Raw genomic sequence first — 60948 nt, 5'->3', positions numbered from 1 at the left:
CTCCTTCCCTCCCTCCGTCCGTCCCGTCCCTCCCCTCTCGGCCTCTTCTTCCCTCCCGCGGCGTGTGAGCGGTCCCCGGGAGCTCACAGTCCGGCCTTCGCCCTCGCCTTCGCCCCGAGCCCAGCCGACCCCGCCGAGAAGCCCAGGAGGCGTCGCCTACAGTCGCCCGCCCGCGCCTGGCACCGTTGGGTGGGTCTTCCCCCTCCTCCCCTGCCCCACTGCCCCGACCCCAAGAGCCCTGCCCAACCTCCCCAACCCTCCCCGCTCCCACCTCCCGGAGGGCGACTCCTCATCATCCTCATCGATCGTATTTATTGAGCGCTTACTATGTGCAGAGCACTGGACTAAGCGCTTGGGAAGTCCAAGTTGGCAACATATAGAGACGGTCCCTACCCAACAGTGGGCTCACAGTCTAAAAGACCAGACCCCACCCTGCTTCCACCCTGATTATCTTGCCTCCTACCCCAGCATCGCCTGGCACCGCCTGGCACTGACCTCGCTCCCCATCCCCTTATCCCTCTTTCCCCTCTCTCTGCATCCGCACAGGAGGAGCCCTCCGTGCCCACTGTGCCCTCTTTGCCCACCGTGCCCACCGTGCCCACCCGGGGCTTGAGGGCATCATGTTCAGCTGGCTCCGCAAGCACGAGGCCCACAAGAAGCAGCCCGAGGTCATCCAGACGGTGACCGACGGCCTCAAGGAGCTGTACCGCAAGAAGCTGCTTCCCCTCGAGGACCACTACCGCTTCCACGACTTCCACTCGCCCGCCCTGGAAGACGCCGACTTCGACAACAAGCCCATGGTCCTGGTGGTGGGCCAGTACAGCACCGGCAAGACCAGCTTCATCCAGTACCTGCTGGAGCAGGACGTGCCCGGCAGCCGCGTGGGGCCCGAGCCCACCACCGACTCCTTCGTGGCCGTCATGCACGGCGAGGCCGAGGGCATCGTGCCCGGGAACGCCCTCATCGTCGACCCCAACAAGCCCTTCCGCAAGCTCAACCCCTTCGGGAACACCTTCCTCAACCGGTCAGTGCGGGCCTGGGGCGCCAACCGGGGCGCGGAGACCCGGGGTCGTGGGCCGTGAGGCCTCGGGGGGATCCGGGTGGGCGACGGCGTGGATACGGGGCATCAGAAGCGGGCGAGGGTCCCTGGGAGGCATGGGGAGCGGGCAAGGCCGAGAGCGGCGAAGCCACAGGGCGCCGAGGGCGTCCGAGTCAGGGCAAGGCCCGGAGGGCAGAGGACGGGGGGCAGATCTCTATTTTACTCCTATTAATATCTGCCTCTCCTTCTGGACTGTAAGCTTGCTGTGTGCAGGGAACGTGGCCCTGATACTGTTATGCCGTACTCTCCCAAGCGCCCAGTACGGTTCTTTACACACAGTAAGCCCTCAATCATCATCACCATCAATCGTATTTAGTGAGCGCTTACTATGTGCGGAGCACTGGACTAAGCGCTTGGGAAGTACAAGTTGGCAACATATAGAGACAGTCCCTATCCAACAGTGGGCTCACAGTCTAAAAGGGGGAGACAGAGAACAAAACCAAACATACTAACAAAATAAAATAAATAGAATGGATATGTACAAATAAAATAAATAAATAGAGTAATAAATATGTACAAACATATATATGTACAATCGATACGATGGACTGACTGACATCAGGAGGTGAGAAAAGGGCCCGATGGGACGGCTGGGGGGACGAGGGCAGGGGAGGAGCCTGGCACCAGAGACGCCAGGCTGTCACCCCCAAGTTGCTCAGGCCTCTCCCTCGATGGCCCCGCGGTCTACCTCCTTCTCTGGTCCCAGAGGGGCCGGCCGTGGTGGGCACTGGAGGCTGCAGGGTGCTTGGGGCGGGGGGAGGAGGGTGTCTCTGCCCAGGGCCACTTTGCGTTCAGGGTGGGCAGTGTGGCAGTGCCTGGTGGAGGACAGGGTTTCCCGCCTCCTACGGGGAGGGACAGTTGGGCCCAGATTTCCTCCTGCAGTGCTTGAACTGACTGGGCACTGGCCCCGCTGCCAACTGGGGCGAGGGAACCCTCCCCTTCCCGGCCGTTTGCTACGCGCCACCCGAGTCGTCACCCGTCCTGAACATCTTTCAGAGCCCGGCTTCCCCTGGCAGGGTCTGCCCAGCCCTGCCCACCAGGCTCCCCCGCCACCCTGGGACCTGCAGAACAGACATTTGGAGACATGACGGGAGCCCCCAGGAGAGAAAAGCGGGCAGGGATTTCCCCCAGCTGGACCCAGGAAGCCCCCCCACCCCCCCACCACGGCTTCCCTGGCATCAGTTGGCCACCCCTGGCGCTTCCGATCGATCAGTTGTATTTATTGAGTGCTTACTGTGCGCAGAGCACTGTACTGAGCACTTGGGAGAGTACAATAGAACAATTTGTGTTGATGTCTGTCTCCCCCCACCGAGACTGTGAGCTCATCGTGGGTGGGAAATATAACTGTTTATTGTATTCTACTTTCCCAAACGCTTAGAACAGTGCTCCGCACGCAGTAAGTGCTTAATAAATACGATGAATGAATGAATAAACTGACACATTCCCTGCCCACAATGAGCTGACAATCTAGAGGGGTCCCTGGAACCCCAGTTTCTTCTGGGATTGGCATCGACCACCACAATGAGGGAGGGGAGACAGACGGGTCATCCCCAGGCACCCCCCGACGGGGATGCCAATGTGGGAGGGTGCTGGCTTGGGGAAGAAGGAGGGTCTCCTCACTGGCTTCCCCGGTCTCCACTCCTTTCCACGCCCACGACCCCTGATGATAATAATAATAATAATAATAATGGCATTTATTAAGTACTTACTATGTGCAAAGCACTGTTCTAAGCGCTGGGGAGGTTACAAAATGATCAGGTTGGCCCCCGGGGGCTCCCAGTCTTTATCCCCATTTTTACAGAAGAGGTAACTGAGACCCAGAGAAGTGAAGTGACTTGCCCAAAGTCACCCGGCTGACAAGTGGCGGAGCCGGGATTGGAACCCACGACCTCCGACTCCAAAACCCGGGCTCTTCCCACCCCTGATCCCAGCCGGCCTTCTTGTCCCCAGGTTCATGTGTGCCCAGATCCCAAACCAGGTCCTGGAGAGCATCAGCCTCATCGACACCCCAGGAATCCTGTCGGGGGCCAAGCAGAGAGTAAGCCGAGGTGAGAGGATGCGGCCGGGACCAATCAATCAATCAATCAATCAATCAATCGTATTTATTGAGCACTTACTGTGTGCAGAGCACTGTACTAAGCGCTTGGGAAGTACAAGTTGGCAACTTATAGAGACGGTCCCTACCCAACGGTGGGCTCACAGTCTAAAAGACCAGACCCCACCCTGCTTCCACCCTGATTATCTTGCCTCCTACCCCAGTGCTGAGCAGGGCTTGGCCCTGAGGACTTCACAAATACCACAGTGATGAGTGAAATGAGAGTCAGGGGCCGGGCCTTGGCCAGCTGGAAGGACTGAAGTTGGGGGAAGGAGGTGGGCCCGGGATAAGGGGGTGGGAGTAGACTGTAAGCTCCCCTTCTAGCCCCGAAATTCATTGTGTTCATTGTCCGGCGCTTAGAACAGTGCTCTGCACATAGTAAGCGCTTAACAAATGCCACCATTACCATCAACAAATGCCATCATCATTATTATTTTTGTGGGCGGGGAATGTGTCCGTTTATTGCTCTTATTGGACTCTCCCAAGCGCTTAGTAATAATAATAATAGCGTTTGTTAAGCGCTTACTATGTGCGAAGCACTGTTCTGAGCGCTGGGGAGGATACAAGGTGGTCAGGTTGTCCCACGGGGGGATCACAGTCTTAATCCCCGTTTTACAGATGAGGCCCAGAGTTCTGCCGACGGAAAGCGCTCAGTAAATACGACTGACTGACTAAGGTTGTGGAGGGTGGGGTCGGGGGACAGCATGGGGGGCTGGGTCCCTGCAGTGTGTTTGAGGGTGGAGGGCTCAAGGCCTGGGGTGGGGAAGGGAGACCCAGGGGTGCCAGGATCTGGGGGAGGGCGAAGGCTAAATTTGGAGTGGCCCAGGGCCCAGGAAAGGTGGCCCAAGCTGCGGGTGGGGACAACTGGATCCCGAGACTCGCGTGAGGGAGTCCGGATGCCCAAGATTCGCCGTGCCCACCCCTTAGCCCCTGCCCTTGCCCCTCCTGCGGGGTCTTGCCCGGGCCCCAGGGTGGAGTGTCTGTCAGGGAGGGCTGGGAAGTGCGTGCGGAGGAGCAGGCGTGTGGCAGCCTGCCTGGGGCCCGGGATGGACGGCAGATAGTCAGGGCGCCAGGAGGAGTCAGAGATTGGAAATTGAGAGGAGCGGTGCCATCCTCCCGCTCCCCGGCCCCGCCCTGGGCTTCCCCTCTCTGAGGGTGGCTGGGTCTTGGGGGGCAGGGACTCCCAACCCCCTGCCCGCCTCCCTGCCCACCCTGCCCGCCTCCGTCTCCTGCCTGCCTGGGGCGGGGCGGGGGTTGAGGAATTTATAAACAGCTGGGAGGGGGTGGCGGAGGAGCGGGGAGCCTCCGGGAGAACGGGGTGTCCCAGGCGGCACAGGGCTGCGGGCCGCCCGCCCGGATTCCTGGAAGGGGGATGGGGCCCGGCTCCTCCCGGCTCCCTGGAGGGGGGCCGGAGGAACTGGGGTCTGGCCCAGCTAAGACATCCCCACCCCCCCAGAACATTCCTTTTTGGTCTTAATGGTATTTGTTTAGCGTTTACTATATGCCAGGCACAGCCAAGAGCTAGGGTAAATCTAAGCTAAACAGGTTGGACACAGTCCCCGTCCCACATGGGGCTCACACTCTTTACCCCCATTTTACAGACAAGGGGACTGAGGCCCAGAGATGGGCCCAAGGTCACCCAGCAGAGCCCGGGTCCTCCTGACTTCCAGACTCGGGTTCTATCCACTAGGCCACTCTGCTTCTCGCCGGCGAGGGATTTGGAGGTGTTTATTAATAATAATAATAATAATAATAATAGTGATTCTGGTGCTTGTTAAGTGCTTACTAGGTGCCAAGCACTGTTCTAAGCACTAAGGTAGATACAAATTAATCAGGTTGAATGCAGTTACAGAAGGGTTCTCTGGCGCCAGGGCCCAGGGGTTTTCCAAGGAGAGTCTCTCATTCATTCAGTCGTATTTATTGAGCACTTACTGTGTGCAGAGCACTGTACTAAGCGCTTGGGAAGTACAGGTTGGCAACATCAAGGCTGAAACCCCTGACACCGGCATTGTAGGGGCTCTGGGTGCTATCATCATCATCATCAATCGTATTTACTGAGCGCTTACTATGTGCAGAGCACTGTACTAAGCGCTTGGGAAGTACAAATTGGCAACATATAGAGACAGTCCCTCCCTCCCTCCGTAGACTTCGGATTGGGGTCTTCCGGGCCGGGAGTCAGGCTGTGGGGCAGTTGGGCAGGAGGCTGGGGAGGGCCCGCTGGAACCAGGGTGGAGGCGGGAAAGGAGGGCAGAGGGCACGGAGGAGAGGGGCACAGGGAGGGAGAGGCCGAAGGCGGCGGGCGGGCGAGGAACCAGGGCAGAGGGCTGGGGTGGGGGCAGATGGGGGGAGAATCAGGGCAGAGAGATTGGGTGGGGGCCATCTGTGGGGACTGGGGGGGATTAGGAAAGACAGCCGAGGTGGGGGCAGATGGGGAAGGGGGCTGGGGGGGGAATTAGGGCAGAGAGCTGGGGTGAGGGAGTTGGAAGGGGAATTGAGACCCAGGGGAGGGGTCCACGGGCAGTGCAGGGGTTAAGGCCGTTTTGGCAGCCGCAGGGTCCCGGCGGGAACAGGAACAGGGAGGAGCCTTGGAGCATCTGGAAAAGAGAGTGATTCCCAGATTTCTTGTCCAGATGCTGGGGGGCGGGTTCAATAGGCACTGTTGGACGGGGGGTGGGGGGGGACCCCGGGAGGGGGCGGGGGGCTTCCACCCTGACTGTGCTCCAGGCGGGAAGGGCTGGGGAGACCCCTCTGTGATCGAGATGAGGCCTGGACACCGGGACCCTTCCCTCCACTCCCTGGTTCTCGCCCCCCTGGCTGGGCCGCCCTGCCCCTTGGCTTCCCCTTCTGGCCCCAGGCGGGCGGGCTGGTCACTGAGGTTGGCATTCCAGGGCTAAATCCATTCTGTGGGAAAGACCCCCGGAGCCCGGCTATTTCCATCCTCGTCCCCAGGACAATCCCGCCCCCAGGGTCTCCGATCCCTCATCCATCTGCGTCTGCTGGGGGTCCACAGGGCACAGAGCCCCCTCCCCTGTGCCCAGCTGTGGGTCGTGGGGGCCCCTTCCCCATGCCCAGAGGTGCCCTCTCCCCCTTGCCTGGCTGTGGGCGGGCAGAACCCCCTCCCCCATGCCCGGCCGCATCCCCATGCCCCAGGGTGCCCCCTCCCCTGTGCCCATCCGCTTGGGTGGGACGGGGCCGGGGGGGGGACTCGGCCTCCTTGGCTCCAGGCTCCCACCCGAGGGCCGGAAAGCACTAAAAGTTTCCGGGAGGAAACCCAAAAGGCCCAGATGGGCTCTTTCCGACCAACCGTTAAACTCTCCGAGGTCGGGGTGCCCCACTCCCCGTGGGAAAACGGGCTCCTCTGCCCTCTCGGGCCCTCACGGCCACCCAGGTCCCCCCACCTCTCCATCTCCCCCATGTCTCTCTCCACAGCCACCGTGTCTCACGTCCCTGTCCCCCCATCATCTCTCGAATCTCTAACGTGGCTCCGTTCCCCCCAAACCACCACCACCACCACCCCACCACGTGGCCCAGTGTCTCTCCCCGTTCCCACCCTCTGTGTCTCTCCACCCCATCATCTCCCGGGTCTCTGCTGTTTCTCGGTTCTCCCCGCCGGCCTCCGGTGAGTGTGAGTGTCCCCTGTGCCTCTCGTCCCCGGGTCCATCCATGTCCCTCCTTCAGCATCTTCCCCCTCATGTCTCCCCTCCCTCCGTCCCCCCAGTCTCTCGGTGCCCCCCACATCTCTCGGTGCTCCCGGGCGGGGCGGTGACTCAGTGTTCATTCCTGACTCTCGGCCTCCTCCCTGGCTCCGGTGTGAGACAGATTTTCCGATCCGGCCGGATCGGGAGGGGGGAAGAGGCGGGGTGGGGGCTCTGGGGGGGTTTGGGTGGGGGGAGCGAGGCCGCCCGGACGGGAGCAGGGGGGCGAGGAGAGGTGTTGCGGAGAGATAAGACGAGGGGTCCCGGAGGCCCGAGCAGTTTGGCGTGTGACGAAGCCCCTTCCCCCCTGGAACAATGTCCCACCGCCAAGCCCGGCTTTCCCAGGAAACGCTCCTTATTTCCTTTTTAGGAATTACGAGCCCGGGCCGGGGCAGCTGCCAGCTGGGCAGAGTGCCAGCCCCTGCGGGGACCGGGCGCCCTCCCTCCTTTCCTCAGGCCTCCTGCCTCTCCCAGCCATCCCTTCCCCGCAGCCCAGGGACCCTCCGGGGTCAGAGGTCAAGCCCGAGAGCCCTCACCCCAGCCAGCTCCCTGCCTCTCAAAGTGATGGAGCGTCTCCTTTAAATCCTTTTTCCTTTTCAAATGATATCTATTAAGCTCTTACTATGTGCCAGGCACTGTACTAAGCGCTGGGGGTAGATAAAAGCTAATCAGATTGGATACAGTCCTCGTCCTACATGCCTGTTTACTTGTTTTGATGTCTTGTCCTCCCGCTTCTAGACTCTGAGCCCGCTGTGGGCAGGGAGTGTGGCTTAATAATAATGATGGCATTTATTAAGCGCTTACTATGTGCAAAGCACTATTGAAAGAGCCCGGGCTTGGGAGTCAGAGGTCTTGGGTTCTAATCCCGGCTCCGCCACTTGTCTGCTGTGTGACTTTGGGCAAGTCACTTCACTTCTCTGTGCCTCCATTACCTCATCTGTAAAATGGGGATTAAGACTGGGAGCCCCATGTGGGACAGCCTGATCACCTGGTAAACTCCCCAGCGCTTAGAACAGTGCTTTGCACATAGTAAGCATTTAACAAATGCCACCATTATTATTATTATTATAACCTTGTATTTACCCCAGCGCTTAGAACAGTGCTTTGCACATAGTAAGCATTTAACAAATGCCACCATTATTATTATTATTATAACCTTGTATTTACCCTAGCGCTTAGAACAGTGCTTGGCACATAGTAAGCGCTTAACAAATACCATCATCATTATTATTATTGTCTCTCTTTATTGCTGAATTGTACTTTCCAAGCGCTTAGTCCAGTGCTCTGCGCACAGGAAGCGCTCAATAAATACGATTGAATGAATGAATGAATGAATGAATGAGGCTCACAGTCTTAATCCCCATTTCACAGATGAGGGAACTGAGACTCAGAGAAGTGAAGTGACTTGCTCAAGGTCTCACAGCAGACAAGTGGCAGAGTCAGGATTAGAACCCAGGGCCTGCTGACTCCCAAGACCGGGTTCCGTCCATTAAGGCCACGCTGCTTCTTATTCCCTCCGACTTCGGCTGTGAGCCCCACATGAGACTCTAACCTGATTAACTTGTATCTGTCCCAGCACTTAGTAGGACGTTTGACACATAGTAAGCGCTCCATAAATATGATAATCCTAACAATGATATGGAGACATATAAAAAACAGTGATGTATAGATCATTCGGTATTATCGCGGCTCTGCCGATCGTCAGCTGTGTGACTTTGGGCAAGTGACTTAACTTCTCTGGGCCTCAGTTCCCTCATCTGTAAAATGGGGATTAAGACTGTGACCCCACATGGGACAACCTGATCACCTTGTAACCTCCCCAGCGCTTAGAACAGTGCCTTGCACATAGTAAGCGCTTAATAAATACCATTATTATTATTATTATTATTATATATAGGAGAAGCAGCGTGGTTCAGTGGAAAGAGCCCGGGTTTGGGAGTCAGAGGTCGTGGGTTCTAATTCCGCCCTGCCACATTTCTGCTGTGTGACCTTGGGCAAGTCACTTCACTTCTCTGAGCCTCAGTTCCCTCATCTGTAAAATGGGGATTAAGACTGTGAGCCCCACATGGGACAACCTGATCACCTTGTAACCTCCCCAGCGCTTAGAACAGTGCCTTGCACATAGTAAGCACTTAATAAATGCCATTATTATTATTATTATATACAGGAGAAGCAGCGTGGCTCAGTGGAAAGAGCCCGGGTTTGGGAGTCAGAGGTCGTGGGTTCTAATCCCGACTCTGCCACATTTCTGCTGTGTGACCTTGGGCAAGTCACTTCACTTCTCTGAGCCTCAGTTCCCTCATCTGTAAAATGGGGATTAAGACGGTGAGCCCCACATGGGGCAACCTGATCACCTTGTATCCCCCCAGCGCTTAGAGCAGTACTTCACACATAGTAAGCGCTTGACAAATGCCATTATTATTATTATATAAAATTGGATTATAATATATTTACTTTTCTGGACGGAAAGGGACCAGCTGCCTTCACAGACTCCTCGGAAATGCCTTTGTGTAGGTCTAACGTCCATCAGAGTCATCCCGGCCTCTTTTTCCGCATCCGCCTCCCTCCACTCCCCCGCACCCCTTGCCCTGTCCTGCTCTTTCTGAGCACCTCCCAAGTTGGGGGGGACACAGCGCTGGGACCGTCCTCAACCCGCGCTCTGTGTATTTATGTGTGCAAACACACACAGGTGTGCACGTATGTGTGGCCCAGCGAAAAAGGAGCTTATAAGCAGTTTTAAGTTGAAGTGAAAGTGATGCTTCTCTGTGACTCAGTTGAGAGCTCACCTCCTCCAGGAGGCCTTCCCAGACTGAGCCCCCTCCTTCCTCTCCCCCCTCCCCCCCTCCATCCCCCTCGCCCCACCTCCTTCCCTTCCCCACAGCACCTGTATATATGTATATATATTTGTACGTATTTATTACTCTATTCATTTAACTTGTACATATCTATTCTATTTATTTTATTTTGTTAATATGTTTGGTTTTGTTCTCTGTCTCCCCCTTCTAGACTGTGAGCCCACTGTTGGGTAGGGACCGTCTCTATATGTTGCCAACTTGGACTTCCCAAGCGCTTAGTACAGTGCTCTGCACACGGTAAGCGCTCAATAAATACGATTGATTGATTGATTGATTGAATCCGGGGGCAGGCAGCGCTAGCCACCTCACTGCTCTGGGCCTCAGTTCCCTCATCCGTAAAATGGGGATTAGAGAAGCAGCGTGGCCTATTGGATAGAGCCTGGACCTGGGTTCTAATTCTGCCTCTGCCACTTATCCGCTGTGTGACCTTGGGCGTGTCACATCACTTCTCTGGACCTCAGTTACCACATCTATAAAAAGGCGATGAAGACTGTGAGCCCCATATGGGACAGGGATTGGATCCAATAGTAATGATGGCATTTGTTAAGCGCTTGCTATGTGCAGAGCACTGTTCTAAGCGCTGGGGGGGATACAAGGTGATCAGGTTGTTCATTCATTCATTCATTCATTCAATCGTATTTATTGAGCGCTTACTGTGTGCAGAGCACTGGACTAAGCGCTTGGGAAGTACAAGTTGGCAGCATACAGAGACGGTCCCTACCCAACAGCGGGCTCACAGTCTAGAAGGGGGAGACAGAGAACACAACAAAACATATTAACAAAATAAAATAAATAGAATAAATATGTACAAATAAAATAAATAAATAGAGTAATAAATGTGTACAAACATATATATAACTTTATATGTTATAAATTATATAATTCATATAATATATAATTTATATATAAATTTATATATTATAAATATGTGCAAACATATATATAAATATAAATTTATATATTATAAATTATGTAATTCATATAATATATAATTTATATATTATAAATATAAATATGTACAAGCATATATATATAAAGACAGTGAGCCCCATGTGGGACAATCTATATATATGTATGTAGTGCAGAGCACTGTACTAAGCACTTGGGAAGTGCGAGATGGCAACATATGGAGACGATCACAGTCCGTTGTTGGCCCTGCTGAGAGCTCACCTCCTCCAGGAGGCCTTCCCAGACTGAGCCCCTTCCTTCCTCTCCCCCTCGTCCCCCTCTCCATCCCCCCATCGTACCTCCTTCCCTTCCCCACAGCACCTATATATATGTATATATGGTTGTACATATTTATTACTCTATTTATTTATTTATTTATTTATTTATTTTACTTGTACATTTCTATCCTATTTATTTTATTTTGTTGGTATGTTTGGTTCTGTTCTCTGTCTCCCCCTTTTAGACTGTGAGCCCACTGTTGGGTAGGGACTGTCTCTATGTGTTGCCAATTTGTACTTCCCAAGCGCTTAGTACGGTAAGCGCTCAATAAATACGATTGATTGATTGGAACGCTGTTTCCAACAAAAAGGTGCAGCAAAAGAGAATTAAGGGGTGAGAAAGGGGGTGGTATCCAAAAGCAGGTCTTGCCCAAGACTGGCCTAGCCTCCTCTCCATCCATCGGTGGTATTTGCTGAGCACTTTGGGTGGGCGTCTCATCCCGGGCCTTCCCGCTCTCCCACCGGGCAGGGTACGACTTCCCTGCGGTGCTGCAGTGGTTCGCGGAGCGGGTGGATCTCATCATCCTGCTTTTCGACGCCCACAAGCTGGAGATCTCGGACGAGTTCTCGGAGGCCATCCGGGCCCTCAAGGGCAACGAGGACAAGATCCGCGTGGTGCTGAACAAGGCCGACATGGTGGAGACGCAGCAGCTGATGCGCGTCTACGGGGCGCTCATGTGGTCCCTGGGCAAGGTGGTCAACACGCCCGAGGTCCTGCGCGTCTACATCGGCTCCTTCTGGGCCCAGCCGCTCCTGGTGTCCGACAACCGGCACCTGTTCGAGCTGGAGGAGCAGGACCTGTTCCAGGACATCCAGGGCCTGCCCCGGCACTCTGCCCTGCGCAAGCTCAACGACCTCGTCAAGCGCGCCCGCCTCGTCCGCGTGAGTCCACGTGCCCCCCAACCCCGCACCCCCAGCCCTGCCCCGGCCTCCACCCCCTTGGGCCTCGCTGCCCCAAGCCTGTCCTCCCTCCTCCTCCTTCCCCTCCCTCCATCCTCTCACCCCTCATCTCTTTCTCTCCTTATCCCCCTCCCCTCATTCCTCTCCCTCCTTCCTGCCACCCCCTAATAATAATAACAATGGCATGTATTAAGCGCTTACTATGTGCAAAGCCCTGTTCTAAGCGCTGGAGTTTACAAGGTGATCAGGTTGTCCCATGGGGGATTCACAGTCTTCATCCCCATTTTACAGATGAGGGAACTGAGGCCCAGAGAAGTGAAGTGACTTGCCCAGAGTCACACAGCTGACAATTGGCGGAGCCAGGGTTTGAACCCACTACCCCTGACTCCAAACCCCAGGCTCTTTCCACTGAGCCACGCTGCTTCTCTAATCCCTAATCCCCCCTCTGCTCTCTTCCGCCCCCTCCCCCTCATCTCTTTCTCTCCATCCTCCCGCCCCCCTCCCTTCATCCCCCTCCCTCCATTCTCCCGCCCCTTCATCCCCCTCCCTCCGTCCTCCAGCCCCCTCCCCCTCATCTCCCTCTCTCCATCCTCCCACCCCCATTCCCCTCATCCATCCCCCTGCCTCTGTGGTCCAGCCCCCTCCCCCTCATGTCCCCCCTCCATCCTCCCACCCCATTCCCTTCACCCTCTTCCATCCATCCTCCAACCTCCTCCCCCTCATCTCCCTCTCTCCATCCTCCCACCCCATTCCCCTCATCCTCCTCCCTCCATCCTCCCACCCCCATTCCCCTCATCCCCCTGCCTCCGTGATCCAGCCGCCTCCCCCATCTCCCTCTCTCCATCCTCCCACCCCCATTCCCCTCTTCCCCCTGCCTCTGTGGTCCAGCCCCCTTCCCCTCATCTCCCTCTCTCCATCCTCCCACCCCCATTCCCCTCTTCCCCCTCCCTCCATCCTCCAGCCCCTCCCCCTCATCTCCCTCTCTCCATCCTTCCACCCTCATTCCCCTCTTTCCCCTGCCTCTGTGGTCCAGCCCCCTCCCCCTCATCTCCCTCTCTCCATCCTCCCACCCCCATTCCCCTCTTCCCCCTCCCTCCATCCTCCAGCCCCTCCCCCTCATCTCCCTCTCTCCATCCTTCCACCCTCATTCCCCTCTTTCCCCTGCCTCTGTGGTCCAGCCCCCTCCCCCTCATCTCCCTCTCTCCATCCTCCCACCCCATTCCCTTCATCCTCCTCCCTCCATCCTCCAGCCCCCTCCCCCTCATCTCCCTCTCTCCATCCTCATCTCCCTCTCTCCATCCTCCCGCCCCCTCCCCTCTCTCCCGGCGGGCCCTGCCCCCTCTCCTCTCGTCCCCCTCCCTCCATCCCTCCTCCTCCTCCTCCTCCTCCTCCTCCTCTCTCCCCGGGCCCTGCCCTTCTCCCTGCCTCTCTCCCTCCTTCGTCCCCCTGCCCCGGACCCTGCCCTCTCTCCCCTCCTCCCCCCAGCCCATTCCCCTCTCCCCTCATTCCCTCCCTCCATCCTCTCTGCCCCTAGCCCCATTCCCTCTTCATTTCCCCTCCCTCCTTACATTCAGTCGTATTTATTAAGCGCTTGCTGTGTGCAGAGCACTGTACTAAGCGCCTGGGAGAGGGAGAGCACTTTCTAGACTGTGAGCCCACTGTTGGGTAGGTACCGTCTCTATATGTTGCCAACTTGTACTTCCCAAGCGCTTAGTCCAGTGCTCTGCACACAGTAAGCACTTAATAAATATCATCATCAATCATATTTATTGAGCGCTTACTGTGTGCAGAGCACTGTACTAAGCGCTTGGGAAGTACAAGTTGGCAACATATAGAGACAGTCCCTACCCAACAGTGGGCTCCCAGTCTAAAAATCAATCTAAATATGATTGATTGACTGATTGACAATAGAACAGACACAATCCCTGCCTACCCACAGTCTGGAGAGGGGGAGACAGACATCAATACAAATAAATAAATGACCAATATATACATAAGTGGTGTGGGGCTGGATTAGCAAGGAAGAGTAGAGTAGCAGAGTGGCTCAGTGGAAAGAACCTGGGCTTTGGAGTCAGTGGTCATGGGTTCAAATCGCAGCTCCGCCAACTGTCAACTGTGTGACTTTGGGCAAGTCACTTCACTTATCTGTGTCTCAGTTACCTCATCTGTAAAATGGGGATAAGACTGTGAGCCCCCCGTGGGACAACCTGATCACCTTGTAACCTCCCCAGCGCTTAGAACTTGTTGCCAACTTGTACTTCCCAAGCGCTTATTACAGTGCTCTGCACACAGTAAGCGCTCAATAAATACGATGGATTGATTGATTGATTGATTGATAGAACAGTTCTTTGCACATAGCAAGCGCTTAATAAATGCCATTATTATTATTATTAAGAGTAAAGGGAGTAAATCAGGGCAACGCCGAGGGGAGTGGGAGGTGAGGAAAAGTGGGGCTTAGTCTGGGAAGGCCTCTCGGAGGAGATGGGGCTTCAGGAGGGATTGAAGCGGGGGAGAGTCGTTGTCGGATTTGAGGAGGGAGATTGTTCCAGGCCGGACTCAGTTGGCCGGGGTTGGCAGAGATGGAGGCAGAGTGAAAAGGAGGGTTAGGGGCCCTAGGGGTGCAAAATGTTTGGACTGGGTTATAAAAGGAGAGAAGCGAGGTGAGGTAGGAGGGGGAGAGGGGATGGACAGCCTTGAAGCCAATGCCGAGGAGGCCTTCCCAGACTGAGCCCCTTCCTTCCTCTCCCCCTCGTCCCCCTCTCCATCCCCCCATCTTACCTCCCTCCCTTCCCCACAGCACCTGTATATATGTATATATGTTTGTACAGATTTTTTTACTCTATTTATTTATTTATTTAATTGATTTGTACATATCTATTCCATTTATTTTATTTTGTTAGTATGTTTGGTTTTGCTCTCCGTCTCCCCCTTTTAGACTGTGAGCCCACTGTTGGGTAGGGACTGTCTCTAGATGTTGCCAATTTGTACTTCCCAAGCGCTTAGTACAGTGCTCTGCACATAGTAAGCGCTCAATAAATACGATTGATGAGGATGATGATGATATGGAGGCGGTGGGGCAACCACTGGAGATTTTTGAGGGTTGGGGGGGGGTGACATGTCCTGCACCTTTCTGTAGAAAGATGATCCGGGCAGCGGGCTTTAATAATAATAATAATAATAATAATGGTATTTCTTAAGCACTTACTATGTGCCAAGAAGCAGCGTGGCCCAGTGGAAAGAGCCCGGGCTTTGGAGTCAGAGGTCATGGGTTCCAGTCTCGGCTCCACCACTTGTCAGCCGGGTGACCTTGGGCCAGTCACTTCACTTCTCTGGGCCTCGGTTCCCTCATCTGGAAAATGGGGATGAAGACTGGGAGCCCCCCGTTAGGACCACCTGATCACCTGGCAACCTCCCCAGCGCTTCGAACGGTGCTTTGCACATAGTAAGCGCTTAATAAATCATCAATCGTATTTATTGAGCGCTTACTGTGTGCAGAGCACTGTACTAAGTGCTTGGGAAGTACAATAAATGCCATTAAACAAACAAATAACACTGTTGTAAGCGCCCCGGACTGGAGGGGGGAGAGGCAGGAGGCTGGGGGGTCAGCAAGGAGGCTGATGCAGTCATCTGGGGGCGGAGGATGAGTAATTGTGTTAACGTGGCACAGTGAGAAGGTTAGCACTAGAGGAGCGTAGTGGGACCCTCAGACCCCCCTGCCCCCTCTCCTGTCTGATCTTCTAGACTGTAAACCCACTGTTGGGTAGGGACTATCTCTATATGTCACCAACTTGTACTTCCCAAGCGCTTAGTACAGTGCTCTGCACACAGTAAGCGCTCAATAAATACGATTGATTGATTGATTGATTGATTAATCTGGGCCTCAGTGACCTCACCTGTAAAATGGGGATGAAGACCGCGAGCCCCACGTGGGACAATCTGATTACCTTGCATCTACCCCAGTGCTTGGCACATAGTAAGCGCTTAACAAATTTAATTTAACAAAGTTGTCAGCTGTGTGACTTTCGGCAAGTCACTTCTCTGGGCCTCAGTGACCTCATCTGTAAAATGGGGATGAAGACTGTGAGCCCCACGTGGGCCAACCTGATCACCTTGTAACCTCCCCGGCGCTTAGAACAGTGCTTTGCACATAGTAAGCGCTTAATAAATGCCATCCTTATTCAATCAATCAATCAATCGTATTTATTGAGCGCTTACCATGTGCAGAGCACCGTACTAAGCGCTTGGGAAGTACAAGTTGCCGATTTGTACTTCCCAAGCGCTTGGTACAGTGCTCTGCACACAGTAAGCGCTCAATAAATACGATTGAATGAAAGTTGGCGACATATAGAGTCAGTCCCTACCCAGCAGTGGGCTCACAGTCTAAAAGGGGGAGACAGACGACAAGATAATAATAATACCACAAATACCATTATTATTATTTATGGAGCGCTTACTGCGTGCAGAGCACTGTACTAAGCAACTAGCACTGTATTCCTCCACGGGATAGCCTTGGGATACGTTTCAGAGGGAAATAGCAAACGGAGAAAATTGGGATAGCAGGGCCAGGGCCCGGAGGGAAAGTTAACGGATCCTCCTCCTCTCGCAGCCCAAATATTGACTGTGGGGAGGAGAGGAGGAGGAGGAAGAAGAGGAGGAGGAGGAAGAAGAGGAGGAGGAGGAAGAAGAGGAGGAGGAGGAGGAGGAGGAAGAAGAGGTGGAGGAGAAGGAGGCTAACATAAGCCTCTCTCACCCACCTCCCCAATTCCCCATCCATCTCCCCCTCTCTGTCCAGGCTGCAGGGAATCCCTTTTTAAAAAAAAAAAAAATTAGATATTTGTTAATACAGTTCATAATTGTGGTATTTGCTAAGCGCTTCATAGGTACCTCCTTCCCTTCCCCACAGCACCTGTATATATGTATATATGTTTGTACATATTTATTACTCTATTTATTTTACTTGTACATAGCTATTCTATTTATTTTATTTCGTTAGTATGTTTGGTTTTGTTCTCTGTCTCCCCCTTTTAGACTGTGAGCCCGCTGTTGGGTAGGGACTGTCTCTAGATGTTGCCAATTTGTACTTCCCAAGCGCTTAGTACAGTGCTCTGCACATAGTAAGCGCTCAATAAATACGATTGATGATGATGATGATGATGATAGGTGCCAGGCACTGTCCTAAGCGCTGGGGTGGATACGAACAAATAATAATAATGACATTTATTAAGCACTTACTATGTGCAAAGCACTGTTCTAAGCGCTGGGGAGGTTACAAGGTGATCGGGTTGTCCCACGGGGGGCTCACAGTCTTCATCCCCCTTTTTACAGGTGAGGTAACTGAGGCGCAGAGAAGTGAAGTGACTCGCCCAAAGTCACACCGCTGACAATTGACAGAGCTGGGATTCGAACCCACGACCCCTGACTCCAAGCCCGTGGTCTTTCCACTGAGCCACGCTGCTTCTCGGGGTTGGACACAGTCCCCGCCCCATGGGGGGCTCACAGTCTCCATCCCCATTTTACAGATGAGGCACTGAGGCACAGAGAAGTGAAGTGACTTCTCTGCTGGATTGGAAAAGAGAAGTTGGAGAAGCAGAGAAGTTAAGAGAAGCAGCGCGGCTCAGTGGAAAGAGCCCGGGTGTTGGAGTCAGAGGTCATGGGTTTGAATTCCGACTCTGCCACATGTCTGCTGTGTGACCTTGGGCAAGTCACTTAACTTCTCTGAGCCTCAGTTACCTCATCTGGAAAATGGGGATGAAGACTGTGAGCACCACGTGGGACGACTTGATCACCTTGTATCCCCCCCAGTGCTTAGAACAGTGCTCTGCACATAGTAAGGGCTTAATAAATGCCATCATTATTATTATCCCACCTGATTAACTTGTATCTTCTCCAGCAGTTAGAACAGTGTCTTCTTCTTCTGCTTTATTTTTTTGAAGCGCTTACTATGTGCAAAGCACTGTGCTAAGCGCTGGGGAAGTTACAAGGTGATCAGGTTGTCCCACAGGGGGCTCACAGTCTTCATCCCCATTTTCCAGGTGAGGGGACTGAGGCCCAGAGAAGTGAAGTGACTTGCCCCAAGTCACCCAGCTGACAATCGGCAGAGCCGGGATTCGAACCCATGACCTCTGACTCCAAAGCCCGGGCTCTTTCCACTGAGCCACGCTGCTTCCTTAGTGCTTGACACATTGTCAGAGCTTAACGAATCCTTCTTATGATGATGATCATTAATAAGCGCTTCCTCTGTCAGAGCTTAACGAATCCTTCTTATGATGATGATCCTTAATAAGTGGTTACTCTGTGCTAAGCACTGTACTAAGCCCCAGGGTCCCTGTCCCACTTGGGGCTCCCAGTCTTCATCCCCATTTTCCAGATGAGGGAACGGAGGCCCAGAGAAGTGAAGTGACTTGCCCAAGGTCACACAACAGGCAAGTGGCGACGGCGGGATTAGAACCCACGACCTCTGACTTGCCAAGGCTGCGCTCTTTCCACTGAGCCACGCTGCTTCTCCCAGCCACGCTAAAATGGGGATGAAGATTGTGAGCCCCCCGTGGGACAACCTGATCACCTTGTACCCTCCCCAGCGCTTAGAACAGTGCTTTGCACATAGTAAGCGCTTTATAAATGCCATTATAATAAAAGACACATGCCCTGCCCACAGTGAGCTTACAGTCTATAGGGGGAAAACAGACATTAATATAGACCAAGAAAATTACAGCCATCTTCTAGACTGTGAGCCCGCTGTTGGGAAGGGACCGGCTCTAGATGTTGCCAACTTGGACTTCCCAAGCGCTTAGTCCAGTGCTCTGCACACAGTAAGCGCTCAATAAATGCAATTGAATGAAGGGACTCGCCTAAAGGTCAGCCAGCAGACAAGTGGGCTCCCATCCTCTCCCAGGACAGGCCCCTTCCCCGGCCAGAACAAAGCCGCTGGTGGCCCGGCTGGGGGGAAAGGGGGACATTCATTCATCCAATCGTATTTATTGAGCGCTTACTGTGTGCAGAGCACTGTACTAAGCGCTTGGGAAGTCCAAGTTGGCAACATATAGAGACGGTCCCTACCCAACAGTGGGCTCACAGTCTAGAAGGCGGGCTCACAGTCTTGTTTAATATGTTTCGTTTTGTTGTCTGTCTCCCCCTTAATAATAATAATAATAATAATAATGGCATTTATTAAGCGCTTACTATGTGCAGAGCACTGTACTAAGCGCTTGGGGAGTCCAAGTTGGCAACATAGAGAGCGGTCCCTACCCAACAGTGGGCTCACAGTCTAGAAGGCGGGCTCACAGTCTTGTTTAATATGTTTCGTTTTGTTGTCTGTCTCCCCCTTAATAATAATAATAATAATAATAATAATGGCATTTATTAAGCGCTTACTATGTGCAGAGCACTGTACTAAGCGCTTGGGGAGTCCAAGTTGGCAACATAGATAGCGGTCCCTACCCAACAGTGGGCTCACAGTCTAGAAGGCGGGCTCACAGTCTTGTTTAATATGTTTCGTTTTGTTGTCTGTCTCCCCCTTAATAATAATAATAATAATGATGGCATTTATTAAGCGCTTACTATGTGCAAAGCACTGTTCTAAGCGCTGGGGAGGGTACAAGGTGATCAGGTCATCCCACGTGGGGCTCACAGTCTTAATCCCCATTTTCCAGATGAGGGAACTGAGGCCCAGAGAAGTCAAGTGACTTGCCCAAAGCCACACAGCTGACTCGTGGCGGAGCCGAGATTTGAACCCACGACCTCTGCCTCCAAAGCCCAGGCTCTTTCCACTGAGCCACGCTGCTGCTCTAAACTGTGAAATCTAAACTTCTAAACTCTAAACTATGTGCAAAGCACTGTTCTAAGCGCTGGGGAGGGTACAAGGCGATCAGGTCATCCTATGTGGGGCTCACAGTCTTAATCCCCATTTTCCAGATGAGGGAACTGAGGCCCAGAGAAGTGAAGTGACTTGCCCAAAGTCACACAGCTGACACGTGGCGGAGCCGAGATTTGAACCCATGACCTCTGCCTCCAAAGCCCAGGCTCTTTCCACTGAGCCACGCTGCTGCTCTAAACCGTGACCTTTAAACTTCTAGACTGTGAGCCCGCTGTTGGGGAAGCTCAGTGGAAAGAGCGAGGGCTTGGGAGTCAGAGGTCATGGGTTCGAATCCCGCCTCCGCCGCTTGTCAGCTGGGTGACCTTGGGCAAGCCATTCATTCATTCATTCATTCATTCAATCGTATTTATTGAGCGCTTACTGTGTGCAGGGCACTGTACTAAGCGCTTGGGAAGTACAAGTTGGAAGCATATAGAGACGGTCCCTACCCAACAACGAGCTCACGGTCTAGAGGGGAAGACAGACATTAATACAAATAGGTAAGACAATAAATTACAGATACATAGGTGCTGTGAGAAGTCATTCATTCAATCGTATTTATTGAGCGCTTACTGTGTGCAGAGCACTGTACTAAGCGCTTGGGAAGTACAAGTTGGAAGCATATAGAGACGGTCCCTACCCAACAACAAGCTCACGGTCTAGAGGGGGAGACAGACATTAATACAAATAGGTAAGACAAATTACAGATACATAGGTGCTGTGGGAAGTCATTCATTCAATCGTATTTATTGAGCGCTTACTGTGTGCAGAGCACTGTACTAAGCTCTTGGGAAGTACAAGTTGGAAGCATATAGAGATGGTCCCTACCACTTCACTGGGCCTCAGTGACCTCATCTGGGAAATGGGGATTCAGGCTGGGAGCCCCAAGTGGGACAACCTGATCACTTTGTAGCCCCTCCCAGCGCTTAGAACAGCGCTTTGCACATAGTAAGCGCTTAACAGCGAGAGAGCTGCGGGGCCCAGTGGAAAGAGCCCGGGCTTTGGAGTCAGAGGGCCTGGGTTCAAATCCCAGCTCCGCCACTTGTCAGCTGGGTGACCTTGGGCAAGTCACTTAACTTCTCTGGGCCTCAGTTCCCTCATCTGTAAAATGAGGATGAAGACTGGGAGCCCCACGTGGGACAACCTGATTACCTTGTATCCCCCCCAGCGCTTAGAACAGTGCTTGGCACATAGTAAGCGCTTAACAAATACCATCATCATCATCATCAATCGTATTTATTGAGCGCTTACTATGTGCAGAGCACTGTACTAAGCGCTTGGGAAGTACAAATTGGCAACATATAGAGACAGTCCCTACCCAACAGTGGGCTCACAGTCTAAAAGGGGGAGACAGAGAACAAAACCAAACATACTAACAAAATAAATAGAATAGATATGTACAAATAAATTAAATAGAGTAAAAAAATATGTACAAACATATATACATATGTAAAGGTGCTGTGGGGAAGGGAAGGAGGAAAGATGGGGGGATGGAGAGGGGGATGAGGGGGAGAGGAAGGAAGGGGCTCAGTCTGGGAAGGCCTCCTGGAGGAGGTGAGCTCTCAGCAGGGCCTTGAAGGGAGGAAGAGAGCGAGCTTGGCGGATGGGCAGGGGGAGGGCATTCCAGGCCCATACCAACATTATTATTATTATTATTATTATTATTATTAACAAATAGCACCATTATTATTATTAGAAGGGGGAGAACACCTGGGTCTGGGGGAGGGCGGACCCCTCCCGGCTGCCAAACCGGCTCCGGAAGCCCCTCCCCATCCCAGTTTTCCTTATCTCTTCCTGGCACTTTCCCGGTTTCCTCCCCACGAACCTGGGCGGCGGGGGATGGAGATGGAGGATGGAGATGGGGGATGGGATTGGGGGGGGGGGCCCACCCCCTCCCCCAGGAACTTCGCCCCAGGCCCCACCCATCCTTTGCTCTCCCTTCAATAATAATAATAATAATAATAATGGCATTTGTTAAGCGCTTACTAGGTGCAAAGCACTGTTCTAAGCGCTGGGGAGGCAACAAGGTGATCAGGTTGTCCCACAGGGGGCTCACAGTCTTCATCCCCCTTTTCCAGACGAGGTCACTGAGGCCCAGAGAAGTGAAGTGACTTGGCCAAAGTCACCCAGCTGACAGTCGGTGGAGCCAGGATTTGAACCCATGACCTCCGACTCCAAAGCCCGGGCTCTTTCCACCGAACCACGCTGCTCCTCCCCCCACCCATCCTTTGCTCTCCCTTTGGCTTCCCGGAGTCAATCAATCAATCGTATTTATTGAGAGCTTACTGTGTGCAGAGCAGAGTCCTGATTAGAACAGTGCTTTGCACATAACCATCATTATTGCACAAATGCCATCATCATTATTATTATTATTACGGTGCTCTGCGTATAGTAATAATCATTATGGTATTTGTTTAAGCGCTCATTATGTGCCAAGCACCATTCTAAATGCTAAGGTATTTAGCATTTAGCTCCTCTCCCCCTCTCCATCCCCCCGACCCCGCCTTACCACCTTCCCCTCCCCACAACACCTGTATATATGTATATATGTTTGTACGTATTTATTACTCTATTTTATTTGTACATATCTATTCTACTTATTTTATTTTGTTAATATGCTTTGTTTTGTTCTCTGTCTCCCCCTTCTATACTGTGAGCCCACTGTTGGGTAGGGACTGTCTCTATATGTTGCCAAGTTGGACTTCCCAAGCACTTAGTCCAGTGCTCTGCACACAGTAAGCGCTCAATAAATACGATTGATTGATTGATTGATTAACAAATAATAATAATAACGGTGGCATTTATGAAGCGCTTACTATGTGCCAAGCACTGTTCTAGATACAAGAGTATCAGGCTGTCCCACCTGGGGCTCCCAGTCTTCATCCCCATTTTACAGATGAAATCACTGAGGCACAGAGAAGTTAAGTGACCTGCTCAAAGTCACACAGCTGACAAGTGGCAGAGGCAGGATTAGAACCCATGACCTCTGACTTCCAAGCTCGTGCCCTTTCCACTAAGCCACGCTGCTCCTTCGACCCCGCTCGGTGCCCCCTCCCCTGCTTGGCCTCGCCATCCCCACCTTCCACCCCCCCACAGCGGGCTGGGGTCCCCCAAAGATGCCTCTCCCCCCTTTTTTTCAAAAAAGGTAGCTGCCAAGTGCTTACTATGCGCCAGGCACTGTACTAAACGCTGGGGGAGATACGAGGTAATGCTGTCGGACACAGTCCCTGTCGCACTTGGGGTTCCCGGTTTTAATCCCCATTTTACAGATGAGGGAACTGAGGCCCAGAGAAGTGAAGTGACTCGAAGCAGGGGTAGCGTTGCCTAAGGGTTAGAGCGCGGGCCTGGGAATCATAAGAACGTGGGTTCTAATCCTGCTTAGGCCACTTTTGTCTGGTGTGGGGCCCTGGGGAAGTCACTGCACATCTCTGCGCCTCAGTTCCCTCATCTGTAAAATGGGGATGAAGACTGGGAGCCCCATGTGGGCCAGGGACTCTGTCCAACCTGATTAGCTTGGATCCATCCCAGCACTTAGAACAGTGCCAAACACATAATAAGCGTTTAACGAATTTATTTTTAAGTGCCGTCGAGTCGTTTCTGAATCACAGAGACTCCATGGATATACTTTCTCCGGAAAGTCCTGTCCTCCGCCATAATCCGCAACCTTTGTAATGGTTCTTCCGTTGTCGTTGTTATGGTTTCTATCCATCCAGCTGCCCCTCTGCCTCTTCCCCGGTTTCCCTGAACTTTTCCTAGCATTAGTGTTCTCTCCAGAGAATTAGTCCTCCTGATTACGTGTCCAAAATACATTAATCTAAGCCGAGTCATCTGGCCTTTGGTTTAATTTGCTCCCAAACTCATTCGTTTGTTTTTTTCGGACTGCCCATGGTGTTCGCAAAAGCCTCCTCCGACACCGCGTTTCCAAAGAATCGATGTTCTTTCCGTCCTGTTCTTTCACCGTCCGGCTTTCGGATCCATACACTGTCACTGGAAACAATCAATCAATCAATCAATCGTATTTATTGAGCGCTTACTGTGTGCAGAGCACTGTACTGAGCGCTTGGGAAGTACAAGTTGGCAGCATATAGAGACAGTCCCTACCCAACAGTGGGCTCACAGTCTAAGCGCTTAGTACAGTGCAAGCGCTTAGTCCAGTGCTCTGCACACAGTAAGCGCTCAATAAATACGATTGATGATAAAAGGAAACACCATAGAGTTGACCATTTGTATTTTTGTGGCAACTGTTACAACCGCACATTTCGTGACTTTTTCCAGGCTCTTCGGAGCGAGCCTTCCTACGCGTTAATCCTCGGTGTTTTTTTTTGACCGCGAGTTACTTTATTATCGATGATCGATCCCGGGAGGGAATACCATTAAAAAAAAAACAGCAGGAAAGTGGCAGAGCCGGGATTAGAACCCAAGTCGTTTGGCTCTATCATCATCATCAATCGTATTTATTGAGCGCTTACTGTGTGCAGAGCACTGTAGTAAGCGCTTGGGAAGTCCAAGTTGGCAACATATAGAGACAGTCCCTGCCCAACAGTGGGCTCACAGTCTAAGCGCTTAGTACAGTGCTCTGCACACAGTTAGCGCTCAATAAATACGATTGATGATAAAAGGAAACACCATAGAGTTGACCATTTGTATTTTTGTGACAACTGTTACAACCGCACATTTCGTGACTTTTTCCAGGCTCTTCAGAGCGAGCCTTCCTAAGCATTAATCCTCGGCGTTTTTTTGACTGCGAGTTACTTTATTATCGATGATCGATCCCGGGAGGGAATACCATTTAAAAAAAACAAAACAGCAGGAAAGTGGCGGAGCCGGGATTAGAACCCAAGTCGTTTGGCTCTATCATCATCATCATCATCATCAATCGTATTTATTGAGCGCTTACTGTGTGCAGAGCACTGGACTGTGCCCTTGGGAAGTCCAAGTTGGCAACATATAGAGACAGTCCCTACCCAACAGTGGGCTCACAGTCTAAGCACTTAGTACAGTGCTCTGCACACAGTTAGCGCTCAATAAATACGATTGATGATAAAAGGAAACACCATAGAGTTGACCATTTGTATTTTTGTGGCAACTGTTACAACCGCACGTTTCGTGACTTTTTCCAGGCTCTTCGGAGCGAGCCTTCCTAAGCGTTAATCCTCAGCGTTTTTTTTGACCGCGAGTTACTTTATTATCGATGATCGATCCCGGGAGGGAATACCATTAAAAAAAAACCAGCAGGAAAGTGGCGGAGCTGGGATTGGAACCCAAGTCGTTTGGCTCTATCATCATCATCAATCGTATTTATTGAGCGCTTACTGTGTGCAGAGCACTGGACTAAGCGCTTGGGAAGTCCAAGTTGGCCACATATAGAGACGGTCCCTGCCCAACAGTGGGCTCACAGTCTAAGCCCTTAGTACAGTGCTCTGCACACAATTAGTGCTCAATAAATACGATTGATGATAAAAGGAAACACCATAGAGTTGACCATTTGTATTTTTGTGGCAACTGTTACAACCGCACATTTCGTGACTTTTTCCAGGCTCTTCAGAGCGAGCCTTCCTAAGCGTTAATCCTCGGCGTTTTTTTGACTGCGAGTTACTTTATTATCGATGATCGATCCCGGGAGGGAATACCATTTAAAAAAAACAAAACAGCAGGAAAGTGGCGGAGCCGGGATTAGAACCCAAGTCGTTTGGCTCTATCATCATCATCATCATCATCAATCGTATTTATTGAGCGCTTACTGTGTGCAGAGCACTGGACTGAGCCCTTGGGAAGTCCAAGTTGGCAACATATAGAGACAGTCCCTACCCAACAGTGGGCTCACAGTCTAAGCACTTAGTACAGTGCTCTGCACACAGTTAGCGCTCAATAAATACGATTCATGATAAAAGGAAACACCATAGAGTTGACCATTTGTATTTTTGTGACAACTGTTACAACCGCACATTTCGTGACTTTTTCCAGGCTCTTCGGAGCGAGCCTTCCTAAGCATTAATCCTCGGCGTTTTTTTGACTGCGAGTTACTTTATTATCGATGATCGATCCCGGGAGGGAATACCATTTAAAAAAAACAAAACAGCAGGAAAGTGGCGGAGCCGGGATTAGAACCCAAGTCGTTTGGCTCTATCATCATCATCATCATCATCAATCGTATTTATTGAGCGCTTACTGTGTGCAGAGCACTGGACTGAGCACTTGGTAAGTCCAAGTTGGCAACATATAGAGACAGTCCCTACCCAACAGTGGGCTCACAGTCTAAGCCCTTAGTACAGTGCTCTGCACACAGTAAGCGCTCAATAAATACAATTGATGATAAAAGGAAACACCATAGAGTTGACCATTTGTATTTTTGTGGCAACTGTTACAACCGCACGTTTCGTGACTTTTTCCAGGCTCTTCGGAGCGAGCCTTCCTAAGCGTTAATCCTCAGCGTTTTTTTTGACCGCGAGTTACTTTATTATCGATGATCAATCCCGGGAGGGAATACCATTAAAAAAAAAACAGCGGGAAAGTGGCGGAGCCGGGATTGGAACCCAAGTCGTTTGGCTCTATCCGCTAGGCCCCATCCCCTTCATGTCGGTTGGGTGGTCTCCACGGGTAGCCCCCCTCCTCTGCCTTGATGGACTCCCTCTTGGCCTCCCCCCAGGTGCATGCTCACATCATCAGTCACCTGAAGAAGGAGATGCCGTCCGTGTTCGGAAAGGACAATAAGAAGAAGCAGCTGATCGCCAAGCTGCCCGTCATCTTCGCCAAAATCCAGCTGGAGCACCACATCTCTCCGGGGGACTTTCCCGACTGCAAAAAGATGCAGGTGGGGGCACCGCGTGGGACCCCCGGGCCCACAATTTTTTATCGCAGTAGGAGGGACTGGAGCTAGACCTCGGGGAGGACTTCCATGCGAGCCCATTGTTGGGTCGGGATTGTCTCTGTTGCCGAATTGTAATAATAATAATAATGATGATGGCATTTGTTAAGCACTTACTATGTGCAAAGCACTGTTCTAAGCACTGGGGGGGATACAATCAATCAATCAATCGTATTTATTGAGCACTTACTGTGAATTGTAATAATAATAATAATAATGGCATTTGTTAAGCACTTACTATGTGCAGAGCACTGTACTAAGCGCTTGGCAAGTACAAGTTGGGAACATATACAAGGTGATCGGTTTGTCCCCCATGGGGCTCGCGGTCTTAATCCCCATTTTACAGATGAGGGAACTGAGGCTCAGAGAAGTGAAGTGACTTGCCCAAGGCCACACAGCAGACATGTGGTGGAGCCGGGATTCGAACCCATGACCTCGGACTCCAAAGCCCGGGCTCTTTCCACTGAGCCACGCTGCTTCTCCTGTACTTACCAAGCGCTTAGTACAGTGCTCTGCACACGGTCAGCGCTCAGTTCATTCATTCATTCAATCGCATTTATTGAGCGCTTATTGTGTGCAGAGCACTGTGCTAAGCGTTTGGGAAGTACAAGTTGGAATACGATTGAAGGAATGACAGGAGATCTGGGCCCCAGGGTGGCTGAAGAGTCACTCTTGTTATTTTAATGGACTTTTTAGTGGCTCCGCCACTACTCTGCCGTGTGGCCAGGGGCAAGTCACTTCACTTCTCTGTGCCTCATTTACCTCATCTGTAAAATGGGGATTAAGATTGTGAGCCCCACGTGGGACAGGGCCTGTGTCCAACCCGATTTACATGTATTCACCTCAGCGCTTAGTACCCTTAGAGAAGCAGCGTGGCTCAGTGGAAAGAGCCCGGGCTTTGGAGTCAGAGGTCATGGGTTCAAATTCCAGCTCCGCCAATTGTCAGCTGTGTGACTTTGGGCAAGTCACTTCACTTCTCTGGGCCTCAGTCACCTCATCTGTAAAATGGGGGTGAAGACTGTGAGCCCCACCGTGGGACAACCTGATCGGCTTGTAACCTCCCCAGCGCTTAGAACAGTACTTGGCACATAGTAAGCCCTTAATAAATGCCATCATCATTATTAATCAATCAATCAATCAATCATATTTATTGAGTGCTTACTGTGTGCGGAGCACTGTACTAAACGCTTGGGAAGTCCAAGTTGGCAACATATAGAGACGGTCCCTACCCAACAGTGGGCTCACAGTCTAGAATCAGCGCTTAGAGAAGCAGCGTGGCTCAGTGGAAAGAGCCCGGGCTTTGGAGTCAGAGGTCATGGGTTTGAATCCCGGCTCCACCACATGTCTGCTGTGTGACCTTGGGCAAGTCACTTAACTTCTCTGAGCCTCAGTTACCTCATCCGTAAAATGAGGATGAAGACTGTGAGCCCCACGTGGGACAACTTGATCCCATTGTATCCCCCCAGCGCTTAGAACAGTGCTTTGCACTTAGTAAGCGCTTAACAAATGCCAATTATTATTATTATTATTTGGAGTCAGAGGTCATGGGTTCAAATCCTGGCTCCGCCACATGTCTGCTGTGTGACCTTGGGCAAGTCACTTCACTTCTCTGAGCCTCAGTGACCTCATCTGTAAAATGAGGATGAAGACTGTGAGCCCCACATGGGACAACTTGATCCCATTGTATCCCCCCAGCGCTTAGAACAACGCTTTGCACATAGTAAGTGCTTAGCAAATGCCATCATTATTATTATTATTAGAAGGGGAGACAGAGAACAAAACCAAACATATTAACAAAATAAAATAAATAGAATAGATGTGTACAAGTAAAATAAATCAATAGAATAATAATAAATAAAGTAACAATAAATAGAGTAATAATAAACAGAGTAATAGTAATAATTATACATTACTATATAATGTATAATACATATCTTGTATGAGGTTGTACATATCTATTCTATTTATTTTATTTTGTTAGTATGTTTGGTTTTGTTCTCTGTCTCCCCCTTTTAGACTGTGAGCCCACTGTTGGGTAGGGACTGTCTCTATATGTTGCCAATTTGTACTTCCCAAGCGCTTAGTACAGTGCTCTGCACATAGCAAGTGCTCAATAAATATGATTGATGATGATGATGATGATGATGAATTATTATTATCCTGCCTGGCACATAGTAAACGCTTAATAAATAGACTGTGAGCCCACTGTTGGGTAGGGACTGTCTCTAGATGTTGCCAATTTGTACTTCCCAAGCGCTTAGTACAGTGCTCTGCACATAGCAAGCGCTCAATACATATGATTGATGATGATGATGATGATGATGAATTATTATTATTCTCCTGCCTGGCACATAGTAAGCGCTTAATAAATAGACTGTGAGCCCACTGTTGGGTAGGGACTGTCTCTATATGTCGCCAACTTGTACTTCCCAAGCGCTTAGTCCAGTGCTCTGCCTCATCATCATCAATCGTATTTATTGAGCGCTTACTACGTGCAGAGCACTGGACTAAGCGCTTGGGCAGTACAAATTGGCAACATATAGAGACAGTCCCTACCCAACAGCGGGCTCACAGTCTAAAAGGGGGAGACGGAACATCTAGAGACAGTCCCTACCCAACAGCGGGCTCACAGTCTAAAAGGGGGAGACGGAGAACAAGACCAAACATGCTAACAAAATAAAATAAAATAAAATAGATTTTATTGCTGCACACAGTAAGCGCTCAATAAATACGGTTGAGGATGATGATGATAATAAATGCCATTATTATTATTATTATTATCCTGTCTGGCACATAGTAAGCGAACAATTACCGCAATTATTATCATTATTATCCTGATTCCTCCCCCCCGCTCCGCCCCGGCCCCATCCTCCGTGCCCGCAGGAGATGCTGATGGTCCACGACTTCAACAAGTTCCACTCCCTGAAGCCGCGGCTGCTGGAGCTCCTGGACGAGATGCTGACGCACGACATCGCCCGCCTCATGCCCCTGCTGCGTCAGGAGGAGCTGGAGAGCCCCGAGCAGGGCGTCCAGGGCGGGGCCTTCGAGGGCACCCACATGGGCCCCTTCGTCGAGGGCCCCGGCGAGGGGCTGGAGGAGGCCGAGCCCGGCGACGAGGACTGGGTGGTCACCAAGGACAAGCCCAAGTACGACGAGATCTTCTACAACCTGGCGCCCGCCGACGGCAAGCTGAGCGGCACCAAGGCCAAGAGCTGGATGGTCACCACCAAGCTGCCCAACTCCGTGCTCGGGCGCATCTGGAAGCTGAGCGACGTGGACCGGGACGGGATGCTGGACGACGAGGAGTTCGCCCTGGCCAGCCACCTCATCGAGGTCAAGCTCGAGGGCCACGGGCTGCCCGCCGACCTGCCCCGGCACCTCGTGCCGCCCTCCAAGCGCCGCCAGAAGGGCTCGGCGGAGTGAGGGGGAGAGGTCCTCCCTCCGGCCCCCCTCCCCCCGGCCAGCCTGTGTTCTGGTATTAAGGACCAAGGGGGTTATAACACCCTCCCGCCTGACTGGACTGTAAGCTTCTCCCATCGCCAAGCTGACCGGGCGGCAGTTCCGCCCGCCTCACGGCCGATCAGCGCGTGCACTTTTCCTCGCCTCGTAGTTGATCCGCGTGTTCACTCGCCTCCTCAAGGCTGATCTGGTTGTACGCTTCCCCGTTTCACAGCTGATCGGGGTGTGCACTTCCCCATCTCCCAGCTGATCGGCCCGCGTACTCCCCTCCTCAGCGCCGATCAGTCTGTACGCTCCCTTCCTCCTGCCTTACATCCCATCTGTCTTGCCCGTTTCCCTCCTCACCGCTGACGGATCCGTTCCCTTCCCTCGCACCTCAGAGCCGACCAGCCTGCACACACACACCCTTTCTGCCTCACAGATGATGGGTCTGTTTACTCCCCTCATTCCTTTGTACACTTCCCTCTCCCCGCCTCACAGCCGATCGGTCCGTGTACCCCCTTCCTCCGAGCTGATGGGCCCGTACGCCCCCCGACCCGCCTCACAGCTGATCGGTCCGTGTACCCCCTTCCTCTGATCGGTCCATACACACACACGCACCCCCAATTCCGCCGCACATCTGATCACTTTGGCCTTCCCTCTACCAGCCTGAAGCTGACCGGTCCGTGCACCTTCCGACTCCAGGCTGACCAGTGGGTTTGAACCCCCTCTCGCCTCGCCGCTCATCCTGCAAATATTGGGAAGTCTGGGGGCGTTTTCCCCCTTTATCCAGCCCCATCTTCGGAGTAGGCTAGGGATCGGTTCCGGGGACCCCCCTTCTGCTGCCGCTTCTCAGCTTTTTTGCCCCTATAGTTGGTGGAAGTCCCTTTAAGCCCCCCTCCCCTCCCCATAGTGTATGTTTGGGTCCGAGCCGTCCCGACTGACGGCTGATGGGTCCATATCGACCAGCCGACTGGGTCTTCCCAATTCCCTTCTCCCAGCCGATGATCGCGTATCCGACCGGGCCGCCCCGCCGCAGCCCTTCTGTCCGTAGAGCCATTGTGAGGGCCAAAGAGACCGTTACGGGTCTATATTTGGGTTATAAGGACCACGGGGCCGAGGGCTGCCTCACTTAATCTGGCCAGGAAGCAGAGCCGGTCCGGTCGTAGGCCTGCGTGCTGTCCAGGCAGTGAGGGAGGGGCGGGCTGGGGCTGCCCTCACCCCATCAATCAATCAATCGATTGTATTTATTGAGCGCTTACTGTGTGCAGAGCACTGGACTGAGCGCTTGGGAAGTCCAAGTTGGCAACATATAGAGACAGTCATCATCAATCGTATTTATTGAGCGCTTACTGTGTGCAGAGCACTGGACTGAGCGCTTGGGAAGTCCAAGTTGGCAACATATAGAGACAGTCATCATCATCAATCGTATTTATTGAGCGCTTACTGTGTGCAGAGCACTGGACTAAGCGCTTGGGAAGTCCAAGTTGGCAACCTATAGAGACAGTCCCTACCCAACAGTGGGCTCACAGTCTAAAAGTCACATCAGCAGGGGGTTCCCTCTGCCCCTTGCTCCCGGCTGTGATGGGGAGGGGGACCGCTCCACTCCCCCTTCCCCTCCTACCTACTGGAAGTTTCTGCCCCTCTCCCCCTTCCCAGAAGAGAGAGCCTGCTGGGGGAAGAGGACGGCAGGGGGATGGTGCTATTGAACTCGCCCACCCGTTCTCTTCCTGCTCCCCGCCTTCCCCGCTCTCACCTGACCCCCCACCGCACCGCAACAACGACCCCCACACACACAAACGACCCCAGGTGCAGGGTGAGGTGGGGTGGGGTGGGGGGACTCCCTCTGGCCCTCACCCCGAGCCTGCCCAGGCCAGGCCCGGAGCCGAGAGGGGCCACGGACTCCGACCTCCTGCAATAAAGAGCCGCCGTTGCCCCCAGACCCCTTGTGCCGTGCCATCCCTTGCCCATCCCGGGGGGCCGGGGGACCCCTGGGCCCCTTGGAGGAGGGGAACCCTGGAGGGAGGGGGAATCGGTGACTCAGGGCCCGGGCCTTGCGCCAGGCAGTTGCATATTTTCCAAGGAAAATTCACATTCCTGCAGGCCTGGAGTTCGGGCGAGGGATGGGGGCGGGCGGGGGGTGGCTCCCCAGAGACTCCCGTCTCCCCACCCTGGGAACCCAGCCTCAGCCGGGGTGTGTGTGTGTGTGAAATGTGTGTGTGTTTGTGAGATGTGTGTGTCCCTCTTTCGGGGCGGGGGAGGTCTCCCACACCCCCACACACCCAGTACATGTTCCCTGCCAAACCCTGCCCCTCCCAAACACACACTCATACGCACACACACACACACGCAAACAAACTCTTGGCCAGAAACACGCCATCGCCGGGTAACGGCCTCACAAGCACACAAACACAGCTCCCTCACACACGTCCAACTTCGCAACCGTCTCCGCCCCCGGAATGGTCCCCCCGCCAATACAGGAGCGCGCACACTCAGACATGGGCAGATCCAGACCTGAATAATAATAATGATGGTATTTGTTGAGCGCTTACTAGGCGCCAGACACTTCAACCAAGCTCTGGGGTGGATCCAAGATGATCGGATTGAGACTGTGATCCCCGTTGTGTAGATGAGGGAACTGAGGCCCGGAGAAGTGAAGTGACTCGCTCAAGGTCACACAGAAGGGCAGAGCGGTGGAGCCGGGATTAGAATCCAGTAGGCCACGTTGAACCTGCTCGTTTGTGCGGGGTTTCACAGATGCCAACATGCATGCACATGTGTGTGTGTGTGTGTGTGTGTGTGTTCGCACACACTAACTCTCCTGTCTATCAATCAATCAATCAATCAATCGTATTTATTGAGCGCTTACGGTGTGCAGAGCACTGTACTAAGCACTTGGGAAGTCCAAGTTGGCAACACATAGAGACAGTCCCTACCCAACAGTGGGCTCGCAGTCTAAAAGGGGGAGACAGACAAGAAAACCAAACATACTAACAAAATAAAATAAATAGAATAGATATGTACAACCTCATACAAGGTATGTATTATACATTATATAGTAATGTATAATTATTACTATTACTCTGTTTATTATTACTCTATTGTTACTTTATTTTGGAGGAGGCCTTGAAGGGAGGAAGAGAGCTAGCTTGGAGGATGGGCAGAGGGAGGGCATTCCGGCCATCATAACCATAACAATAATTCCCAAACGCTCAGTGCAGTGCTCTGCACACAGTAAGCGCTCAATAAATACGGTGGAATGAATGCCCTGAGCCACGCTGAAGCAGGGAGAGGTTGAGGAGGAGGGACAGGAAGAGGGTGAGGGAGGAGGAGGGCGCACTTAGGGCGGTGCTCTGCACACGGAAGGCGCTCAGTAAATACGACTGACTGGCTACTTCATTCAGTCGTATTTATTGAGCGCTTACTGTGTGCAGAGCACTGGACTAAGCGCTTGGGAAGTCCAAGTTGGCAACATATCGAGACGGTCCCTACCCAACAGCGGGGTCACAGTCTAGAAGGGGGAGACAGACAACAAAACCAAACATATTAACAAAATAAAGTGAATAAATATGTACAAGTAAAATAAATAAATAGAGTAATAAATATGAACAAACATATATACATACGTACAGGTGCTGTGGGGAGGGGAAGGAGGTAAGGTGGGGGGGATGGAGAGGGGGAGGTTTGGTTTTGTTGTCTGTCTCCCCCTTCTAGATTGTGAGCCCGTTGTTGGGTAGGGACTGTCTCTGTTGCCGAATTGTAATAATAATAATAATGATAGCATTTATTAAGCGCTTACTACGTGCAAAGCACTGTTTTGAGAGCTGGAGGGGTTACAAGGTGATCAGGTTGTCCCACGGGGGGCTCACAGTCTTCATCCCCATTTTCCAGATGAGGCCACTGAGGCCCAGAGAAGTGAAGCGACTTGCCCAAAGCCACCCAGCTGACAAGTGGCGGAGCCGGGATTTGAACCCCTGACCTCCGACTCCAAAGCCGGGGCTCTTTCCACTGAGCCACACTGCCTTCCAGGCGCTTAGTCCAGTGCTCTGCACACAGTAGGTGCTCAGTAAATACGATCGAATGAATTAATGGATAAATCCCAAGCACTTAGTCCAGTGCTCTGCACACAGTAGGCGCTCACTAAATGTGAGCCCGCCTTCTAGACTGTGAGCCCGCTGTTGGGTAGGGACTGTCTCTACATGTTGCCGACTTGTACTTCCCAAGCGCTTAGTACACTGCTGTGCCCATAGTAAGCGCTCAATAAATACGATTGATTGATAAATACGAAGCAGCGTGGCTCAGTGGAAAAGAGCCCGGGCTTTGGAGTCAGAGGTCATGGGTTCAAACCCCGGCTCCGCCAATTGTCAGCTGTGTGACTTTGGGCAAGTCACTTCACTTCTCTGGGCCTCAGTTCCCTCATCTGTAAAATGGGGATTAAGACGGTGAGTCCCACGTGGGACAACCTGATCCCCTTGTAACCTCCCCAGCGCTTAGGACAGTGCTTTGCACATAGTGAGCGCTTAATAAATGCCAGTATTATTATTACTGGAGAAGCAGCGTGGCTCAGTGGAAAGAGCCCGGGCTTTGGAGTCAGAGGTCAAGGGTTCAAATCCCGGCTCCGCCAACTGTCAGCTGTGTGACTTTGGGCAAGTCACTTCACTTCTCTGGGCCTCAGTGACCTCATCTGTAAAATGGGGATTAAGACAGTGAGTCCCACGTGGGACAACCTGATCACCTTGTAACCTCCCCAGCGCTTAGGACAGTGCTTTGCACATAGTAAGCACTTAATAAATGCCAGTATTATTATTACTGGAGAAGCAGCGTGGTTCAGTGGAAAGAGCCCGGGCTTTGGAGTCAGAGGTCAGGGGTTCAAATCCTGGCTCCGCCAACTGTCAGCTGGGTGACTTTGGGCAAGTCACTTCACTTCTCTGGGCCTCAGTGACCTCATCTGTAAAATGGGGATTAAGACGGTGAGTCCCACGTGGGACAACCTGATCACCTTGTAGCCTCCCCAGCGCTTAGGACAGTGCTTTGCACAGAGTAAGCGCTTAATAAATGCCAGTATTATTATTATTGGAGAAGCAGCGTGGCTCAGTGGAAAGAGCCCGGGCTTTGGAGTCAGAGGTCATGGGTTCAAATCCCGGCTCCGCCAACTGTCAGCTGTGTGACTTTGGGCAAGTCACTTCACTTCTCTGGGCCTCAGTGACCTCATCTGGAAAACGGGGATTAAAACTGTGAGCCCCCCGTGGGGCAACCTGACCACCTTGTAACCTTCCCAGTGCTTAGAACAGCGCTTTGCACATAGTAAGCGCTTAATAAATGCCATCATTATTATTATTATTGATTGAATGAATGAATGAGTGAGTGAGTGAATGAATGAGTGAGTGAGTGAATGAGTGAGTGAGTGAATGAATGAATGGATGGATGGATGGATGGATGGATGGATGAATGAGTGAGTGAGTGAATGAATGAATGGATGGATGGATGGATGGATGGATGGATGGATGGATGAATGAATGGATGAATGAATGAATGAATGAATCTCCCTCTCCACTCCCCTCCCCCTCCCACTTCCAGGCCGGGACGGGGACACGCTGCCCCCTGGTGGTCGACACGGGGCTCTGTCCTGGACTCCCCTCGACCCAATCAACGCTATGTACTGAGCGCTTATCGTGCGCAGAGCACTGTACTAAGCGCTCCGGAGAGGACAATACAGTAATAGACATATTCCCTGCCCACCACCAGTTTCCAGACCAGTCCAGGCCTCTTCATCCCATCAATCAATCAATCAATCTTATTTATTGAGCGCTTACTATGTGCAGAGCACTGTGCTAAGCGCTTGGGAAGTACGAATTGGCAACATATAGAGACGGTCCCTACCCAACATTGGGCTCACACTCTAAAAGCCCATGTAACACGGGATGAACACGGTATCAATTATTGTCATTGATAACAATAAAAGTGGCACTTATGTACTTACTATCAATCAATCAATCAATCAATCAATCGTATTTATTGAGCGCTTACTGTGGGCAGAGCACTGCACTGAGCACTTGGGAAGTACAAGTTGGCAACATATAGAGCCAGTCCTTACCCAACGGTGGGCTCACAGTCTAAAAGGGGGAGACAGAGAACAAAACTAAACATACTAACAAAATAAAATAAATAGAATAGATAGGTACAAGTAAAATAAATAAATAAATAAATAAAGTAATAAATATGTACAAACATATATGCATATATACAGAGCACTGTACTAAGCGCTTCGGAGAGGACAATACAGTAATAGACATATTCCCTGCCCACCACCAGTTTCCAGACCAGTCCAGGCCTCTTCATCCCATATAACAATAATTGTGGCACTTACGTACTTACTATCAATCAATCAATCGTATTTATTGAGCGCTTACTGTGTGCAGAGCACTGTACTAAGCACTTGCGAAGTCCAAGTTGGCAACATATAGAGACAGTCCCTACCCAACGGTGGGCTCACAAGTCTAAAAGGGAGAGACAGAGAACAAAACCAAACATACTAACAAAATAAAATAAATAGAATAGATATGTACAAATAAATAAATAAATAGAGTAATAAATCTGTACAAACATATATACATATATACAGGTGCTGTGGGGAAGGGAAGGAGGTAAGATGGGGGGATGGAGAGGAAGGAAGGGGCTCAGTCTGGGAAGGCCTCCTGGAGGAGGCCTTACTACGTGCCAAGCATTGTTCTAAGCACCCAGATGGATATTAATAATAATAATAGTGATATTCCTTAAGCGCTTACTGTGTGCCAAGTACTGTACTAAGCGCCGGGGTGGGTCCAAGCAAAATTGGGTTGGACACAGTCCCTGTCCCACGTGGGGTTCACAGTCTCAATCCCCATTTTACAGAGAAGCACTGTGGCTCAGTGGAAAGAGCCAGGGTTTGGGAGTCACAGGTCGTGGGTTCTAATCCCGGCTTCACCACTTGTCGGCTGGGTGACTTTGGGCAAGTCACTTCACTTCTCCGTGCCTCAGTGACCTCATCTGTAAAATGGGGGTTAAGACGGTGAGCCCCCCGCCCCGGGGACAACCTGATCACCTTGTAACCTCCCCAGCGCTTAGAACGGTGCTTGGCACATAGTAAGCGCTTAATAAATGCCATCATCATTATTATTATTATTAACTTATCTGGGCCTCAGTTCCCTCATCTGTAAAATGGGGATGAAGACTGTGAGCCCCCCGCCCCGGGGACAACCTGATCACCTTGTAACCTCCCCAGTGCTTAGAACGGTGCTTGGCACATAGTAAGTGCTTAATAAATACCATCATTATTATTATTATTATTAACTTCTCTGGGCCTCAGTTCCCTCATCTGTAAAATGGGGATGAAGACTGTGAGCCCCACGGGGGACAACCTGATCACCTTGTAACCTCCCCAGCGCTTAGAACGGTGCTTGGCACATAGTAAACTCTTAGTAAATTCTATTATTATTATTATTATTATTATTATTATTATTATTATTGGCAGTGTGGCTCAGTGGAAAGAGCGCGGGCTTGGGAGTCACAGGTTATGGGTTTGAGTCCCGCCTCCCCCACATGTCTGCTGTGTGACCTTGGGCAAGTCACTTCACTTCTCTGTGCCTCAGTTCCCTCATCTGTCAAATGGGGATGAAGACTGTGAGCCCCCCCGTGGGACAACCTGATCACCTTGTAACCTCCCTAGCTCTTAGAACGGTGCTTGGCACATAGCAAGCGCTTAATAAACGCCATCATCATTATTATTAACTTCTCTGGGCCTCAGTTCCCTCATCTGTAAAATGGGGATGAAGACTGCGAGCCCCCCCGTGGGACAACCTGATCACCTTGTAACCTCCCCGGCGCTTAGAACGGTGCTTGGCACATAGTAAGCGCTTAATAAACGCCATCATCATTATTATTGTTATTCTCTGGGCCTCAGTTCCCTCATCTGTCAAATGGGGATGAAGACTGTGAGCACCCACGTGGGACAAACTGATCACCTTGTAACCTCCCTAGCTCTTAGAACGGTGCTTGGCACATAGTAAGTGCTTAATAAACGCCATCATTAGTATTATGAACTTCTCTGGGCCTCAGTTCCCTCACCTGTCAAGTGGGGATGAAGACTGTGAACCCCCCGTGGGCCAACCTGATCACCTTGTAACCTCCCTAGCTCTTAGAACGATGCTTGGCACATAGTAAGCGCTTAATAAATTCTATTATTATTATTATTATTATTGGCATTGTGGCTCACTGGAAAAAGTGCGGGCTTGGGAGTCACAGGTAATGGGTTCGAGTCCCGCCTCCCCCACGTCTGCTGTGTGACCTTGGGCAAGTCACTTCACATCTCTGTGCCTCAGTTCCCTCATCTGTCAAATGGGGATGAAGACTGCGAGCCCCCCGTGGGCCAACCTGATCACCTTGTAACCTCCCTAGCTCTTAGAACGGTGCTTGGCACATAGTTAGCGCTTAATAAATTCTATTATTATTATTATTATTATTATTGGCAGCGTGGCTCAGTGGAAAGAGCGCGGGCTTGGGAGTCACAGGTAATGGGTTCGAGTCCCGCCTCCCCCACATGTCTGCTGTGTGACCTTGGGCAAGTCACTTCACATCTCTGGGCCTCAGTTCCCTCATCTGTCAAATGGGGTTGAAGACTGTGAGCCCCCCCGTGGGACAACCTGATCACCTTGTAACCTCCCTAGCTCTTAGAATGGTGCTTGGCACATAGTAAGCGCTTAGTAAATGCCATCATTATTATTATTAACTTCTCTGGGCCTCAGTTCCCTCATCTGTCAAATGGGGATGAAGACTGCGAGCCCCCCCGTGGGACAACCTGATCACCTTGTACCCTCCCCAGCGCTTAGAACGGTGCTTGGCACATAGTAAGCGCTTAATAAACGCCATCATCATTATTATGAACTTCTCTGGGCCTCAGTTCCCTCATCTGTCAAATGGGGATGAAGACTGTGAGCCCCCAAGTGGGACCACCTGATCACCTTGTAACCTCCCTAGCTCTTAGAACGGTGCTTCTATTTATAGATAGATATTTATAGATTTTTATAGATATTTATAGATATAGCTATTTATAAATAAATGCTATTATTATTATTATTTATTATTATTATTGGATAACGGTCCCCATTCGGGCCCATTGTACAGAGCAGGGGCGGCCGCCTCAGTTCGTTTTGTCGAATCTGCGGACGTGGGGAGGTTTCCTTTCGGCAGCTTCGCCTGCTCCCCCAGCCCCCCCCCAAGTCTCGCGATGTCAGGACCGGAAGTCTCGCGCCGGGGGGAACCGGATATCCGCTCCCCCCGCGGCCTCCCTTCCGCAAGATGGCGGCGGCGCCGGGGAGTGGCGGAGGCGGCGTGTCCGGGGTGGAGGAGTTCGTGGGCTTGCGGGCCGGGGCGGTGGATCCGGGCCGGGGCGGGAGGCGGCGGCGGGGCCGGGCGAGGGGCTCGAAGAACAAGAAGCGGAGCTGGCGGCGTCTCGGGGAGCAGCCCCTGGGCCTCCAGCTCGATCGCTTCCTGGACGATGTCCGCCTGCAGGAGCGCGCCGCCGGGTGAGGGCGCCGGAAGTGGGGCCACGGGGGACCGGAAGTGGGGGTTGTGGGGGGGGGACACGAGGGAATAATAATAATAATAATGATGAGGGTATGTGCAAAGCGCCGTTCTAAGCGCTTGGGGAGGTTATAAGGTGATCTGGTAGGCCCACGGGGGGCTCACGGTCTTCATCCCCATTTTACAGGTGAGGAAACTGAGGCCCAGGGAAGTGCAGTGGCTTGCCCGAAGTCACCCAGCTGACAGTTGGCGGGGCCGGGGTTTGAGCCCGTGACCCCGGACTCCAAAGCCCGGGCTCTTTTCCACGGGGGGAGGGGGGACGGAGGGAGGGGGGGCTGGTGAAGGGAAGGGGTCTCGAGGGGATAGGGGGAGGGGGGGTCTAGGGAAGGGAAGGGGTCTGGGGGGGGACGGGGAGGGGGGGTCCAGAGGGGAAGGGGGAGGGGGTCTGGGGGGGGGACGGGGAGGGGAGTCTGGGGACAGGGGAAGGGGGTCTTGGGGGGGTAGGGGGAGGGGGGGTCTGGGAGGGATGGGGGAGCTGGTGAAGGGAAGGGGTCTGGGGGGGACAGGGAGAGGGGTCTAGGGGGGGAAGGGGGAGAGGGTCTGGGGGGACAGGGAGGGAGTCTGGGGACAGGGGAAGGGGTCTAGGACAAGGGGAGAGGGTCTAGGGGCAGGGGTCTAGGAGGGACGGGGGAGAGGGTCTGGGGAAGGGAAGGGGTTTGGGGGGGCAGGGGGAGGGGGGTCTGGGAGGGATGGGGGGTCTGGTGAAGGGAAGGGGTCTCGGGGGGACAGGGGGAGGGGGATCTAGGGAAGGGAAGGGGTCGGGGGGGGACAGGGGAAGGGGGTCTGGGGGGGGAGGGGGGTCTGGGAGGGATGGGGAGGGGGGCTGGTGAAGGGAAGGGGTCTGGGGGGGGACAGGGAGAGGGGTCCGGGGGGGGAGGGGGTCGGGGCGGGGACAGGGAGGGAGTCTGGGGACAGGGAAAGGGGTCTAGGAGGGAGGGGGGAGGGGGTCGGGGCGGGGACAGGGAAAGGGGTCTAGGAGGGACGGGGGAGAGGGTCTGGGGGCAGGGGAAGGGGGTCTGGGGGACGGGGAGAGGGTCTGGGGGCAGGGGCAGGGGGTCTGGGGGACGGGGGGGGGTCTGGTGAAGGGAAGGGGTCTGGGCGGGATGGGGAGGGGGTTGAGGGGGAGGGGGGCTGGTGAAGGGAAGGGGTCTGGGGGGGACAGGGAGGGGGTCTGAGGACGGGGGGAGGGGTCTAGGGAGGACGGGACAGGATCTAGGGGGGAAGGGGAGGGAGTCTGGGGACAGGGGAAGGGGGTCTGGGGGGGACAGGGGAAATGGCCTGGGGGGATGGGGGAGGGGGTCTGGGGGGGCGGGGGAGATGATGGGGGGATCTGGGGATGGGGGAAGGGGTTCTTGGGGGGTGGGATCTGGAAGCCGTGTGGCTCAGTAGAAAGAGCCTGGGCTTTGGAGTCAGAGGTCATGGGTTCCAATCCCGGCTCCGCCAATTGCCAGCTGGGTGACTTTGGGCAAGTCACTTCACTTCTCTGGGCCTCAGTTCCCTTATCTGGAAAATGGGGGTGAAGACTGGGAGCCCCCCGTGGGACACCCTGATCACCTCATAACCTCCCCAGCGCTTAGAACGGTGCTTTGCACAGAGTAAGCGCTTTATAAATGCCATCGTTATTATTATTCGAATCCCGGCTCCGCCACTTGTCAGCTGGGTGATTTGGGGCAAGTCACTTCACTTCTCTGGGCCTCAGTTTCCTCATCTGTAAAATGGGGATGAAGACTGTGAGCCCCACGTGGGACAGCCTGATCACCTTGTAATCCTCCCCAGTGCTTAGAACAGTGATTGGCACATAGTAAGTGCTTAACAAATGCCATCATCATCTGGGGGGACTGGAAGAGGGGATCTCGGGGGGAAGGGGAGGGAGTCTGGGGAGATGGGGAAGGAGGTCTGGGGGCACGGGGAGGGGGTCTGAGGATGGGGGAGGGGGTCTGGGGGGACAGAAGGAGGGGGATATGGAGATGGGGGAAGGGGGTCTGGCTGGGGACGGGGATGGGATCTGGGGGGACAAGGGGAGGGGATCTGGGGATGACAGGAGGGGGGCCCTGGGGGGACGAGGGAGGGGATCTGGGGGGACCGGAGCGGGGGATCTGGAGGGAATCTAGTGGGGGAGGAGATCTGGTGGAACAGAGGAATGGGGTCTCTGGGGAGGGGTCCACAGGGGACAGGAAGTGAGGGGCTCTGGGGGGGCAGGGGAAGGGGATCTGGGCGGGGGGAAGGAGGGGGAAGGGGATCTGGGGGGACACGGGGTGGGGATATGGAAGGATAGGAGGAGGGGATATGGGTGAAAGGGAAGGGGATCTATGGGGGGGTTAGGGAGACAGGAGGAGGGAATCTGAGGGAATAGGGGAAGGAGGTTTGGGGGACAGGAGGGGCTCTGGGGGTCTGGGAGTACAGGGAGAGGGGAATCTAGGAAATGGGGTGGGATGGGGAGATGGAGAGCGCGGTGGGGGGCAGTCCAGGACCCAGGCTGAGGTCGGGGGTGTCTCTACAGGGGGCTTGTGGCCGAGAAGCCGGATGAAGCCCTGTTCTTCTTGGACACTGGGAATGAGGTGAAAGGTAAGAGAGAGAGAGAGAGAGAGAGAGAGTGTGTGTGTGTGTGTGTGTGTGTGTGTGTGTGTACACATGTAAGTACTGTGTATGGGCCGGGGCACATGGTAAGCGCTTAACAAATGCCATCATCATCATCTGGGGGACCGGAAGAGGGAGTCTGGGGGGACAAGGGGAGGGGATCTAGGGACGGGCCTTTACAGAGATCGAAATGCCCACAAGTGGCTGAGATTAATATCTATTGTATATGTTACATGCTTTCTATGTGCCAAACACCGTGCTAAGCGCCGGGGTAGATGCATGCATTCATTCATTCAGTAGTATTTATTGAGTGCTTACTATGTGCAGAGCACCTTACTGAGCACTTGGAAGAGAACAGTAAATAGACACAATCCCTGCCCACAGTGAGCTTGCAGTCTAGAATGGGGGTGGCAGGCATTAATATTTTTTTAAAAAAGCAGGTGTATATAATTGAGAAGGGTGTGGGAGAAGAGGAAGGTTGTTGGGGGGGCTTAGGGAAGGCCTCCTGGAGGAGGTGTGTCTTTTATAAGGCTTTGAAGGCGGGGAGAGCAACTATCTGTCAGATTTGAGGAGGAAGGGCGTTCCGGGCCAGAGGCGGCATCAGATGCAGCCCCTGACCCACCTGGGGCTTTCGGTTGGAGTGAAGAGGGAAAGGACACAAGTTAAACCCCCATTTTACAGATGAAGAGACGGAGGCCCAGGGAGATTATGGGATTTGTCCAAGGTCACACAGCAGGCTCGTGGCCGAGCCACCATCAAAACCCAGGCCCATCCTTCCAGCCGCCCTACCCAGCGGAGGGGTTTGCTGTCACTCTCCACCAAATCGACAAATCTGAACGCCACCCCAACTTCCAGCTCCTACGCCAGGCATGCCCCAGTCCGGCCGGCTAGTAGTAGTAGCGGTGGTACTTGTTGGGCACCACCGGGATTCAATTTCCCATGTCAGGCCCTTGGAGAGAATCGCAGAAGCCAACCCCCCCACCGGCTGTGCGGATGGCAGGAGTCCCGGAGTGAATTATTTTAAGCTGGTGAAGACTGTTCTTGGTTAGAGCCCGGCCTTGGGAGTCAGCAGGACCCGGGTTCTAATCCTGGCTCCGCCACATGTCTGCCGTGTGACCTCTGGCTAGTCACTTGAAGCAGCGTGGCGTAGCGGATAGAGTACAGGCTTGAGAGTCAGAAGGTCATGGGTTCTAATCCTGGCTCCGCCACATGCCTGCCGTGTGACCTTAGGCAAGTCACTTGACTTCTCTGTGCCTCAGTTACCTCATCTGTAAAATGGGCAGTAAGACTGTGAGCCCTATGCAGGACAGGGACTGTGTCCAACTCAGTTTGCTTGTGTCTATTGCAGCGCTTCGTACAGTGCCAGGCACATAGTAAGTGCTTAACATATACCATCATTATTATTATTATCATTACCTACGTGACAGACGCAGAGTAGCTCCCACTTCACCGGGTCGGACATACAGGGATCACTGTTTTTTCCGTTTATTGCCGAATTGTACTTTCCAAGCGCTTAGTGCAGTGCTCTGCACACAGCGCTCAATAAATACGATTGATTGAATGAATTCTCTGTGGCTCCATTCATTCATTGTCGTATTTATTGAGCGCTTACTGTGTGCAGAGCACTGTACTAAGCGCTTGGGAAGTCCAAGTTGGCAACATATAGAGACGGTCCCTACCCAATAGCGGGCTCAAGGGGGGTTTCCGTCATCTGTAAAATGGGGGTTAAGAGTGCGAGTCCCACGTGGGACAGGGATTGTATCCAACCTGATTCATTCAAATCGAGCCCAGTGCTTACAGTAGCGCTTGGCACATAGTAAGCGCTTAACACGTGCCGTTAGTCGTACTTATTTTATTATAATTAGGGGCCTCAAGGGTCTAAGCTAAGCTTCCTCGCCTTGCCCCATCTCTCTTCCTCCCTTCAGACATAGTAAGTGCTTAACACGTACCGTTAGTCTTACTTATTTTATTATAATTAGGGGCCTCAAGGGTCTAAGCTAAGCTTCCTCGCCTTGCCCCATCTCTCTTCCTCCCCTCAGACATAGTAAGCGCTGAACACGTACCGTTAGTCATACTTATTTTATTATAATTAGGGGCCTCAAGGGTCTAAGCTAAGCTTCCTCGCCTTGCCCCATCTCTCTTCCTCCCTTCAGATATAGTAAGCGCTTAACATGTACCGTTAGTCTTATTTTATTATAATTAGGGGCCTCAAGGGTCTAAGCTAAGCTTCCTCGCCTTGCCCCATCTCTCTTCCCCGCCCTCAGACATAGTAAGCGCTTAACACGTACCGTTAGTTGTACTTATTTTATTATAATTAGGGGCCTCAAGGGTCTAAGCTAAGCTTCCTCGCCTTGCCCCATCTCTCTTCCCCCCCCCCAGACATAGTAAGCGCTTAACACGTACCGTTAGTCGCACTTATTTTATTATAATTAGGGGCCTCAAGGGTCTAAGCTAAGCTTCCTCACCTTGCCCCATCTCTCTTCCTCCCCTCAGACATAGTAAGCGCTTAACACGTACCGTTAGTCGTACTTATTTTATTATAATTAGGGGCCTCAAGGGTCTAAGCTAAGCTTCCTCGCCTTGCCCCATCTCTCTTCCTCCCCTCAGACTCGAAACTGAACCGTGGTAAGAAGAAACCGTTGCGCATCGATGTGATCCTGGAGTCCAGATCCCAGGTGGCCCCTCCCAAAGAGTGAGTGTTCCAGTCTGGCTGGCCTTACCCTCGCCCAACTGGCCATTCTCGTCCATTCCCTTGTATTTACCGAGCGCTTATCGTGTGCAGAGCGCTGTACTAAGCGCTTGGGAGAATCCACGACAATAAACAGACACATTCCCTGCCCACAACGAGCTTCCCCTTCGTTCCTCGCCCTCCCTGCTCCATTGGGCTTCAGGCTCTTTCCTGCCCCCCGCCAGGTGTGCCCACCCCTGCCCTTCTTCCCCAAACCGCCTCTTCCAAAAAGCCTCCCTCAACACCCTCTGTGGGGGTGGGCTGTGTGTACGCGCCCACTCTTTCCCCTTCAAACCCACTGCCTGGTCCTCCCTCAGACCCCCTGCCCCTCTCCCAGGGGCAGTGTCTGCTATGTGACCTTGGACAAGTCACTTCACTTCTCCGGGCCTCAGTTATCTCCTGTAAATTGGGGGTTAAGAGTGTGAGACCTGTGGGGGACAGGGACTAACTTGCATCCACCCCAGTGCTTGCCACATAGTAAGCGCTTAACAAGTGCCATCATTATTATTATATTATCCCTGCCAGTGTGTGTCATGGATGCACTGTGGCCCCAAGTCTCCACCTCCTCCTCCTGTCCCTCCGACCCCCGTACCCGGGGTCCGGCCCCCGACTCCGGTCCCCCGGCTCTCCTCCCAGCATCCTGGCTTACCAGGTCCCCAATGGGAAGAAGCTGAAGCGGAAACAGCAGCTGTTGGAGCGGCTGACCCAGCGCGGGGTGGTCAGCCGGGAGGTCCGGCGGGCCCGGGCCCGGCTCCGGAACCCCCCGCCCGCCAAGCCCAAGGCCACGGCCGGCCCTGGGGAGCCCCCCAACAGGTCCTTCTATGACCTCTGGGCCGACGACAGTGAGTTGTGACCGGGGCGATGGGGTCAGTGGGAGGGGAGCGGGGACGGCCAGGGTCGGGGGCTCTGGGTTATGACCGGAGGGGAGCGGGGACGGCCAGGGTCGGGGGCTCTGGGTTATGACCGGAGGGGCGGGGAAGTGGGGGTGGGTAGCAGGAATCGGTTGCTGAGGGGGAGATTGGCCCCCGACCCCCTCAGTTGGGGGAGGAGGGCGTGGGGTGCCGTCCTGTGCAGAGGCAGGGGAGTAGATTCTGAAGTTGGGGGCCGGGGCGAGGGGAACGGGGTGGAGCCCCATCCCCTGACACCCCCACCCCTCCCGGCCAGACCCCTTGGACCGCCCGCTGGCCGGGCAAGACGCCTATTTCCTGGAACAGACGAAAAAGCAGCGGGTCAAGGTGAGGCTGGTGGGCGGGGGTGACAGAGTGGGGAGGGCAGACCGCGGAGCCCCCACGCCTCACCGCGTCCCCCCCACCCCCGTCCCCGCAGCGGCCGCGGCGGCTCCAGGTCAAACCCTCCCCGGTGCCGGCCGTCGAGGTGACCCCCGCGGGCGGCTCCTACAACCCGTCATTCCAGGCCCATCAGGTACGGCCCACCCCGCCGGAGACGGCGTCGTCCTTGGAGGAGTCACGGTGGGGCTTGCTGGGGTGGTGAAGACGCCGTCTCCCCTCCAGCCGGCTTTCGGGGGGTCGCACGTCCCTTCACCCGGGACGGGACAGGTGGGCCGGGGAGGGCCTGACTCCTCGCTTCCCGTCAGGCCTTGCTCTCGAGAGCCCACGAGGTCGAGCGGCAGCGGCAGAGGGTGGAGGAGAAGCTTTCGAGACAGCTCAAGCTCCCCACCGCGGACCAGGCCCCCACGCAGGTGAGCCGGGATTCCTCAGCGTTCCCATTCCCGGCCGGCTGCCACCCGGGGCGGCCCGGGCCTCACTCGGCCCCCGATGTCCCCCGGCCCAGGAGTCTCGGTTCCAGGAGCTGTGTGAGGGGCTGCTGGAGGAGTCGGACAGCGAGATCCCGGAGCTGGAGCCCGAGGCGGAGGCCGAGATCTGCGACGTGAAGCCCGCGGCCGCCGCGCCCCCCAGGAAGAAGACGGAGCAGCAGAGGAGGCGGGAGAAGGAGGCCAAAGCCCTGGTGAGGCGGGGCGGGGGACGGTGGGGACCGGTCTCTTCCCCACGTCCGGCGGCCCTGACCCTGGCGGTCTCCGTTGCAGCGCGTCCAGCGGGCCGCGGAGCGGGCTGCCCGGCAGCGGCACCAGGAAGTTTTCCGGCTCCGGGGCATCAGGCGGCAGGTGGCACAGCGGCTGGCAGAGCTGGCCCGGCGGAAGGAGCTGCGGCGGGCACGGCGCCTGGCTGAGGCCGACAAGCCCCGGAGGCTGGGCAGGCTCAAGTGAGGTTTGGGGTTGGGGGGCTGGGGTGAAGGGGGGGGGATCCCTCTCACCAGCATCCCTCACCTCCGTGCCCCAGGTACCAGGATCCTGACATCGACGTCCAGCTGAGCAGCCAACTGTCCGAATCACTGCGCACGCTGAAGGTACCAGCGTCAGGGGGCCCAGGCCGCCCCCTCCTCTCCGCCCGCGCCCGGTGATGAGCCCCATCCTTGCTCTCCCGGGGCCCCCGGCCGTCCCAGCCGGGGGCGTGGGTGACACCCTGGCGGCCCCGGGCCGGGCCGGTGTGGCCAGCGCCCGGGGGCTGAGGGCCTGAGGCGGAGAGGAAGAGGAGGGTGGGCTAGGTAGGCTGGAAGGGGTTTGGGTCTCTGAGCGCTCTGCCTCTCGCCCCACCAGCCCGAAGGCAGCATTCTCCGGGATCGCTTCAAGAGCCTGCAGAAACGCAACCTCATTGAGCCCAGAGAGCGGGCCAAGTGAGTGGCAGCGGGCACGGGGGCCGGGGGAGGTGGGGAGTACAGCCTGAGGGCGGAGGGCTGCCAGGGAACCAACCTCTCGACTCTTGCGCTTGCCCCCGACAGGTTCAAGAGGAAGTACAAGCTGAAGTACGTGGAGAAGAGAGCCTTCCGCGAAATCCAGTGAGTGCCCCGTGCCCGTCTCCCCGAACCGTCCCTACCTCCCTCGGCGCACCCCCTCACGGCTCGCTCCCTTCTCTCTCCGCAGGCTGTAGCTGCGGGGGTCGTGGGTGTGCCCCTCTTCTGTTCCATTAAAGCCGTTTCCCCGCCCACGGCTCTGCGTCATCTCTATCTCTTTCATTCACTGTCATATATATTAAGCGCTTACTGTGTGCAGAGCACTGTACTAAGCACTTTCCTCAACTCCCTCCCTCCTCCGCCGCGTTGGTGGGAAGGGGCCGCTTTTCCCTGCCCCGAGCACTGGCCGGGGGCATCCCGGTTGGCTCAGGGAAAGATGATGGCAGGAACCCCACCCACTCCTGACCCGGCGGATTAAGCTTAAATCCCCTCCGGGTGCCCGCGCCCGTCCCCTACATCATCATCATCATCATCAATCGTATTTATTGAGTGCATACTATGTGCAGAGCACTGGACTAAGCGCTTGGGAAGTACAAATTGGCAACAGATAGAGACAGTCCCTACCCAACTGTGGGCTCACAGTCTAAAAGGGGGAGACAGAGAACAAAACCAAACGTACTAACAAAATAAAATAAACAGAATAAATATGTACAAATAAAATAGAGTAATAAATATGTACAAACATATATACAGGTGCTGTGGGGAAGGGAAGGAGGTAAGATGGGGGGGATGGAGAGGGGGACATATACATAACATATGTTACGTCCTCGGCCTTAATCGGTCAGTCCTTCAATCGTATTTATTGAGCGCTTACTGTGTACAAAGCACTGTACTACATACTCGGAAGCGGTACAACAGGCACATTCCCTGCCCTGCTCGCGGTCTTATTCACTCACTATCAGCATCAGTCGTATTGAGCGCTTACTGTGTGCAGAGCACTGTACTAAGCGCTTGGGAAGTACAGGTTGGCAACGTATAGAGACGTGCCCCCACAGACAGCCCACAGGCCCCAGCTGCACCCGCTTTATTCAACAGCACCCGAAGAGGGTCGGTGGGGTGGGGTGGGGCGGGGGGGTCCTCACACGTAGGCCGACTCGCTGGACTGGGTGCGGCCCAGGGCGGGGTGCAGGGGCACCCGATCTCTGCGGCCCCCGCGGGCCCCCCTGACGGCCCCCCGCACCTTCCGCCAGCCCAGGTGGTTGAGCTCGGCCAGGTTGAGCAGGACGCAGACGCCGCTGACGGCGAACATGAACACCAGGAAGACGCTCTTCTCCGTGGGGCGCGACACGTAGCACTCCACCTCGCGCAGGCACGGGTAGCGGCCGCAGGCCACCACGGCCGGCACGCGGAAGCCGTACAGCAGGTACTGGCCGGCCAGGAAGCCCAGCTCCAGCACGTTGCGGAAGACGACCTGCACCACGTAGAAGCGGGAGCGGGACCCCGGCCCGCCCGCCACCGGCTCCTTGGCCGCGGGGCGGGCCGCCTCGTCCCGGACGCCGTGGGCCGGGATGCCGTTGACCGGAGGCCGGGGCGGCGGCGGGGGCGGCGGGTCGGCCGCGGGCCGCTCCTCCCGCTGCTTGGCGGCCTGGTGGATGGAGTAGGTGATGAAGCAGAGGCTGGGCGTGCACACCAGGATGATCTGGAAGACCCAGTAGCGGATGTGCGAGATGGGGAAAGCGCGGTCGTAGCAGGCCTGGGCGCAGCCGGGCTGCAGCGTGTTGCACAGGAACATGGCCTGCTCGTCTTCGTACACCGTCTCCCCCACGATGGCCACGATCAGGATGCGGAAGATGACCACCACCGTCAGCAGGATCCTGGGGGGGGGGGGGGGCGGCCGGGGAGAGGCGGGGGTCCGGCCAAGCCCCACGCGGGGACCGGGGATGGAGGCCGCCCGCCTGCCCCTCGTGTTGGGACCCCGATTACCCGCCCGAAGCGGATTTTTGTTTCTGCCCCACGGGGACGGGGTGGGGGAGTGTGTGGGAAACGGCTGCGAGGTTGGGCGGAAGCGGTGTGCGCCGGTGGAGAGGGAGGGAGAAGGAAATGGGTTCGAATCCCCGCAGCGTGGCTCGGTGGAAAGAGCCCGGGCTTGGGAGTCGGAGGGCGTGGGTTCGAATCCCAGCTCCGCCACTTAGCTGCGTGACCTTGGGCAAGCCACTTCTCCGTGCCTCAGTTCCCTCCTCTGTCAAATGGGGATGAAGACTGTGAGCCCCACGTGGGGCAACCTGATCACCTTGTGTGTCCCCCCCCCCCCGGCGCTTAGAACAGTGCTTCGCACGTAGTAACGCGCTTAATACCATCGTTAGTATTGTGCTTAGTCTGCTGTGTGACCTTGGGTAAGTCACTTCACTTCTGGGCCTGTTTCCTCCTCTGAAACGGGGATTGAGATGGTGAGCTCGATGTAGGACGGGGACTGTGTCCAACCCGATTACGTTGTATCGACCCCAGCGCTTAGAACAGTGCTTGCCACCTAGTAAGCGCTTAACAAATGCAACAGTTATTACTTCTCTGGGCCTCAATTCCTTCATCTGTAAAAGGAGAAATGAGACAGCCCCATTGGGGATATGGACTGTAGCTTGTATCTACTCCCTGCGCTTAATACAGTGCCTGGTACATAGTATGCACTGGAGGAGCAGCGTGGCTTAGTGGAAAGAGCCCGGGCTTGGGAGTCGGGGGTCATGGGTTCGAATCCCACTCCGCTACTTGTCAGCTGTGTGACTGTGGGCAAGTCGCTTGGTGCCTCAGTTTACCTCATCTGTAAAATGGGGATTATGGCTGTGAGCCCCTCGTGGGACAACCTGATTACCTTGTATCTACTGCAGTGCTTAGAACAGCGCTTGGCACCTAGTAAGCGCTCAACACCATGATTGTTCCTAGCTTGTATCTACCCCAGCGCTTAGTCCAGTGCAAGCACTTAACAAATGGGGATTAAGACGGTGAGCCCCATGTGGGACAACCTGATCACCTTGTATCCCCCCCGGTGCTTTGCACGTAGCACTTAATAAATGCCATCATTATTATTATGTGGGACAACGATTGAATGAATGAACGTGATTACCTTGCACTAATAATAATGGAATTAAGTGCTTACTATGTGCAAAGCACTGTTCTAAGCAATGGGGAGGTTACAGGGGGCTCACAGTCTTCAGTCGGCAACACAGAGACTGAATGTTGCCAACTTGTACTTCCCAAGTGCTTAATACAGTGCTCTGCACACAGTAAGCGCTCAATAAATACGATTGATGATGATGATGATGATGATGATAGAGAGACGGTCCCTATCCAACAATGGGCTCACAGTCTAGAAGGGGGAGACAGACAACAAAACATGTGGGCAGGTGTCAAGTCATCAGAATAAATAGAATTATAGCTGAATGCTGATCACCTTGTATCACCCCCAGTGCTTAGAACAGTGCTTTGCATCCATTCATTCATTCAAATGCATTTATTGAGCGTTTAAAAGCACTTGGGAAACACAAGTCGGCAACACAGAGAGACGGTCCCTATCCAACAACGGGCTCACAGTCTAGAAGGGGGAGACAACAAAATCAATCGTATTGAGCGCTTACTGTGGGCAGAGTCCTGTACTAAGCGCTTGGGAAGTACAAGTTGGCAACATATACAGTCCCTACCCAACAGTGGGCTCACAGTCTAGAAGGGGGAGACAGAGAACAAAACCAAACATATTAACAAAATAAAATGAATAGATATGAACAAAACATGTGGACAGGTGTCAAGTCATCAGAATAAATAGAATTATGGCTGAATGCTGATCGCCTTGTAACCCCCCAGTGCTTAGAACAGTGCTTTGCATTCATTCAAACGCATTTATTGAGCGTTTAAAAGCACTAGGGAAGCACAAGTGGGCAACATGGATGGTCCCTACCCAACAACGGGCTCACAGTCTAGAAGGGGGAGACAGGCAACAAAACAAAACGTGGACAGGTGTCAAGTCGTCAGAACAAACAGAATTTAAGGCAAATGCTGATCACCTTGTATCCCCCAGTGCTTAGAACAGTGCTTTGCATTCATTCATTCATTCAATCAATCGATTGATTGATTCAAGTGCATTTATTGAGCGTTTAAAAGCACTTGGGAAGCCCAAGTCGGCAACATAGAGGGACGGTCCCTATCCAACAACGGGCTCACAGTCTGGAAGGGGGAGACAGACAACAAAACATGTGGACAGGTGTCGAGTCGTCAGAACAAATAGAATTAAAGCTAAATGCTGATCACCTTGTATCCCCCCAGCGCTTAGAACAGTGCTTTGCATTCATTCATTCAACTGCATTTATTGAGCGCAACAACAGGCTCACATCTAGAAGGGGAGGACAGACAATCAATCAATCGTATTTATTGAGCGCTTACTGTGTGCAGAGCCCTGTACTAAGCGCTTGGGAAGTACAAGTTGGCAACATATAGAGACGGTCCCTACCCAACAGCGGGCTCACAGTCTAACATGTGGACAGGTGTCAAGTCGTCAGAACAAATAGAATTAAAGCTAAATGCTGATCCCCCCCAGCGCTTAGAACAGTGCTTTGCATTCATTCATTCTATTGCATTTATTGAGCGCAACAACGAGCTCCCAGTCTAGAAGGGGGAGACAGACAACAAAACAAAACATGTGGACAGGTGTCAAGTCATCAGAATAAATAGAATTATAGCTAAATGCTGATCACCTTGTATCACCCCAGCGCTGAGAACAGTGCTTTGCATTCATTCATTCATTCAATCGCGCTTCCTGTGTACTAAGCACTTGGGAATCAATCGTATTTATTGAGCGCTTACTGTGTGCAGAGCACTGTACTAAGCGCTTGGGAAGTCCAAGCTGGCAACATATGGAGACAGTCCCTCCCCAACAGTGGGCTCACAGTCTAGAAGGGGGAGACCGAGGACAAAACCAAACATACTGACAAAATAAGTAAATAGAATAGATAGGTACAAGTAAAATAAATAGAGTAATAAATATGGACAAACATCTATACATATGGTAGACAACAAAACAAAACATGTGGACAGGTGTCATCAGAATAAATAGAATTATAGCTAAATGCTGATCACCTTGTATCCCCCCAGCGCTTAGAACAGTGCTTTGCATTCATTCATTCAATCATGCTTACTGTGTACTAAGCACTTGGGAATCAATCAATCGTATTTATTGAAAGCTTACTGTATGGAGAGCACTGTACTAAGCGCTTGGGAAGTCCCAGCTGGCAACGTATGGAGACAGTCCCTACCCAACAGTGGGCTCACAGTCTAGAAGGGGGAGACACATAATAGTAATAACAATTGGGGTTATATCTGCGTGCTAAGCACTGTACTAAGTGCCGAGGTAGATATAAGCCTATCAGGTAAAACCAAACATACTAACACAATAAAATAAATAGATTAGATAAGTACAAGTAAAATAAATAGAGTAATAAATATGTGCAAACATCTATACATATGGTAGACAACAAAACATGTGGACAGGTGTCATCAGAATAAATAGAATTATAGCTAAATGCTGATCACCTTGTATCCCCCCAGTGCTTAGAACAGTGCTTTGCATTCATTCATTCAATCCCATTTATTGAGCGCTTACTGTGTGCAAAGCACTGTACTAAGCGCTTGGGAAGCACAAGTGGGCAACATACAGAGGCGGTCCCCATCCAATACGATTGAATGAATGAAATGCCGTTATTATTATTAAGAAATGGCCTTATTATAAGGGGAAGGGTGGGGGGTTTCTCACCTGCCAATCATGGTGGAGTGCTGCTGCACCGCCGCCTCCAGGAGCCGCTCCAGGATTGTCCACTCCCCCATCGCGCCGGCCGGGCTCCTCCAGGCCCGGGCCCCGGGCACTGCGCATGCGCGCACGCGCCGGGCCCCGCGGGGGGGGAGAGAGCGCGCGCGCGCGCGCGCGTCCCCGCCCCCGCACCTCGGCCACGTGCGCCCGGCACGCGGCAAAAAAAAAGCCGCACGCATGCGCACCCGCCCCCTGCTTTTAAAAAGCCGCTCGGGCGCATGCGCACACCGGCCACGTGAGCCCGGCACGCGGCAAAAAACAAAAAAAAAAGCCGCCCGCGCGCAGGCGCACCCGCCCCCTGCGTGTAAAAAGGCACTCGCGCCTCGGCCACGTGCGGCCAAAAAAAACCTCGCGCGCATGCGCGCCCGCACCTCGGCCACGTGCGCCCCGCCCGGCACGCAGCAAAAAAAAAAAAGTCGCGCACATGCGCACCTGCCCCCTGGCCCCCCAAAGAAACAGCTCGCGCGCATGCGCACTCGCTCCCCGCCCTTGGCAACTGCGGCTATTTGTGTCCCGGCGTCGCCCACGCGTGCGCGGGAAGCTGCAAGCATAATAATAATGATGTTGATGGCATTTAGTAATCAATCAATCATCAATCGTATTTATTGAGAACTTACTGTGTGCAGAGCACTGTACTAGGCGCTTGGGAAGTAATAATAATAATGATGATGGCATTTATTAAGCGCTTACTATGTGCAAAGCACTGTTCTATTTATTCTATTTATTTTATTTTGTTAGTATGTTTGGTTTTGTTCTCTGTCACCCCCTTTTAGACTGTGAGCCCACTGTTGGGTAGGGACTGTCTCTATGTTGCCGATTTGTACTTCCCAAGCGCTTAGTACAGTGCTCTGCACATAGCGCTCAATAAATACGATTGATGATGATGATGATGATGTTCTAAGTGCTGGGGAGGTTACAAGGTGATCAGGTTGTCCCACGGGGGGCTCACTGTCTTAGTCCCCATTTTACACATGAGGTAACTGAGGCACAGAGAAGTGAAGTGACTTGCCCGAAGTCACACAGCTGGCAATTGGCGGAGCCGGGATTTGAACCCATGACCTCTGACTCCAGAGCCCGGGCTCTTTCCACTGAGCCACACTGCTTCTCTGTACAAGCTGGCAACATATGGAGACAATCAATCAATCAATCGTATTTATTGAGAGCTTACTGTGTGCAGAGCACTGTACTAAGCGCTTGGGAAGTACGAGCTGGCAAAATATGGAGACAATCAATCATATTTATTGAGAGCTTACTGTGTGCAGAGCACTGTACTAAGCACTTGGGAAGTACAAGCTGGCAACATATGGAGACAGTCAATCGTATTGAGAGCTAACTGTGTGCAGAGCACTGTACTAAGCGCTTGGGAAGTACAAGCTGGCAACATATGGAGACAGTCAATAAATCAATCGTATTTATTGAGAGCTTAATGTGTGCAGAGCACTGTACTAAGCGCTTGGGAAGTACAAGCTGGCAACATATGGAGACAGTCAATCAGTCGTATTTATTGAGAGCTTACTGTGTGCGGAGCACTGTACTAAGCGCTTGCGAAGTACAAGCTGGCAACATATGGAGACAGTCCCTACCCAACAGTGGGCTCACAGAGGAGGTAACTGAAGTGGCTGTCCCACAATCTCAATCCCCATTTTACAGGCAAGGTAAGTGAAGTGACTTCCCCAAGGTCACACAGCAGACAAGTGGCGGAATCGGACTTACATATTTACTATTCTATTTATTCTATTTTGTTAATATGTTTTGTTTTGTTGTCTGTCTCCTCCTTCTAGACTGTGAGCCCGCTGTTGGGTAGGGACAGGCTCTAGATGTTGCCAACTTGGACTTCCCTAGCGCTTAGTACAGCGTGGCTCAGTGGAAAGAGCCCGGGATTTGGAGTCAGAGGTCATGGGTTCGAATTCCACTCCGCCACATGTCTGCTGTGTGACCTTGGGCAAATCACTTAACTTCTCTGAGCCTCAGTTACCTCATCTGTGAAATGGGGATTAAGACTGTGAGTCCCACGTGGGACAACCTCATCACCTTGAATTCCCCCCCCCCAGCGCTTAGAGCAGTGCTTTGCACATAGTAAGCGCTTAACTACTACCATCATTAGAGAAGCAGCGTGGCTCAGTGGAAAAGAGCCCGGGCTTTGGAGTCAGAGGTCATGGGTTCAAATCCCCGCTCCGCCAATTGTCAGCTGGGTGACTTTGGGCAAGTCACTTCACTTCTCTGGGCCTCAGTTCCTTTATCTGTAAAATGGGGATGAAAACTGTGAGCCCCCTGTGGGACAACCTGATCACCTTGTAACCTCCCCAGCACTTAGAACGGTGCTTTGCACATAGTAAGTGCTTAATAAATGCCATCATTATCCATCAATCAATCAATCGTATTTATTGAGGGCTTACTGTGAGCGGAGCACTGTACTAAGCGCTTGGGAAGTACAAGTTGGCAACATATTTTTAGACTGTGAGCCCACTGTTGGGTAGGGACTGTCTCTATATGTTGCCAACTTGGACTTCCCAAGCGCTTAGTACAGTGCTCTGCACACAGTAAGCGCTCAATAAATACGATTGATTGATATAGAGACAGTCCCTACCCAACAGTGGGCTCACAGTCTAGAGGTCACAGTCTGTTATTATTATTATTACAGTGCTCTGCACACAGTAAGCGCTCAATAAGTACGATTGATTGACATAGAGACAGTCCCTACCCAACAGTGGGCTCACAGTCTAGAAGTCACAGTCTATTATTATTATTCTTACAGTGCTCTGCACACAGTAAGCGCTCAATAAATACGATTGATTGATATAGAGACAGTCCCTACCCAACAGTGGGCTCACAGTCTGGAAGTCACAGTCTATTATTATTGTTCTTACAGTGCTCTGCACACAGTAAGCGCTCAATAAATACGATTGAATGATTGAATGAATAAATGAATGATTAGAGCCCTGGTCCTTCTGACTCCCATGTGTATGCTCTATCCACTAGGCCACATTGCGTCTCCCGAGATCCGATCCTGCGGAGGTCGGATCTCTTAGGAAGAAAAACATCTCCAGGAGCAGGGAGGGGCTGGGGGAGCCCAGGGAAGGGGCAGTGAAGCCCAATGAGTCCAGTCCTCTGCACACAGTAAGCGCTCAATAAATACGATTGATGATGATGATGATGATGATGATGATGGAACGCCCATTAGAGAAGCAGCGTGGTTTAGTGGACAAGAGCCTGGGCTTTGGAGTCAGAGGTCATGGGTTCAAATCCCGGCTCCGCCACTTGTCAGCTGTGTGACTCTGGGCAAGTCACTTAACTTCTCTGGGCCTCAGTGACCTCATCTGTAAAATGGGGATTAAGACTGTGAGCCCCCCGCGGGACAACCTGATCACCTTGTAACCTCCCCAGCGCTTAGAACGGTGCTTTGCACATAGTAAGCGCTTAATAAATGCCATTAAAAAAAAAAAAACGCCCTCCCTCCACACATCCACCAAGCTTGCTCTCTTCCTCCCTTAACACATATTTATTACTCTATTTATTTATTTATTTATTTTACTTGTACATTTCTATCCTATTTATTTTATTTTGTTGGTATGTTTGGTTTTGTTCTCTGTCTCCCCCTTTTAGACTGTGAGCCCACTGTTGGGTAGGGACTGTCTCTATGTGTTGCGAACTTGTACTTCCCAAGCGCTTAGTACAGTGCTCCGCACATAGTAAGCGCTCAATAAATACGGTTGATTGATTGATTGATTAAAAGCCTAACTGAGAGCTCAACCTCCTCCAGGAAGCCTTACCAGACTGAGCACCATTTTTCCTCTCCTCTTCTCCATCCCCCCGCCCTACCTCCTTCCCCTTCCCACAGCACCTGTATATATGTTTGTCCAGATTTATTCTCTGTTTATTTTACCTGTACATATTTACTATTCTATTTGTTCATGATGTACATTCGGCTTTACTTCTATTTGTTCTGATTATTCTGACACCCGTCTACATGCTTTGTTCCGTTGTCCGTCTCCCCCTTCTAGACTGCGAGCCCGCTGTTGGGTAGGGACCGTCTCTAGATGTTGCCACGTTGGACTTCCCAAGCGCTTAGGACAGTGCTCTGCTCACAGTAAGTGCTCAAGAAATAAATGAGCCGCCCGCTGCCCCAGATCAAACAGCTGGGGTGCTATCAACGCACAGGGCACGAGAGTCAACAATGCCAGGCTCTCCCCGCCACCACCGGCGCCAGGGTCTCCGGCCCGGGATGGGGAGTTGAGGGCCGCAGGGGTGTGGTGGTGGCTGGGGGAGACCGAGCAGGGGCAGGGAGGAGGCGGTCAATATTGACCGAGGTGCTCAGGATGGAGAGCGGGAAACGCACGGCGTTCCAGGGCCGGGAACCGGTGATGGGGAGGGCGAGATCCCATGCAGGCCCTACCCACCTCACGGTCACACAACCAGTAGGCCTGGGAGAAGGGGGAGAGGAAACGATGATCCCGCAGGTGCAGCTTGGAAAAAGTAGGGGTTTAGGGATGGAGGAACATTGCCAGGAAGTTCCCAAATCAGGCCTGGAAGCTGAGCGGAGGAGGGGGTTGGTGTTGGTGGGGTAATAATAATAATAATAATAGCATTTATTAAGCTCTTACTAGGTGCAAAGCACTGTTCTAAGCGCTGGGGAGGTTAAGCGCTTAGTCCAGTGCTCTGCACCTCAATAAATACGATTGATCATCATCATCAATCGTATTTATTGAGCGCTGACCGTGTGCAGAGCACCGGACTAAGCGCTTGGGAAGTACAAGCTGGCAACATATAGAGACGGTCCCTACCCAACATTGGGCTCACAGTCTAAAAGGGGGAGACAGAGAACAAAACCAAACGTACTAACAAAATAAAATAAATAGAGTAGATAGGTACAAGTAAAATAAATAAATAAATAGAGTAATAAATATGTACAAACATATATACAGGTGCAGAGCACTGTACTAAGCGCTTGGGAAGTACAAATTGGCAACATATAGAGACGGTCCCTACCCAACAGTGGGCTCACAGTCTAAAAGGGGGAGACAGAGAACAAAACCAAACATACTAACAAAATAAAATAAATAGAATAGATAGGTACAAGTAAAATAAATAAATAAATAAATAGATTAATAAATATGTACAAACATATATACAGGGCTGTGGGGAAGGGAAGGAGGTAAGATGGGGGGATGGAGAAGGGGACGAGGGGGAGAGGAAGGAAGGGGCTCAGGCTGGGAAGGCCTCCTGGAGGAGATTGATGATGACAAGGTGATCAGGTTGTCCCTCGTGGGGCTCCCAGTCTTCATCCCCATTTTCCAGATGAGGGAACGGAGGCCCAGAGAAGGGAAGTGACTTGCCCAAAGTCACACAGCTGGCAATAGGCGGAGCCGGGATTTGAACCCATGACCTCTGACTCCAAAGCCCGGGCTCTTTCCACTGAGCCACGCTGCTTCTTCACTCTTGGTACTCTGGGTTGTCCCCCCAGCAACCTGACGCTGCTAAGGCCCTGCTGAGAGCTCACCTCCTCCAGGAGGCCTTCCCAGACTGAGCCCTTTCCTTCCTCTCCCCCTCTTCCCCCTCTCCATCCCCCCATCCTACCTCCTTCCCTTCCCCACAGCACCTGTATATATGTATATATGCTTGTACAGATTTATTACTCTATTTATTTATTTTACTTGTACATAGCTATCCTATTTATTTTATTTTGTTGGTATGTTTGGTTTTGTTCTCTGTCTCCCCCTTTTAGACTGTGAGCCCACTGTTGGGTAGGGACTGTCTCTATGTGTTGCCAATTTGTACTTCCCAAGCGCTTAGTACAGTGCTCTGCACATAATAAGTGCTAAATAAATACGATTGATGATGATGATGATGATGATGCTTCGTGCTTGATTTTCTGGGGAGCTCGTGGAAGGGGGTGGGTTGGGGCTGGCTCCCTTCCATCTCGGAGGGGCCGGACGTGGTCAGAGACCCCCCCACCAATGTACCCCCAAGGCGGCACATATTTTCAGAACACCCCACCCGCAGGACGGTACATATTTTCAGGGTAGTTCAAAGTGGCCCGTCGACTCCGACATGAAAGGCAGCTGTTTACCCAAGACTGGAGAGGCCACTCCAGGCCCCCATTCCCAGCTGTGCCCATCCCATTCCCGGCCCCAGGGAACTCACCCACACCCGGGAATGGGGAGGGGGACGTCCAGGGAGCCCACTCCAGCCTCCTCCTCCCCCCAAGCTGGAAATGCCTGGGTGTCACCCCCTTGCCTGCAGGACGGACTCCCCCACCCAAAGTGGATCATTTATTTATTTTACTTGTACATTTCTATCCTACTTATTTTATTTTGTTGGTATGTTTGGTTCTGTTCTCTGTCTCCCCCTTTTAGACTGTGAGCCCACTGTTGGGTAGGGACTGTCTCTATGTGATGCCAATTTGTACTTCCCAAGCGCTTAGTACAGTGCTCTGCACATAGTAAGCGCTCAATAAATACGATTGATTGATTGATTGATTGGATCGCTTAAAATGGTGCTTATTAATTATAATAATGATAATAGCGTTTGCTAAGCACTTACTGAGCGCCAGAAGCTGTGCTAAGCACTGGGATGGTGGGTACAAGCCAACTGTCCCTGTTCCACGTGGGGCTCACGGTCTCAATCCCCATTTTACAGATGAGGTGACTGGGGCACTGAGAAGTGAAGTGATTTGCCCAAGGTCATGCAGCTGACAAGTGGCAGAGTCAGGATTCGAACTCATGTCCTTCTGACTGCCAGGCCCGTGGTTTAGGAGGCCTTCCCAGACTAGGAGGCCTTCCCAGACTGAGCCCCCTCCTTCCTCTCCCCCTCCCTTTCCCCTCGCCTTACCTCCTTCCCTTCCCCACAGCACCTGTATAGATGTATATATGTTTGTACGTATTTATTACTCTATTTATTTTACTTGTTCATATCTATTCTATTTATTTTATTTTGTTAATATGTTTTGTTTTGTTCTCTGTCTCCCCCTTTTAGACTGGGAGCCCGTTATCGGGTAGGGACTGTCTCTAGATGTTGCCAACTTGTACTTCCCAAGCGCTTAGTATAGTGCTCTGCACACAGTAAGCGCTCAATAAATACGATGGATTGATTGATTTATCCACTACACCATGCTTCTTTCCATGTGCTTGACACATAGTAACCGCTGTGAGAAGCAGTGTGGGTTCGATTGAGTGGCAGTGTTGATCTACGTGCAGTTTTGTGTGTTTCGGGGTGTGTGTGTTTTCAATCCATAGTGTAGGGGTGGATCTCTGTCATGTGTGTGTGTGTATATATGCCTACCAAAGCAGCATGGCTCAGTGGAAAGAGCCTGGGCTTTGGAGTCAGAGGTCATGGGTTCAAATCCGGGCTCGGCCAATTGTCAGCTGTGTGACTTTGGGCAAGTCACTTAACTTCTCTGGGCCTCCGTTA

The 60948-nt window shown here is 52.8% G+C and overlaps 3 protein-coding genes across 3 annotated transcripts; 2 read left to right on the top strand and 1 right to left on the bottom strand.

The window, feature by feature from the left end:
- The first annotated feature begins 584 nt into the window (after positions 1 to 584).
- Positions 585 to 31299, top strand: EHD2 (EH domain containing 2). Its single transcript, XM_038767175.1, has 5 exons — positions 585 to 1024; positions 3050 to 3147; positions 11440 to 11852; positions 26369 to 26533; positions 29471 to 31299. Exons 1-5 carry the CDS (start codon positions 621 to 623, stop codon positions 30008 to 30010), a joined length of 1620 nt encoding a protein of 539 aa, XP_038623103.1. The 5' UTR covers positions 585 to 620; the 3' UTR covers positions 30011 to 31299.
- Positions 31300 to 39358: 8059 nt separating this feature from the next.
- Positions 39359 to 47950, top strand: NOP53 (NOP53 ribosome biogenesis factor). Its single transcript, XM_038767658.1, has 13 exons — positions 39359 to 39585; positions 42144 to 42208; positions 44828 to 44912; positions 45585 to 45790; positions 46113 to 46183; positions 46275 to 46370; positions 46543 to 46647; positions 46740 to 46913; positions 46993 to 47168; positions 47246 to 47312; positions 47563 to 47639; positions 47745 to 47801; positions 47887 to 47950. The coding sequence occupies exons 1-13, from the start codon at positions 39359 to 39361 to the stop codon at positions 47891 to 47893; spliced, it is 1413 nt and encodes a 470-aa protein (XP_038623586.1). The 3' UTR covers positions 47894 to 47950.
- Positions 47951 to 48833: 883 nt separating this feature from the next.
- On the bottom strand, positions 48834 to 53558 carry LOC119946128 (gap junction delta-2 protein-like). The gene is made up of 2 exons (XM_038767551.1): positions 53488 to 53558; positions 48834 to 49570 (listed from the first exon to the last, which is right to left on the bottom strand). Exons 1-2 carry the CDS (start codon positions 53556 to 53558, stop codon positions 48835 to 48837), a joined length of 807 nt encoding a protein of 268 aa, XP_038623479.1. The 3' UTR covers position 48834.
- Positions 53559 to 60948: the final 7390 nt, after the last annotated feature.

The sequence above is a fragment of the Tachyglossus aculeatus genome, chromosome 26 (genome assembly GCF_015852505.1).
Source record: "Tachyglossus aculeatus isolate mTacAcu1 chromosome 26, mTacAcu1.pri, whole genome shotgun sequence".
Classification (NCBI taxonomy): domain Eukaryota; kingdom Metazoa; phylum Chordata; class Mammalia; order Monotremata; family Tachyglossidae; genus Tachyglossus; species Tachyglossus aculeatus.
This window is presented reverse-complemented; position numbering and strand designations above follow the sequence as displayed.

What these genes read in the sequence shown, in the direction of transcription:
- EHD2 (XM_038767175.1), top strand. Translation starts at nt 621, where the DNA reads ATGTTCAGCTGGCTCCGCAAGCACGAGGCCCACAAGAAGCAGCCCGAG. An exon ending in GGGAACACCTTCCTCAACCG is followed by an intron (nt 1,025 to 3,049) that starts GTCAGTGCGGGC and finishes TCTTGTCCCCAG; the next exon opens with GTTCATGTGTGCCCAGATCC. An exon ending in AGCGCGCCCGCCTCGTCCGC is followed by an intron (nt 11,853 to 26,368) that starts GTGAGTCCACGT and finishes GCCTCCCCCCAG; the next exon opens with GTGCATGCTCACATCATCAG.
- NOP53 (XM_038767658.1), top strand. Translation starts at nt 39,359, where the DNA reads ATGGCGGCGGCGCCGGGGAGTGGCGGAGGCGGCGTGTCCGGGGTGGAG. An exon ending in CGTCATTCCAGGCCCATCAG is followed by an intron (nt 46,371 to 46,542) that starts GTACGGCCCACC and finishes GCTTCCCGTCAG; the next exon opens with GCCTTGCTCTCGAGAGCCCA. An exon ending in CGGACCAGGCCCCCACGCAG is followed by an intron (nt 46,648 to 46,739) that starts GTGAGCCGGGAT and finishes CCCCCGGCCCAG; the next exon opens with GAGTCTCGGTTCCAGGAGCT.
- LOC119946128 (XM_038767551.1), bottom strand. Translation starts at nt 53,558, where the DNA reads ATGGGGGAGTGGACAATCCTGGAGCGGCTCCTGGAGGCGGCGGTGCAG. An exon ending in CACTCCACCATGATTGGCAG is followed by an intron (nt 49,571 to 53,487) that starts GTGAGAAACCCC and finishes CCCCCCCCCCAG; the next exon opens with GATCCTGCTGACGGTGGTGG.